We start from the raw sequence: 67,700 nt of genomic DNA on the forward strand, positions 1-67,700 counted from the left end.
AGGCGAAATATTAAATAAGGTTGCTTGAAAATAATGAAGATCACATTTGTTGTTTCTTTCTATAATTGGACAAATATGGGATTACCTATCCTAGCCGCGCTGATACAGTCATTGGCGAGCCTTTGGACCTACCCTCTACTTCTAATGTCAAACCAGGTATGATATAATCAAATAAAATCTTTGGCTCTCCCCCTCTTAAAAAATTTCACCTTCAGACATCAAATTTGAAAACCTGTTATGGAACCAAAATGTTAGCAATACGGCGGAAAAACTGAGGGTTAATGCACGTCTTGGAAAATAAAATGTGAGATAAAATTATGTATTATTTAACATGTATTGCGGAAGGTGGGAATGTAAACCACTAAATAAGAAATCATTGGTAGTTCCCTAAAAATTATCACAAGAAGGAGTAACTAAATAACAGTTCGATCATCTCTGTCTTTTCTACGTGGTCTGTTTTATAGGGTCTGAGACGCCGCTGGCACTTACACCTAGCGACTGATCGCCAAGTACAGCAGCCACCATCTATTAGCCGCGGAATGCAGATCTTCACAGGAGTCTTTGTTGCCATAATTGTCATGATCGTCTATTACTTTCTTAGATCAGGGAGTTACGACTCCCTGTTTATACGTTAAAGTCCTGTGACCATGGGTGTCAATCCGGGGGGGGGGGATATATCCCCCAATATTTCAGGTGGGGAGGGGGGATGGCGTGCACAATCATCCCCCAATAAAACAAAACAAAATGAAGAGAAAAATTAATGATGAGAGCCCGATGAGAGTAGTGGTTATTGTTGGTTATTACTCGCAAGATGACCATCAATATACACATTTTGCTATGACTTATAGATAGTTCACTAGTTGTTATGTTGTTTCCTTTCACCATTTTTAAAATTCACGTCATTGTATCTTTATTTGTTTGTTTTTACACTCATTTTATTTCCTGATATTTCCTAAAACATTTTTTCAAAACGCGTTAAAAGTTACAGTCGTGTATTTGTTTAACTCTTTTAATTTGGGCATTATTGCCAAGAAAAAATGATCAACCAATTCCTCGATATAAAGAACTCTTTAAAAGGAAAGCATCTGAGCAAGAATTATACATGACTTTTGGCCAGTTCAATCTGAAATGATTTTTAAAGCTATGTGGGGTCGATGATGCGTTTTTTTTCTCATAATGCAAGTAAAGTAATAAAATATTGTATATATCATTGAAGAGAAAGACGGTTTTGTCCAAATGGCAGCATGTAGGAGACGAAACTTTCAGTTTGCTCCCTGATTCATACTCGGTATCTATTTTGTTTTATTGATTTCAACCATTTCTTTGTTTATTTATATCTCTACATGTAAAACATTTGAAGAGCTATTTTCCGAAAGGAGCAAAATCTTTTGATCGCAAATGGAAATAATGATATTCATTATCCTCGATTTACCTTGAACAAAATTATTAACCTAAATTACGAGAGAAATTATGAACACATGCATCTTTTAATAAAAAATTTCCATAGACACCTGAACAAAATCGGGTAAACAAAGAGTTCTTTCTTAAGTTACATACATGGATCTAATGCCTCTTAAAAACAAGCTCTTTGTTTGTACATAAACAAGCAATACAACAGAATACTCCAGTTCGATATTTTGGAGAAAGATTATTATGTCACAACTTATTTTTGTTTTATTGAAAAGCTGATGTAGGCCTATGTATTGTATTCAAACGTAACAGGCATAAGATAGTTAAGGTGTTTTTGAAGGTTAGAATGCTATTAAGTTTGAAGTTTTGTTTATAACACCCTTCCAATAATAATACACCTTCTTAGACTAATTATAGTTTTTGAACAAACAAAATAGTGCTCTGGTCAGGGCCTTATATAGGGAAATATTATGCTTATATTTTAGAGCGTATCTGGTATGATAAGTATTTCTGGGTGAAGAAGGAGATAATGGAAGTTTGTTGTTTGGTAGTTGGAACGTAAGTTTTATATTATTTTGTTAAGGAACAAACCAGAGGCGGCCCTCCTAGGGGGGAGAGGGGGCACAGTGCCCCCACTTTTTTACGCACCCGAAAAGTGCCCCTTTTTACACAGGAAAAGTGCCCCCTTTTTATATAGGAATAGTGCCCCTTTTACTTTAACAAGTGCCCCTATTAATTAGTAAAAGTGCCCCTTCAAATTTTCAACTCTGATAAGTGCTCTTATATTTGGTAGTGTGCCCCTTTTCCTTCGACAAGTTTCCATTTTTCTTTGCAATAAGTGTCCATTTTCAATTCTGATAAGTGGCCTTTCTCTGGTAAATGACCCTTTTCAGGTACGAGAAGTTACTCCTTTTCACTTCAGTGGAGGTGCGTGGTCAGTAATGAGTATGTCACAGGCAAGGATGTCGATTTGTATCCGTGGTTGGGGGGATGATAGGTGCCAAAATATTTTTGGCAATTGATCAAAGCAACCAAGAGGTAGAAGCGTGTGGCAGGTTGCACCCCCTCCCTTCCAAGTTATTAACTTTTTCAAGTCACCCTCAATAAAGATAACATTTCAGAGAGTATAAGAGTAGTAATAAAGTTAATAACATGCTTAAAGTTAGTCTTGACTCTTGCCTGCAGTGTAGGCCTACCAGACTGATATCATCTTTTTTCAAACGAAATTTAGACATTACCAAAAAAAATCCATTTGTAATGGTATTATGTTACCAGTGGGCAAATGTATTAATAAGCAACCAGGAAAGGTTTATGTAGACAGAAAATTCTTTATATTCTGGTGATAAAAACATACATTTTATGAATATTGATGTCTCCAAACAACATTCATCGTGAAAAACCCATTCCAATATTCTATGTAAGGAGATCTCCAAAAAACATATTTCTCATTAATAAATGAAAAACATATTGCTTTTGGTTCTTCATTTGACTCTCTTCCTTCTTTAATTAAACCAACTGAATCCTCTCTGCGGGAACTCAATTCAATGAAACAGAATATCACTGATGGAAAATTTGGTTCTCAAAATGACAGGAAATTTTCACTCCTGATCTAATACAAACTGTCTGTTTCAGGGGCGGCTGAGCGACTTCCAAAGTGGGGGGGGGGGGGGCACCAAGAAAAAAGGGCACCTATAAAGGGATATTTCAAAGCGAAAATGTGCATTTTTTTAGACATTGGTATATACCCTTACATTGTGATTACAATATTTGCTTCACTTTATACACCATACAAGATATTGCTTAAGCATCATGCTTTGCAGTTGGATGTGATGGTCTAACAAATTAATTTCGAGCGAAGCGAGCGAGGAAATTTTTTAAAGATTTGTGAGGTCGCAGTGCAAAAATACAAAGAGTAATTATCAGAGGGGAAAATAGGGCACTTCTTACACCCTCAAAAAGAGACACTCACCAGGGGAAAAAGGTCAGTCATGAGAATAGGCATTTGTCGACGGAAAATGGGCTCCCCTCAGATTTTGATAGGGGGATTTATAAAAGGTGAAAAGGGGCATTTATGAAAAGGGGATAGGCCAGATGCGAAGTAAGGAGCCCACTGTCCAATCATAACATTCACGATATCCGGGGCTAACGAATTGCAGTGAGAACAGCGTGAATTTTCTTATTCCGGAATAGGTGCTAGTACAGGACTAAAAACAGCGTGTGTGAAAAGCCCCCCCCCCCAAAAAAAAAAAAAAAAAAAAATAGTCCGGGGTTAAGGATAGTACGGGGCTAAGCAAAGTACGGGGTTAAGCAAAACCAGTGTGAAAAGAGTAAAAGTGGGCTAGCCCCACCTATAGTACGGGGTTAGCTGGCCCTGCAAAATAGCAGGGCTAACCCCGCAATCGTGGTGCTAACTCCTTCTAACTCCGCAATTGCGCTGCCAAGCAAATGAATGAGAACAAAAACGAAAAATAGTCCGGGACTACGCAGTGGAGCAAATTAATGAATATTTACGCTATGGCTAATACGGGGCTAAGGAATTGCAGTGAGAAAAGCCAAAAAAGTTAGTCCGGGGTTATTATAGTACGGGGCTAAGCAAAGTACGGGGTTAAGCAAAACAAGTGTGAAATGCTCGCCATGCCTGTAATGTAAGGTTCGTTCACCTCCGGGCGCGTGCTCAGCGAATGCATTGTTCTGCGAGTCATTGTGCTCGGGGGTGCTCGAGATCTCCCTATCTGCATGACTTGCTAAACTACATGTATAATATATATATAAGATGCCCTTTTCTTGATTTGTAATTTTTGTTCTAAATAATTCCATAAAAAAAAACTTATTAGGTTGGTAGGGTATAATTATTATCCTCTGTTCTCTTGATGTAAAAAGGCCCATATTGCAATTTTACTCGTCTTATGCCCATTTTCCCCTCCCATTATACATACAACGCGAAATGAGAATTCCTTTTTTCCTTTTTCTCTTTTCACCGGTATTAGACCTAAAATGTGACACTAAATAAACCTGTTGTTCATATTTTATTAACACAATGGTTTTGTTTCCAGGAGAGGTGCTGTATATTAATTGTGCGCATGATAATTAATAATGGAATACAAAGTAATGTTTTTTATGATTTGTTTTTAAATGTATGTTTCATCACTCTCTTTCTCTCGCTTTGTTCCATGTTATGTTTCACTGTGCGACATTATCTACTTTTACCACCTCCTTTTTTCTTTTCCCCCTTATTTATTTTCTCTCCCAAATCAAAAGTGTTTTGTTGATGGGAAATTTGGTTGTGTATTAATTTTAAGGTAACATAAGGCTATAATTTTATATTGGATAAAAAAGAAGAAAATTATTTATGTTTACGACCACTGGAACTAGAACAGCGAGCGTTTTGTCGATGTAAAAGGTTAACATTTTATGTCCCTGGCGTTCCAGTGGTTGTATAATTGTTTATCTTTACGTTCTCAATTGTCTGTTTTCTGATGTGTTATGTATTTTCTCTGATGCCAAATGAAATGGTAATGATGATACAAAAACTACTACTAGCCTACAATCACCGTTACTACTGTCACTACTACTTCTCCTACTACTACTAGTACTACTACTACTACTACTACTACTACTACTACCACCACCACCACTACTACTACTACTAATATTGCTACTACTACTACTACTACTTCTACTACTACTATTACTACCACCATTACTACTACTACTACTACTACTACTACTACTGCTACTACTACTACTACTACTACTACTACTACTACCACCACCACTACTACTACTACTAATATTGCTACTACTACTACTACTACTACTACTACTACTACTACCACCACCACCACTACTACTACTACTATTATTGCTACTACTACTACTACTACTTCTACTACTACTATTACTACCACCACTACTACTACTACTACTACTACTACTGCTACTACTACTACTACTACTAATATTAATAATAATGATTGCGTGTGGTTTGCAATGAAAGAAATAAAGAATCATAATGAAGTGATCCGCTGCATTGTGTTTTTAAATATTCTCTATTTTTTTCTTTGTTAAGAGCATAATACTAATTTACATCAGTAAGGCTAAAACGATACAAACGTAAACACATTAAACATCATTAGAGGAGAAATGGAGAAAAAAAATCCTCTGAACTTTTAAAGAATGAGAGGATAAAAAGTATGATTAGTCATGGAGTCATGACAGAAAATGGGGAAAATGTGGCGAAATTTTGGTGCGATTGTGTGTCTGATGGCATGTACGATGTGGGTGCGTGTGTGTATGGTGATCAGGGAGAGGGTGATAATGATGTGTTAGTGTGTGTATTGTGTGTACAGAGAGAAAGAGAAACGACATGTATGATGTGGCTAATGATAATAATGACGAGAGAGAATGAGAGAAAGAGAGAGAGAAAGAGAGAGAGAGAGAGAGAGAAAGCCGGGGGTAAACGGCGAGGGGGGGGGGGGGGGGGGGGGTGTCAAATCATGAAATGTGATATGATTAGTATTTATTCAGACAATGTGAGATATATCTCTGGAAAATGGCAGCTTGGTAGAGGAAAGTAAATAGTAAGGTTAACAAAAACATAAGATATTTGATAAACCATATGCCAGATACTAATTGTATTAGTGATCAATGTGATCATCGTAGCGTAAAGAGGCGCCATAAGATCACGTGGTCTACGACCTGGGCAATCCCCGGAATGCTTGCGTGATTTGCAATACCTATATTTGTGAAAAGGCATTATAAACCGATTAAAAGCAATCGTTCCGAAGCAGATATACATCCAGTAAATAAAGAATATCGTGAGTAATACCAGTGATAAGATAAGTCCCAGTGCTCATGAAATTTGGCACACACTTAACTAGTTTAGTTTAGACCGAGCAGTTTGGCGTCATCCAGAATGTGGAATTCCCCATGACCACGGCACATCTGCTCCGATGAGCAAACACTACACAAAAGAGCATCGATCAGTTATTTTTTAACAATAAAAATATTCTACTCCATGCTCTTTTGTACGAAGCCCCGAACATGCCATTTTTGCGAACCAAAAATAAATAAATTATTCCGTACTTACGAGATATTTTTTCAAAAGAAAAAGAAAAATCTGCAACACCACCACCACCAATTGGCGGAGATTCCAGGGAGCAGAGCCCCCGGAAGCTTGTTATTTTTTTAGGTATTTAATAACGGTCAGACGAGCATACAGGGGACCAACTTAGGGCCCTTGGTGGGGTCCAGGGAGCAAAGCCCCCGGAAGCTCGGGAGTTTTAGGTATTTAATTACGGTCAGATGAGCATACAGGGGACCGCATTAGCGGGCCCTTGGTTGGGTCCGGGGGCAGAGCCCCCGTAAGCTCTGGGGTTGTAGGCATTTAATTATGGTCAGATGAGCATCCAGGGCCCCTTTTTATGGCCCTTGGTGGGGTCCAGGGGGCAGAGCCCCCGGAAACTCGGGAGTTTTAGGTATTTAATTACGGTCATATGCGCATACAGGGGACCACCTTAGGGCCCTTGGTGGGGTCCAGGGGCAGAGCCCCCGTAAGCTCTGGGGTTTTAGGCATTTAAATTACGGTCAGATGAGCATCCAGGGCCCCGCCTTAGGGCCCTTGGTGGGATCCAGGGGGCAGAGCCATAGGAAGCTCAGGGGTTTTATGTATTCAATAACGGTCAGATGAGCATACAGGCGACCGCCTTAGCGGGCCTTTGGTGGGGTCCTGGGGCAGAGCCCCGTTAGCTCTGGGGTTGTAGGCATTTAATGACAGTCAGATGAGCATCCAGGACCCCCTTGGTGGGGTCCAGGGGGCAGAGCCCCCGGAAGCTCGGGAGTTTTAGGTATTTAATTAAGGTCAGATGAGCATACAAGGGACCGCCTTAGCGGGCCCTTTGTGGGATCCGGGGGCAGAGCCCCCGTAAGCTCTGGGGTTGCAGGCATTTAATAATGGTCAGATGAGCATCCAGGGGCCCGACTTATGGCCCTTGGTGGGGTGCAGGGGGCAGAGCTCCCGGAAGCTCGGGAGTTTTAGGTATTTAATTACGGTCAGATGAGCATCCAGGAAGCTCGGGAATTTAAGGTATTTAATTAAAGTCAGATGAGCATACAGGGGACCGCCTTAGCGGGCCCTTGGTGGGGTCCGGGAGCAGAGCCCCCGAAAGCTCTGGGGTTGTAGGCATTTAATAATGGTCAGATAAGCATCCAGGGGCCCGTCTTATGGCCCTTGGTGGGGTCCAGGGGGCAGAGCTCCCGGAAGCTCGGGAGTTTTAGGTATTTAATTACGGTCAGATGAGCATCCAGGACCCCCTTGGTGGGGTCCAGGGGGCAGAGTCCCCGGAAGCTCGGTAGTTTTAGGTATTTTATTAAAGTCAGATGAGCATACAGGGGCCCGCCTTAGCGGGCCCTTGGTGGGGTCCGGGGGCAGAGCCCCCGAAAGCTCTGGGGTTGTAGGCATTTAATAATGGTCAGATGAGCATCCAGGGCCCCGTCTTATGGCCCTTGGTGGGGTGCAGGGGGCAGAGCTCCCGGAAGCTCGGGAGTTTTAGGTATTTAATTACGGTCAGATGAGCATCCAGGAAGCTCGGGAATTTTAGGTATTTAATCAATATTCTACTCCATGCTCTTTTGTACGAAGCCCCGAACATGCCATTTTTGCGAACCAAAAATAAATAAATTATTCCGTACGTACGAGATATTTTTTCAAAAGAAAAAGAAAAATCTGCAACACCACCACCACCAATTGGCGGAGATTCCAGGGAGCAGAGCCCCCGGAAGCTTGTTGATACAGGGGACCAACTTAGGGCCCTTGGTGGGGTCCAGGGGCAGAGCCCCCGTAAGCTCTGGGGTTTTAGGCATTTAATTACGGTCAGATGAGCATCCAGGGCCCCGCCTTAGGGCCCTTGGTGGGATCAAGGGGCAGAGCCCCCGGAAGCTCAGGGGTTTTATGTATTCAATAACGGTCAGATGAGCATACAGGGGGACCGCCTTAGCGGGCCTTTGGTTGGGTCCTGGGGCAGAGCCCCGTAAGCTCTGGGGTTGTAGGCATTTAATAATGGTCAGATGAGCATCAAGGGCCCCTTCTTATGGCCCTTGGTGGGGTCCAGGGGGCAGAGCCCCCGGAAACTCGGGAGTTTTAGGTATTTAATTACGGTCATATGCGCATACAGGGGACCACCTTAGGGCCCTTGGTGGGGTCCAGGGGCAGAGCCCCCGTAAGCTCTGGGGTTTTAGGCATTTAAATTACGGTCAGATGAGCATCCAGGGCCCCGCCTTAGGGCCCTTGGTGGGATCCATGGGGCAGAGCCATAGGAAGCTCAGGGGTTTTATGTATTCAATAACGGTCAGATGAGCATACAGGCGACCGCCTTAGCGGGCCTTTGGTGGGGTCCTGGGGCAGAGCCCCGTTAGCTCTGGGGTTGTAGGCATTTAATGACAGTCAGATGAGCATCCAGGACCCCCTTGGTGGGGTCCAGGGGGCAGAGCCCCCAGAAGCTCGGGAGTTTTAGGTATTTAATTAAGGTCAGATGAGCATACAAGGGACCGCCTTAGCGGGCCCTTTGTGGGATCCGTGGGCAGAGCCCCCGTAAGCTCTGGGGTTGCAGGCATTTAATAATGGTCAGATGAGCATCCAGGGCCCCGTCTTATGGCCCTTGGTGGGGTGCAGGGGGCAGAGCTCCCGGAAGCTCGGGAGTTTTAGGTATTTAATTACGGTCAGATGAGCATCCAGGAAGCTCGGGAATTTTAGGTATTTAATTAATATTCTACTCCATGCTCTTTTGTACGAAGCCCCGAACATGCCATTTTTGCGAACCAAAAATAAATAAATTATTCCGTACGTACGAGATATTTTTTCAAAAGAAAAAGAAAAATCTGCGACACCACCACCACCAATTGGCGGAGATTCCAGGGAGCAGAGCCCCCGGAAGCTTGTTGATACAGGGGACCAACTTAGGGCCCTTGGTGGGGTCCAGGGGCAGAGCCCCCGTAAGCTCTGGGGTTTTAGGCATTTAATTACGGTCAGATGAGCATCCAGGGCCCCGCCTTAGGGCCCTTGGTGGGATCAAGGGGGCAAAGCCCCCGGAAGCTCAGGGGTTTTATGTATTCAAAACGGTCAGATGAGCATACAGGGGGACCGCCTTAGCGGGCCTTTGGTTGGGTCCTGGGGCAGAGCCCCGTAAGCTCTGGGGTTGTAGGCATTTAATAATGGTCAGATGAGCATCAAGGGCCCCTTCTTATGGCCCTTGGTGGGGTCCAGGGGGCAGAGCCCCCGGAAACTCGGGAGTTTTAGGTATTTAATTACGGTCATATGCGCATACAGGGGACCACCTTAGGGCCCTTGGTGGGGTCCAGGGGCAGAGCCCCCGTAAGCTCTGGGGTTTTAGGCATTTAAATTACGGTCAGATGAGCATCCAGGGCCCCGCCTTAGGGCCCTTGGTGGGATCCAGGGGGCAGAGCCATAGGAAGCTCAGGGGTTTTATGTATTCAATAACGGTCAGATGAGCATACAGGCGACCGCCTTAGCGGGCCTTTGGTGGGGTCCTGGGGCAGAGCCCCGTTAGCTCTGGGGTTGTAGGCATTTAATGACAGTCAGATGAGCATCCAGGACCCCCTTGGTGGGGTCCAGGGGGCAGAGCCCCCGGAAGCTCGGGAGTTTTAGGTATTTAATTAAGGTCAGATGAGCATACAAGGGACCACCTTAGCGGGCCCTTTGTGGGATCCGGGGGCAGAGCCTCCGTAAGCTCTGGGGTTGCAGGCATTTAATAATGGTCAGATGAGCATCCAGGGGCCCGACTTATGGCCCTTGGTGGGGTGCAGGGGGCAGAGCTCCCGGAAGCTCTGGAGTTTTAGGTATTTAATTACGGTCAGATGAGCATCCAGGAAGCTCGGGAATTTTAGGTATTTAATTAAAGTCAGATGAGCATACAGGGGACCGCCTTAGCGGGCCCTTGGTGGGGTCCGGGGGCAGAGCCCCCGAAAGCTCTGGGGTTGTAGGCATTTAATAATGGTCAGATGAGCATCCAGGGGCTCGTCTTATGGCCCTTGGTGGGGTCCAGGGGGCAGAGCTCCCGGAAGCTCGGGAGTTTTAGGTATTTATTTACGGTCAGATGAGCATCCAGGACCCCCTTGGTGGGGTCCAGGGGGCAGAGTCCCCGGAAGCTCGGGAGTTTTAGGTTTTTTTATTAAAGTCAGATGAGCATACAGGGGCCCGCCTTAGCGGGCCCATGGTGGGGTCCGGGGGCAGAGCCCCCGAAAGCTCTGGGGTTGTAGGCATTTAATAATGGTCAGATGAGCATCCAGGGCCCCGTCTTATGGCCCTTGGTTGGGTCTAGGGGGCAGAGCCCCCGGAAGCTCGGGAGTTTTAGGTATTTAATTACGGTCAGATGAGCATACAGGGGACCGCCTTAAGCGGGCCCTTGGTGGGGTCCGGGGGCAGAGCCCCCGTAAGCTTTGGGGATGTAGGCATTTAATTATGGTCAGATGAGCATCCAGGGCCCGTCTTATGGCCCTTGGTGGGGTCCAGGGGCAGAGCCCCGGAAGCTCGGGAGTTTTAGGTATTTAATTACGGTCAGATGAGCATACAGGGGACCACCTTAGGGCCCTTGGTGGGGTCCAGGGGCACAGCCTTCGTAAGCTCTGGGGTTTTAGGCATTTAATTACGGTCAGATGAGCATCCAGGGCCCCGCCTTAGGGCCCTTGGTGGGATCCAGGGGGCAGAGCCCCCGGAAGTTCAGGGGTTTTTATGTATTCAATAACGGTCAGATGAGCATACAGGGGACCGCCTTAGCGGGCCTTCGGTGGGGTCCTGGGGCAGAGCCCCGTAAGCTCTGGGGTTGTAGGCATTTAATTACGGTCAGATGAGCATCCAGGACCCCCTTGGTGGGGTCCAGGGGGCAGAGCCCCCGGAAGCTCGGGAGTTTTAGGTATTTAATTAAGGTCAGATGAGCATACAGGGGACCGCCTTAGCGGGCCCTTGGTAGGGTCCGGGGGTAGAGCCCTCGAAAGCTCTGGGGTTGTAGGCATTTAATAATGGGCAGATGAGCATCCAGGGCCCCGTCTTATGGCCCTTGGTGGGGTCCAGGGGGCGGAGCCCTTGAAAGCTCGGGAGTTTTAGGTATTTAATTAAAGTCAGATGAGCATACAGGGGCCCGCCTTAGCGAGCCCTTGGTGGGGTCTGGGGGCAAAGACCCCGAAAGCTCTGGGGTTGTAGGCATTTAATAATGGTCAGATGAGCATCAAGGGCCCCGTCTTATGGCCCTTGGTTGGGTCCAGGGGGCAGAGCCCCCGGAAGCTCGGGAGTTTTAGGTATTTAATTACGGTCAGATGAGCATACAGGGGACCGCCTTAAACGGGCCCTTAGTGGGGTCCGGGGGCAGAGCCTCCGTAAGCTCTGGGGTTGTAGGCATTTAATTATGGTCAGATGAGCATCCAGGGCCCCGTCTTATGGCCCTTGGTGGGGTCCAGGGGGCAGAGCCCCCGGAAGCTCGGGAGTTTTAGGTATTTAATTACGGACAGATGAGCATCCAGGGCCCCACCTTAGGGCCCTTGGTGGGGTCCGGGGGCAGAGCCCCCGTAAGCTCTGGGGTCGTAGGCATTTAATAATGGTCAGATGAGCATCCAGGGGCCCGTCTTATGGCCCTTGGTGGGGTGCAGGGGGCAGAGCTCCCGGAAGCTCGGGAGTTTTAGGTATTGAATTACGGTCAGATGAGCATCCAGGACCCCCTTGGTGGGGTCCAGGGGGCAGAGCCCCCGGAAGCTCGGGAGTTTTAGGTATTTAATTACGGTCAGATGAGCATACAGGGGACCGCCTTAAGCGGGCCCTTGGTGGGGTCCGGGGGCAGAGCCCCCGAAAGCTCTGGGGTTGTAGGCATTTAATAATGGTCAGATGAGCATCCAGGGCCCCGTCTTATAGCCCTTGGTGGGGTCCAGGGGGCAGAGCTCCCGGAAGCTCGGGAGTTTTAGGTATTTAATTACGGTTAGATGAGCATACAGGGGACCGCCTTAGCGGGCCCTTGGTTTGGTCCGGGGGCAGAGCCCCCGTAAGCTCTGGGGTTGTAGGCATTTAATTATGGTCAAATGAGCATCCAGGGCCCCGTCTTATGGCCCTTGGTGGGAACCAGGGGGCAGAGCCCCCGGAAGCTTGGGAGTTTTAGGTATTTAATTACGGTCAGATGAGCATACAGGGGACCGCCTTAGCGGGCCCTTGGTAGGGTCTGGGGGCAGAGCCCCCGTAAGCTCTGGGGTTGTAGGCATTTAATTATGGTCAGATGAGCATCCAGGGGCCCATCTTATGGCCCTTGGTGGGGTCCAGGGGGCAGAGCTCCCGGAAGCTCGGGAGTTTTAGGTATTGAATTACGGTCAGATGAGCATCCAGGACCCCCTTGGTGGGGTCCAGGGGGCAGAGCCCCCGGAAGCTCGGGAGTTTTAGGTATTTAATTACGGTCAGATGAGCATACAGGGGACCGCCTTAAGCGGGCCCTTGGTGGGGTCCGGGGGCAGAGCCTCCGAAAGCTCTGGGGTTGTAGGCATTTAATAATGGTCAGATGAGCATCCAGGGCCCCGTCTTATAGCCCTTGGTGGGGTCCAGGGGGCAGAGCTCCCGGAAGCTCGGGAGTTTTAGGTATTTAATTACGGTTAGATGAGCATACAGGGGACCGCCTTAGCGGGCCCTTGGTGTGGTCCGGGGGCAGAGCCCCCGTAAGCTCTGGGGTTGTAGGCATTTAATTATGGTCAAATGAGCATCCAGGGCCCCGTCTTATGGCCCTTGGTGGGAACCAGGGGGCAGAGCCCCCGGAAGCTTGGGAGTTTTAGGTATTTAATTACGGTCAGATGAGCATACAGGGGACCGCCTTAGCGGGCCCTTGGTAGGGTCTGGGGGCAGAGCCCCCGTAAGCTCTGGGGTTGTAGGCATTTAATTATGGTCAGATGAGCATCCAGGGCCCCGTCTTATGGCCTTTGGTGGGATCCAGGGGGCAGAGCCCCCGGAAGCTCGGGAGTTTTAGGTATTTAATTACGGTCAGATGAGCATACAGGGGATCGCCTTAGCGGGCCCTTGGTACGGTCTGGGGGCAGAGCCCCCTTAAGCTCTGGGGTTGTAGGCATTTAATTATGGTCAAATGAGCATCCAGGGCCCCGTCTTATGGCCCTTGGTGGGAACCACGGGGCAGAGCCCCCGGAAGCTCGCGAGATTTAGGTATTTAATTACGGTTAGATGTGCATACAGGGGACCGCCTTAGCGGGCCCTCGGTGGGGTCCGGGGGCAGAGCCCCCGTAAGCTCTGGGGTTGTAGGCATTTAATTATGGTCAGATGAGCATCCAGGGCCCCGTCTTATGGCCTTTGGTGGAATCCAGGGGGCAGAGCCCCCGGAAGCTCCGGAGTTTTAGGTATTTAATTACGGTCAGATGAGCATACAGGGGATCGCCTTAGCGGGCCCTTGGTGGGGTCTGGGGGCAGAGCCACCGTAAGCTCTGGGGTTGTAGGCATTTAATTATGGTCAAATGAGCATCCAGGGCCCCGTCTGATGGCCCTTGGTGGGGTCCAGGGGGCAGAGCCCCCGGAAGCTCGGGAGTTTTAGGTATTTAATTACGGTCAGATGAGCATACAGGGGACCGCCTTAGGGCTCTTGGTGGGGTTCGGGGGCAGAGCCCCCGTAATCTCTTGGGTTTTAGGCATTTAATTACGGTCAGATGAGTATATTTTGATACCTCATTATTTTGTGACATTGGCAGGTCACTTATTTTTTCTCTCTCTCTTTTTCTTTCTTTTTCTCTTTAACAAACTTTTTCAAAAAGTGAGGGGGACTCGAGACTCCGAGCCCGGCCGTTCTGCAGACCCTGACATACAGGCTTATAAATAGGCATATTTTTCGCCCGACTGTAAATTTGGAATTTCTAATTTCCAACAAACGCATAAAAAGGTATGACTTACAAAAAAAAATGAGAAAAAATACCGGAAAATCATGTCATTTCAGCAACATTTGTAAATCATTGGTTTCGAATAAAAATTAACCCCCCCCCCATCAGTACGCCAGCGTTCAGGGGCTCATGAGCTTCTCACCCCTATAACAAAAAACAGGCACACTTTCCCATTCTCTCACAATATGTCCACGATATGCGAGCGCTATTATAAAAACCTCCATTGATAAATATAGGTAGCATGCGCAATGTTTAGGAAATTTCATTCCTGTTAACTTTCCTTTTCTTTGAATATAATTTTATACGTCATTTAATTCAGGTTTTTATTATTATTATGTTCTTTTGGGTTAAAAATACAAACCATCTTTACTCCTTTACTGCTTTTTTTGTTTTGTTTTTTGGTTACAATCCATTTGTTATCAGCAACAAACAAGGAGAACACCAGCAGAAATACCCACACCCCCTCTCCTTAGGTCAGCCGGGGCACTTCAATGTGCATATTGGATATATGTCCCGTTCAAGAGATGTTATTTTGATCCCTAATTTTCCTCTCTCTTAGGCCGATCAAGTCATTAAGATTATTTGAAGACAATTAACGAAACACGTTTTTTTGTAGTTTAGCCAAAATTTTGCTTCCGGTCTACACTTTGGAATTTGGGAACAAATTTCATCGTAGTTCTGGATGTTTGCATTTGAAATATTTCCGAAGTGTTCTTCTCCTGGGAGGCGGGGTACCCCATTCCTTGAGACCTTTAGTGTATCCACCCCCTCCCACCCTTCACAACCTGTATTGTTCATACTTGTGTCCCAGTTTAATATGCTACACATCTGGATATGTCCATAAACGTATAGATGGAGCAGTAAAGAAGCTTTTTATTTCAGAACAAGTTCTTTTTCATTACTGTACTATTTATATTTTATAATATTCCGTACGTACGGAATATTATTGCGTACACGTACGGAATAATTTACTGCGTACGTACGGAATATTATCTCGTACGTACGGAATAATATCTCGTACGTACGGAATAATTCATTTGTTTGGTTCGCAAAAATGGCATGTTTGGGGCTTCGTAGTTATCTGTAGTACTTATGAAGAAGAAAACAAATCCCATTAAAAATAGAAACTGACGTTATTCTATACATGTAGTTCTTGTTTCGCGGGGTGCGGGTCATGTGACATGTAACATGACCCGCACCCCGCGAAACAACGATAATTTATCAAGTGGCACGTTTTATTATCTGTATGCAAACACACATTTCATAAGTAGGTCCAAGATGCGGTTTACGTTCTCATTCGATGCTTGTGTGATTTCATACCGTCTTCGCTGACAATTTTCAACACGTGAGTACTTCTTGCTTTGTATCATACATTAAAAGGTGCTTTATTTTTGTAATACAAAGGATATTATTTTCCTTAAATGTAAGTGTAATACTGTTATTGATATCCCCGTTGCGTTTAAAGTCATTATCTTTACCTTCGTCATTAAACGAGCACGCGTGTTGGTGTGTAAGATAGGGGGAATTAATGCAAGGTCGAACAGTTTTCTTTTGTAATAAATATTTTACGTTTTGAATTAATTGACCTGGTTCCTGACCAAAAAAGACTACAATAATTGAGATATGGCAGGATAAGGTGGTTATTTAACATAACTACATTTTTGGAAGGTACAACTGAACGGAACTTACACATTAATATGCCGATATACATACTAATTTGTCCATGAATATTGTTAACATGATCTGTCCAATTTAGCCTTTTGTCGATTATGACGCCAGGGAATTAATGCTATGAACCTTTTCAATTTCAATATTGTATATTTGAATTGCTGTTTTAATAGTGTAAGGTTTTTTGGCTGGACAAAATATCATTTATTTTTGTTATATTCATATTAATTTGTAACCTAGTGGCCTTCAGCCAATCGAAAACATGTAACAAAATACATTTTAAAAAAATCATCACGTTTAAACCTGGGGGATGATTGTCAAATACATTGTGCACGCATGTATTTTCGAATTTCAGAGTCGTTTGAATAATTATACCATTGTTTGTATAATACCGAAATTGGATAATCAAACCTGGTGTAATTCAATCTGTATTTTTTGTTTCAAAGCAGCCAGACATTAATGAATGGTTTACATCAAAGTGTACTATGCTCTAATCACTTGTAGATTTTTTTAAATTGCTATATATACTATAGTGAAAAATCCCCTATTCGCAAATACTGAAATAAACAAGACTCAATAATGGCACACTGATATCAAGGTTGCTTTTTATTGGGGCAAGTACATTGAATATTAGTATATCAATACAGGTCAATATGCAACTACTCTAGATGGCATGCAAAGTCCGAATAGCATATCGTCTAACTTTTAGCTTTGCTGACATTTTCAACACTCTTTTTTAATTATTGATCTGATCTGATCTGATGCCTCTTGCTTGGCAGTCAGCAAAAATAACAAAATCAATCATAAAAGAGTTTATAATAATGCATTTATCTCTGCTCATAACATTGGCGCCGATGACGTTTTCAAGCTGAACAAAGACCTTCTTTTGAATAATGGGATAATGAAGAGAAAAAAATAAATCATATTTCCCAATTCAACTTGGATCCCCATATTCTGTCCTTGTTGCATGATCTAAAGTCTAAACAGTTACTAGTATATACCCGAGCTGCCAATTTGCGGATTAGTGATTAGTCAATACAAATTAGGGGTGAGCAAATTCCACACAGAATTTAATAATAAATAAAAAAATCTTGTGAAAATGTAGGGATCGATATATTTTAACAGTTGATGTAAATTAAATTTGCCAAGTTTTATCATCATACGAGTCATTCGCTGTCCCTTAAATATATTGTGTTGAATTGGAATAAAAATAGCTTCCGGGGTTATCATAATATAATCGAGGCGCCATTTTCTGTACACAGTTGACGATCTGTTCACAAGTCTTTGGAATATTTCTCTTCTTTTGCTATCATAAGGTGTCATTCTTGATTATTTTCGCAGTTTAACATCATTCTGCATCTAATCTGGGTAAATCTTAAGTTTGCTCAGCTTTAAGAAATTAAAAACAATAATACTTGAGAAATCGAGAGATTTCGGAGATATTTATTTTCATTGATTAGACATTTTGCCTTTTATCATAATATAATATAATGCATATTCAAGATAAAAGCACGTTATTATTATACCATGCAAAAACAAAATCACAAGTATACCAGTTATCACTTTATAGCGCCATTTGTGATTATGTTATTCACCCAAATAGCATATAACGTCTGTAGAGAGCCAGGAGGGTGATAACTCTTTGTACAAAAGTATAAGACTTATGCCCCTCTGGTTCTAAGCCGATGCTTTTAGATTGGTGCAATTCGAGAACCTAGGAAACGCCACCTTTGGTATATGATATTTTGATAAGCTATTTCATTGCTCTTAAAAAGTGGGTAAATCCACGATCATTTGAGCCATACACTACCCTGTGCCATGCAGAACTGTAGCAGAAACGGCCTTTGAATTTTGAAGATTCCCCCCCCCCCCCCGAGTTCCATTTACAAGCAGCAATGAGTGTTACGTTAAAAAGACAAATTTGAACAACTGTTATTAGACATTGCACTCATTTAACAAATACCCCAATACTATTACAGCGATAATTTGTTTGTATTTTCCGTCATATTTCCATAGCAGACGTTCACACCAATAATAAAGAGCGTCACACATTCATGAAAAAGTAGGATTCATATAAAAACAACGCTAAACTTTGTGATTACAAGTGCGGTCGTATTGCTTTGCAATTTCTCTTATTGTTGAGAGTGAAGAATGATCTTAAACTCAATTTCTAAATTGTTCTGATCTGCAATGATAAATTAAATCTTTGATGTTAATACTTTTTGCGAACCTAAAGAGAGATTGATTATTTGTTTGTTTTTAGAGAGAGAGAGAGAGAGAAAGAGAAAGAAAGAGAGGGAAAAAAGGGAGAGAAAGATAGTGAGAGAGAAAGAGAAATAAGTTGAGAGATGTATTACCATGGCTTCTATAATTGATATGACAAAATATCTTGGTATATCCTCAAAGAAATCAACAAGCAACTCATATCTTGTTCAGACCCAATAAGAATTTGCCATGGGCCTATACTGTTTAAGTTTGAAGTTTATTTGTTCCACATTTTACAAAAGATATAGACATACATTTAAAATAGAAATTATATATATACATGTAGTATGGGCACGTCTCAATGATACTAAATTCATATGATAGATTAAGTAGAATGTGAGGAACCTATGGAAAAGTAGTGCTTGTATATTATAGGTTCCTGATAAAATAGTCATTGTAGATGAAAAACCGTAGCAGTAGAGACAGACGTAATTTAAGAGGGGGGGGGGGGAGATTTAAAACACAATGGAATAAGGTAATTTATATACAAATGCATTAGCACCAATACCCAGTCACCTGGTACATGCGTAGTAACCCGAACAATTCAAATTCAGTTAGCAAAGTACCGTTGAACTCAACATCAAAAGAATCTATACAGTAATTACTTCAAGAATATAATTACTTAAAAGGTCAAGCTGCATAAGATAACTTGAAGAAAACCACACAAAAAGTATATAGGCCTATGTAAATCGCTTAGAAACATTGTATTGAGTGCTATATAAAAGCGGAATATTATTATTATTATAAAATAGTATTTGTTTCAATATTGTTGTTAGTAAACAAACAGAAAAGGATTTTCACTCATTTCCTACTGGGTCGTGATGTATAGCTTCATAACTCCCGGGTACGTCAGGTGCCCCACTAATGATGTAATATTGGTTTACCACTAGAACTAGGACAGAAGGTCTTTGGCCACATTTATTAGGTTAACTATGCATATCAGGACAATTACCCCCTGGGCAATCACCCCCCCCGGAAAATTACCCCCGGAAAACTACCCCCGTAGGACGATTACCCCCCGGAAAATTACCCCCCCCGGAGAATTACCCCCCGAGGACAATTACCCTCTAAGGACAATTACCCCCCGGAAAATTACCCCCCGGAGAATTACCCCCCGAGGACAACTACCCCCCGGGGACAATTACCCCCGAGGACAACTACCCCCGAGGACAATTACCCCCGAGGACAATTACCCCCTGAGGACAACTACCCCCCGAGGACAATTACCCCCAGAGGACAACTACCCCGAGGACAGTTACCCCCCATGGACACTACTGGGTATGGTGGCTCAGTGGTTAGAGCGCCCGCCTAATGAACGGGAGGTCGTGGGTTCGAACCCCGGCCGAGTCATACCAAAGACTTGTAGCCATGGTATGGGACCTTCTGCCTTCTAGCTAGGCGCTCAGCATATTAGATTGGAGAAGGGTAGTAATAACATATGGGGCCAGTCACCACGAAATGAGTCCAGTGTCGCATTAGCTCAATCGTAGTAATAGCGATGTATAGTGTGTATGTACTGAAAATTGACCCACCTACCACATTTAAGAATTTTCCAAAAATCGACTTATTATTTCTTTGTTTGTTGAAAGTTTCATTGAAATCGAATGATGGGAAGTGTGTTGTTGCTATGTTGTTGTTGACCAGACTATAATATGTTACGCATCATTAACTTTACACCTAATTATCTCAAAACTGGGTAATCCCATTGTTATAAAGTCCAATTAGGTTTTTGTTCATATTTCTGGATATAATTTATCAATTTTAATGTGTGACCCCTTAATTTAAAGCTTACTTAATGTAGATTCATATAATACTTAAAAACAGGAATAATTTTTTTGCGACACTGGACTCATTTCGTGGTGACAGGCCCCATATTATGTTATGCAGGGCCCGCTGGAAGAGCAGTTTCATAACTGAAGTGGCTACCCTGGGTAAATAAAACGTTATTATTATTATTATTATTACCCTCGAGGACAACTATCCCCCAGAAAAACTACCCCCGAGGAAAATTACCCCCGAGGACAATAACCCCCGGAGGACAACTACCCCCAATGACAATTAACCCCGAGGAATTTATAACACTGTGACGTATAACGCAAGCTTCTCTCCAAATTGCTATTTACAGAAAATTGCATAAACCTTCATTTTCTTTGTTATTTATGAAGTTCATTTCAGTCTTTTCAAATTATTCAATTCAATATGGGGGGGGGGGGGGTGGAGGTTGCCCAATTCCCCTGTAGTTTTGCTACCGAGTAAAGAACAGAAATTGCATTTCTTAGAAATTGAACAATACATTGAGCGCCGATGAGTATTCGCGTTACAGCCTCTCTCACCATCAATGGCACAACAAAGAAATTAGGATGTAAGATTTGCTTTATGCATCCTCTGTAACTTTTTTAATCAGCTGATCGTGTATTTGTCTTTGTATGTATAATGGGCCCTCATCCATGCCATGATCCATAATTAAGGTTTTCTTCACGTTATCTATTTATTTCTGTTGTCATGCTGAACTTGCTGAAGTATAATATGTTTTCGTTTACGTTAAAGGTATTACAAAGTTTTGGTATGGGGTCATGAATTTGGTTCAAATTAACATATGGGAAGCATATGCGTTCCTACGATATTCATTGATCGTTGTCGCGGTTGAAATCGAGTCTAAAGTTATGAAATTATAAATAATAAACTCTTTATGTTGTATAGCTCCCTCTCAAGGTCAATATATCAATTTAGCTATGAAACCATGTTTCTTGACTAAAATCGACCGATTAGCTATTCCCGTTTGGAAATTATATATCACAACTACATATTCTGAGATTTTCATGGTCGCAGCTACCATTGTACGGCCATAGGTGCCATTTGAAATTTAACAAAAATTTACCGGGAGCACCGGTAAATTTTTATATTCAATTTTTCTCGAAAACAGAAGTGATTTAGGGGCTATTTTTTTAGTGCTTATAATACATCCACAGGGGCATCCAAATATATCAAATTGTAAAGATTCACTATCCATCCAATTTTCAAAATTTCCCAAAACTTTGTATTACGGTGCCATGTCAAAAGAAAATAAATATCCGCTCTCTGGTAATTCATCTCATTTGATTTTGTAACTCCAGCACAGCGTTTTTCAACCGGGGTGCCGCAAGAGAACGATTTGGAAAACGTTTATTTTGTAAAAAAATCAAATACCAAAAATGGTTAAAATATGTAATTACATGAGAGGATATACAATTTTGAAGATACTAAAGAGTCTTCCTTCCTCACTCGTTGACAAAATGTTGACAGCAAGGCAAATAAGGGCAACGAGAGGCCCGAATATCCTCATATTCGTGTATCAAGGTCATGACCGAATATATCACTTTTTATTTATTCACATTCGGCGGCAAGGTGCCTGCATACAGTACTTTAAATAGTTTCTAGTGTGTGGATTACAAACTAATTTTTTACCAGTTTAAAAATGTCCTCTCCTTTTTATTCTTAAATGTGCCCATACGTGTGTGCATAACACTTGACGAGAGCCATGCAAAGCAAAATTAATAGTCTGTAAAGACTTTGGGATTTGGGAGAAAATTTTCATTTCTTAAGAGGGTACCGTGACTAACAAAAAGGTAAGATAACGCTGCTCCAGAGAAATGTATTTCTATGCATTTTGAAAAGCGCTGGATAATTACCTAAAACTTACATCCTTCGTGGAAATTAGCAACCGCACTGGCGTTGCATAAATTATAATAAAAGGGAAATGTGTAGTAATGAGGAAGACAACGTGCTATAGTATTTAAAAGCAGGGGTGTCGATTTGTATCCGTGGTTGGGGGGGGGGGGATGATAGGTGCCAAAATATTTTCGGCAATGGATCAAAGCAACCCAGAGGTAGAAGCGTGTGGCAGGTTGCACCCCTAGCTCCCTTCCAAGTTATTAACTTTTTTAAGTCACCCTCAATAAAGATAACATTTCAGAGAAAATGGGACCCATGTCTGTCCCACATGGGCTTGCTACCTGGGTTATTATCCGAAGCGCGCTCCCTAGGGGGCTGGGTGCAGGGAGGGGGAGTTTTTCCCCTTCCGCGCGAAGCGCGGAAGCTTTGATGTTTCATTAAATTATTTGAGAAAGAAGACGATTCGTTGTACCGTTCTCGACTCTTAATCCTTGTTTGAATCAAATTCCCATTCCTCCGCGCGTAAGCTCTGACGTTTCATTAAATTATTAAAGAAAGAAGACGATTCATTGTACCATTCTCGACTCTTAATCCTTGTCTGAATTCAGTTCCCCCCCCCCCCCCCCCCCCCCCCCCCTCCCGCGCGAAGCGCGGAAACTTTGACGTTTCATTAAATTATTGGAGAAAGAAGACGATTCGTTGTACCGATCTCGACTCTTAATCCTTGTCTAAATCCTTTTGACGTTTCATTAAATTTTTAAAGAAAGAAGACGATTCGTTGTACCGTTCTCGACTACGTCCTCTTCCTTTCTTCTTTCTCTCTCTCATTTTTTTTTTTTTTTTGGGGGGGGGGCCGGCGTTTTTTTTTTTTTGGGGGGGGGTCGACCCCCTCCCCTCCGCCCCCTGGCTACGCGCCTGGTTCCTCTCTGTCTCTCATTATCTCTCTCTCCCACTCTCTACTTCCAGTTTTGCACTTTTGCGCTTCGCGCTTAAAATTTAGCTCGTTGCTTTTTAACGCTGCGGCTTTGCATTTGGCGCACTGCATTTATATGATGCTGTTGATTGAATAAATTGAATAAATTCCGTATGAGCGAGAATTCAATTTATTCTTGTCTCATATACGGTTGTCTCATTTACTTCGTTTTCTATTTATATATGTATGTATTATGATAATGAGATAGCAAAATGTGTATATTGATGGTCATCTTGCGAGTAATAACCATTAACTACTCTCATCGGGCTCTCTTCATTAATTTTTCTCTTCATTTGTTTTTGTGATGGTGAATTATTGGGGGGGGGGATGATTGTACAGGCCACCCCCCTCCCAACCTGAAATCTTTCGGGGGGGGGGATATATCCCCCCGGATCGACACCCATGTTTGAAAGAATATGGGTTCATGCAGGGGATCTTATGGGCTCGTAGCCATCTCTCAATGTGTCAGATCGTCTTTTGCTATATTGAATCCTGATTGTCCACGGGGGTAGTTGTCCTCGGGGCGTAATTGTCATCGGGTGTAATTGTCCTCGGGGGGTAATTGTCCTCGGGGGGTAATTGTCCTCAGGGGGAGGGGGGAATTTTGTCCGCGGGGGGTGATTCTCAGGGGGGTAATATTCCAGGGGGTAATATTCCAGGGGGTAATTGTCCTTTTGGGGTAGTTTTCCGGGGGGTAATTTTCCGGGGGGTGATTGCCAAGGGGATAATTGTCCTAGAACCTAACTATGTCCTTCCCTGGCGTTCGAGTGGTTGTATTATCTTTAATTTATACGTGCTCAATTGTCTATTTCCTGGTTTTCAATGTGTTTTCTTTTTTTGAAAAAATGATGATGATGATGATGATAATGATGATGATGATGGTAAAAATAATAATAATAATCATCACAATAATAATAATAGTTATAAAGTTAGTTGCATGTGGTTTTGTAGTATATAGAATAAAGCACACAAGGACGCGATCCATTGCATTACGTGAACGACAGTCTTCAATATGCTCTTACGCTTTATTTGCTAGGAGTATAATATTAATATACATTAGAAATGCTCAATTGATGCAATGCAATACACGTAAACACATTAAATGTCACCACAGGAGAAACGGATTAGATAAGTATTTGTCCAAAAAGATTGACAAACACAAACAGCTACAACAATAAAATCCTCTGAATTAAAAAAAACAAACAGGATAAATAGCATGAAGGGCCACAGTGTCATGGCACAAGCTTAACTATGTTGGCTTTTTAATGTATGAACTCCTATTAAGAAGACATCGTCCTCACGTCAATGCCAATGCTATCTTTCCGATGGAGGTATACTGTTGAATATCATTAATGATATCTGTTCTATTTATCGCGTACAGCCTTATGATCAAAGTTACACACATTTAAATGATTATGTGTGAGAAGAGGACAAATCGTCATACACTGAAAACCACAACCCCCTTATAAGAAAATGTTATTGATGTCAAATCAGGGTAATTAAAATTAAGAGAAAAAAATAAAATTAAGACTACATATTGAAATGCATCTCATCGTATTATTTTATCAATGCAAACAATAAATTAATACAATATTTGTACTAACTTCGCTGATTATGATAGCATATTCGGACTAATAGTCTTAAGTTTCGACTGAGCTATTTGGCCATGACCACAGCACATCTTCTGCGATGAACAAACACAACAAAAAAGGGAATCGCTCAATAGTTTTTTTACAATAGTTTTTTTATCAAAATAAAATTCTCATTAGAAATAGAAACTGACATTATTCTATACAATGTAGTTGTGGTTACGCGGGTCATGTTACATTATCAAGTGGCAAGTTTTATTATCTGCATAAATACACACATTTCATTAGTAGGTCTCGGATGCGTTTTACGTTCTCATTCGATTCTTGTGTGATTTCATACCCACTTTGCTGACAATTTTCAACAGTTAGTCCGTGAGTGCTTATCATTATCATGCTTTATATCATATATTGAATAGTGCTTGATATCCCCGTTGTGTTTAACGATGATATCTTTCCATTCAACGAACACACTACTGTACATCAACTTTGAGTACTTCCTCATAGATTGCACAGTATAATGTTGTTCGACAATAATACACATATTCAGATGAACAATTTATTGAGATATATTTTTGTTGTACCCCATCCACTAGGAAGCAATGGCTGGAAAGAAGGACGTCGAAATTCTTAACAATGGGCTATTGATGGAGATATCCAAAATAATTAAAGGCGTCACCCCAGCACAGTTTAGCGTTTTTCTGGGGTACGAGCCTGCGGAGGGTGACCAAGCTCAATCTATGGCTTTTGTCCAACTCAGTCCTAAGTCGGCGTACGAGAGCTTACTTCATAAATTTGTTAACGAATATGGCACAGATGACACGAGTGCGCTGAAACTACGACTTGTACTCTTGAAGAACAAAATGGTCCGTTGTGCTAAACTCATTGAAGAAGGTATATGAAGTCCTATCATTTCTTCTTTCAAAACATTTTATTTTTAAAAGAAAAATTTCAACCTTATTCCTTTATTGCTTCTCCATTGCTCTCTGTTCAGTTCTACTACCGTGTGAGTCAAAAAAAAGTTTACACCTAGAAAATTACTAATTATTTTTAAAATCATCTATGAACAGTAAATTATTATACATTTTATGAAAGAGTGTTTTATCTCAAATCATTTCGTTTCATTTTTGTGTGGTATGTGCTCATGCTTGGATGAACAGGAGGCATTGTTTGCGAGAGTGCAAAAATCGACTTGCGCCAAAGTGATGCCTACAGTATGTATTATGTTGGGATTAGCGGAGTGAGAGAATGAATTGAATGTATCAAATGAAATGCATTGCATATGCTTTTTGCAAAGGGCAAAGTCACACACACCCACACACACGCGCACAAATGTTCGTTGAATTTTGATATTCGATATTTGATATGTGTGGCATGATTAATTTTGTTAGGGATGTTATTTGGATCTCCAAAGACCGACTTAATACCCAAATCCCAAATGTTTTATTCAAACATCATTATAAGCAACTTTGGCGCAAGTCGAATTTTGCTCTCTCGCAAACAATGCCTCCTGTTCATCCAAGCGTGAAAACATACCCACAAAAAATGGTACCAAATGATTTGGGATAAAACATTCTTTCATAAGATATATAATAATTTACTGTTCATAGATGATTTATAAAAATAATTAGCAGTTTTCTAGGTGTAAACTTTTTTTGACTCACACTGTACAGATACGTTTGATTTTTATTCTTTAGATCTCTGTATTTCGATAATACACAGACCATAAGACGGGTGTGTATGTCAAATATTCCTATGTACAGTTATGAACTGAAAGAGCGATCAATAATCCTGTTATTTAAACCTATACTTAAAAATCCTATTGACACCTACTGTGATATTAATCAAGGGAAAACATCTTTCCTGAATTAAAGTTGAGAGAGGATGATAAGAGAATGGATGTTCAGAGGATAGTCTCGCGATAGACATTTACTAATTGTATGATTGCTTTTGATATTTAATTTCTCTAGAGTTAAGGAAGATGAACATTGATTTCCCTGACCATGTTGATGCAGCCAGTCAACCTACTGCCCATTGGAGCTTCGTGCTTCATGGATGACGTCTGTGGGAATGAGAGAATTTGGAGTTACCGGTGTAATGCAAAGCCATGAAACTAACAAATCATCACATGATAATTCATCTTATTTATACCCTCTTATTTTTATGTCTCCTTGAATATATCATTATCAGGATTATGTACCATTATGTTTCAGATCAAAAGACCTTAAGCCTGTATCTTTAATTTAATTTTCATATGATTATCAAATATATATTTCTGCTGAGTTATGTCACATTTGCTGTGTTTAAAGGAAAGCTGGGACCTCGTGAGGGGGGAGTTAAGGTTGCTAGAAACTATTGAAGATTATATTTGTTGATTCTTTCCAGAATTGGTGAAGAAAGGGATTGCCGTTCCGAGCCACGCTGAAGCAGTTATTGGCCAAGCTCTTAGCCTACCCTCTCCTCCTACTGACCCACCAGGTAGGATATAATCAAATAACATCTTCGGCTTTTGTCCGACTCTCCCCTCACTATCTCTCACAAAATATATCTTGAGACATCAAATTTGAAAACCTGTTATAGTACCAAATGATTGCAATACAGCTGGAAAACCAATCACAAAATTGTATACGGTTATATTTCCTTTTGCCACTGTTTTCCTTTACTTTGGAAACATAAAATGCTGTATACAGCAATGCATTTTTAGATTAATCAATTGCTATCAAGTGCTATCAAGTGCATCTCACACATTCCTTTCTCGAATTTTCAGAATTTTACCCTTATACCAGATTATCAGATTAAAAGAAATAAAATATGAGATAATATCATTTATTATTTGTCATATATTGCAGAAAGTGGGAATGCAAGCCACTAAATAAGAAACCATTGGCTGTTCCCTTAAATTATTATAAGAAAAATAATAACTGAATAAAAGTTTGGTCATCTCTATCTTTTCTACATCATCTGTTTTACAGGGTCTGAGACGCCGGTGGCACCTACACCTAGCGAACCAAATAGACAAACCAGACAGCCCCATGGACAGCCTCCTGATCACCCAGTACAGCAGCCACCATCTATTAGCCGCGGCATGCAGATCTTCACAGGAGTCTTTGTTGCCATAATTGCCATGATCGTCTATTACTTTCTTTAGACCAGGGAGTTACGACTCCCTGCTTATAGACGTTAAAGTCCTGTGACATACTCATTACTGACCACGCACCTCCACTTTATCCAACAAACAAGTATGTTTTTTTAAAATAAATCCATCATGGGTTATCTTTTGATCTCTTTTTGGAGTGCACAATCAACCATACATTGACAATACCCCTGTTCTAGATAGTGTCCCCCACGTTGCAATTACATCATTGCCTGAAAAGTACTCAACATCATATTTAACCACGCGGCTTCAATTAATAGCCGCAAAAAATTCTGGGAAAAAACCCCGGTAATTGAACAAATTTTAAAGAAGGTCTTTGATGAATATCAGAACGAGTATCATCCTATTTAGGGGCCGTTGTGGTAAATTGTACTTTCACACTCTTTTCTTTGATTTCCCCATTTCTGTTGTATGATATGTTCTTTTATGCAGCCTAAAATTCGTTATCTTCACATACTCTCTGTAATGCATTTAAAGGCATCGTTTAACAATGTTAAATCTGAGATGCCCGGCCCTATACGTGTTTTTAGTGTCTGTGATATGGTGTAATATTGAAGCCCTAAAAAAAATCGCGCTTCAAAATGATCAAGAAGTGCCTCAAAAAAGTAAAAATCTTTGAGTGACCGCTTTTACCATACTCGTTTTCCCCAATAGACTGTAGTGTTTTGAAAACCGTTTAGCAAACGGTTTTTAAAATCTGTAATTCGAATCACAAATATCTTGATAATCAGAGAGGCGATCGGCTTGTAAAAGTCACGGGGTTCCTGACTGACCTAAAGGTTTATAATTATCATTGCAGCATGAGCTAAATATAAGATTTTGTTTCAGAATCTGAGACAAAGTTACCGGATCCCTTTAAGACAATTTTGTAATACCTTGGTATATTGGTATATGGTCAGCCGGTACGGCATTCAGTGTATTTAGTAAATCACTGTGAAGTAAGATTGGAGATATACGGAGACGGGCTCCTCGACTCGTTATAAACAAACAAAAATGTCAAGAAAATGACATACGAAAAACGGATTCAGATTCTTAATTGACAGTCTCTCGAGTCAAGTAGAACAATTTGTTTGATCGCATGTGTAACCAAGGATATGTTTGGTATTGTATAATATGGCACTATGAGGTGTTTAACTCTGTGAATTCTTGCCATGTCGGTAATGCAAGGTTCGTTCACCTCCGGGCGCGGGCTCAGCGAATGCATTGTTCTGCTCGGGGGTGGTCGAGATCTCCCTATCGACATGACTTGCTCAACTATAATATATAAGATGCCACTTTCTTGAGTTGTCATTTTTGTTTTAAATAATTAATTAAAACAAAAAATCCTTATTAGGTTGGTAGGGTATAATAATGATCCTCTGTTCTCTTGATGTAAATAGACCCTATATTGCTTTTTTACTCTTCTTATGCCCGTTATTTTCATTTCTCCCATTATACACAAAACAAGAAATTAGAGTTCCTTTTCCCTTTTTCCTTTTCACCGGTTTTAGAACTAAAATGTGACACTAAGTAAACATATTATTCATATTTATTAATACAATGATTTTGCTTCCAGGAGAGAAGTGGTATATTAATTTTGTGCTCGATAATTAGTAATGGAACGAAGTAATGTTTATTTAATAATTTGTTTTTAAATGTTTGTTTTATACCTATCTTACTCTCGCCTTGTTCCATTCTATGTGACACTGTAAGACTCTATCTACTTCAACCTCCTCCTTTTCTCTTTTCTCCCTTTTTTATTTTCTCTCCCAAATTAAAAGTGTTGTGTTGATAGGAAATTCGGTTTTATATATCAATTTCAAGACAATATGAGGTTGTAATTTTTATATTGAATATTTTTGTAAAAATTACTTATTGTTTACAACCACTGAAACTGGGACAGAAGCTTTTTGCCACAGTTATTAGGTTAACAATTTCTGTCCCTTGCGTTCCAGGGGTTATATTATCTTATATCTTTACGTGCCCAATTGTCTGTTTTCTGATTTATTATGTACTATATTTATTGCCAAATAAAACTACTACTACCACCACTACTAATACTACTACTACTACTACTACTACACTACTACTACTACTACTACTACTACTACTACTACTACTACTACTACTACCACCACCACTACTACTACTACTACTACTACTACTACTACTACTACTAATAATAATAATAATAATATCAATAATATAATTGCTGGTGATTTTGTAAGGAAACGATTAAAGAAACATAATGAAGTGATCCACTGCATTGTGTCTTCAATAATCTCCAATGTTTTCTTTGTAGAGAGTATAATATTGATTAACATCAGTGATGCTCAACTGATACAATTAATGCAAAACATATAAACTTATTAAACACCAACAAAGGAGAAATGGATGGTATCAAACATATATTTGTATAAAAAGACTGAAACAATCCTCTGAATTGTCAGAAAATGAGAAGATAAAAAGTATGAGAGGGAGTGTGTGTGAGAGAGAGAGAGAGAACAAAAAATCCGGGGGGGGGGGGGGAGGGGGTGGTGGTCAGATCATGATATGTGATATGATTAGTATTTATTCAGACAATGTGAAATATGTCTCTGGAAAATGGCAGCTTGGTAGAGGGAAGTAAATAGTAAGGTTAACAAAAACATAAGAAACATTTATTAAACCATATGCCAGACACTTATTTTATTAGTGATCACTGTGTTCATCTTAGCGTAAAGTGTTAGTGTTGTCTACGGCCTGGGGAATCCCCGGAATGCTATCGTGATTTGCAATACCTATATTTGTGAAAATGCATTATAAACCGCTTAAAAGCAATCGTTCCAAAGCAGATATGCCTCAAGTAAATAAAGAATATCGTGAGCAATAACAGTGACAAGATTTGTCCCCGTGCTCATGAAATTTGGCACAACCTATATTAATTTTTAATGTACGAACTCCTATTAAGAAGACATCGTCCTCACGTCAATGCCAATGCCATTATGATGGAGGTATACCATTGAATATCACTTATGTTATCTAGCCTGTTATCGCATACGGCCGTATTATTCTATGATTATGTGTGAGTAGAGGACAAATCGTCAAGAATTGGAACCACAATCCCCTTACAAAAATGTAATTGATGTCAAGATAGGGCAATGAAAACTATAAGGAAAAAGCGGCTATTGATTAAGAGTACAGATTGAAATGTATCACTTTGTATTAGTTTATCAATTGGAAAAATTGAATTAATACAATATCAGTACTAACTTTTCTGATTATGATACCTCATTCGGATTAATGGTCTAGACAGAGTAATTTGGCGTCATCCAGATTGTGGACTCTCCGTGAAAACAACACATCTGCTCCGATGAGCAGACACTGCACAAAAGAGCATCGATCGATTGTTTTTTAACAATAACACGATTCTACTCCATGCTCTGTTGTGTTCCATTGCACTGTTAGCTGCAGTATTTATCAAGAACAAAACAAATTCCCATTAAAAATAGAAACTGACGTTATTCTATACATATAGTTGTCGCTTCGCGGGTCATATTACATTATCATGTGCTGGTACGTTTTATTGTCTGCATATTAATTCACACTGATGTGATTTCATACCGTCTTCGCTGACATTTTTCAATATTTTGCTCGTGAGTACTTTTCATATCATGATTTATATTAAATATTCGATAGCGCTTGATTTTTAAAACAAAAGACATTCTTTTTCCTAAATGTAAGTGTACTACGGTTATTGATACCCCCATTGTGCTGCACGTATTGTCACACTTTCTTCTCGTAGAACCCACATCACCCCCATTCTCAAAACTCTTCACTGGCTCCCGGTATGTGACCGAATTATTTTAAAGTTATTGTTGCTAGTTTTCCATTCCTTGTATGACTCTGCTCCTTCCTACAATATCAAGTTGATTGTTAAGTATAAGCCTACAAGACATCTTCGTTCATCTCAATCCTCCTTATTAGTTGTCCCTAAGACGCGCAGTTCCTGGGGGGATAGAGCATTTTCTCATTCTGGTCCGTCCCTTTGGAATAAGCTGCCACTTAGTATTCGTAATTTAACTGCCCTTCATGACTTCAAAGTTGCTCTAAAAACTCATCTCTTTCTAAACAGTGCTATTTAATCATGTCAATGTAGCGTAATAATTTGTGTTGTTTTAGTTTACTTTATTTTAGTTAAGAAAGTTATATTTTTGTGATAGTAATACATGTATGTACAGTGCCATGAGCGTCAGAGCCTGGCGGATATATACCGGCGCTATATAAATATCGATATTATTATTATCTTTCCATTCAACGAACACATTACATCATCTTTGAGTACTTTTTCATCGATTGCAAAGTACAGTGTTGTTCTATAATTATACACATATTCAGATGGAAAAATTCTTGCGAGAGATTGTTTTTTTTAAATATTTGTTTGTTTATCCTATCTGCTTAATAGGAAGCAATGCCTGGATTAAAGGACAGCGACGTTCTAAATGACGAGCTATTTATAAAAATAGCTTCAGAAATTAAAGGCGTCACCCCAGAACAGCTAAGCGATTATCTGGGCTTCAAAGGTTTGCAGGGTTACAACGCTAAAATTGTGAGTTCTGCCCAAATCAATCCTACGTCGCCGTACGTGAAACTTCTTCGTCAATTTGTTAGCAACCCTGATTATGGCAAAGATATTGAGAGCGCGCTGAAACTGAGACTTGTTTTCCTGGAGAAAGACATGGTCCCTTGTGCTGAAATAATCGAAAAAGGTATATGACGTCCTATCATTTCTACTTTAAAATATAATTTAGTTTTTCAAGAAAAAAATACAACCTTATTCCTTGATTCCTTTACCACTGCTCTCTAAAGAATGAATGAATGGGTTTTGAGTATTGTTCTATCCTACTACAGTCATATTATATTTTTATTCTTTAAATCTCTTTTTTTAAAAATAATACACAGGCCTTTAAAAGCGTGGGTGTATGTAAAATATTCCTACATACAGTTACGAACAGGAAGGCAAAGCGAGCAATAATCTTCTTACTTCAAGTCTTAAAAAAAAAAAAATCATATTATGGTAATAATGACTGCTTTGATGGTTGTGTTTATACGCTCAAGAAGAGGTTACAATTGTGCTATTGCCCAAGGCGTGCCGAGGGCAATAGCACGATGTAACCTCCCCGAGAGCGTATAAAACAACTATGTCTCGAATATTAAGGCAGTCATTATTACTTTTATATACTGAAAAAAAAGAGTCAACTTATGACACCACCTTGGCTTTTCTCTAGTTTATCTGCAGAGTTTTTTTTTGTGAGTGTATCTTTGAGAGTTAGACTAGTCTAGATCTATGTAGCATTTCCCCCTAATTCCTCACAAATTTCAAAGCTGTTGAGTGTCATAACATCAATAAATACCTTGTCCTGAAGACCTACAGGATCATCCAAATCAAGCGAACCTTGGATTTTGTCCATGTCTTCTCCTGAGATAGCATGGTTTGTGAGTCACAACTCCCTTTCCTTCTTGTTTAAGCATTGCTGAAAAACACTTAAAAACTCTCGTCGAATTGGAAAAATCTTCATGCTTAATTTATGATGTTGACATTGTTAGAATTGAGGAAATGACGCTGAAGTCCGAATCTAATAATTGACATTGACTTCTTCATGTATAAAGAACCGTTCTTCCGTCTATAGCACCAGCGTAAAACTTTTGCCTTTATAGGCCTAGGCCTAGATCTACGTTGTCCAGCTCCGAATTTGGAAGTTTGTTTACGCTATCGAGGCCTGTGTTGATAACTTGCAGGTAGCCTATATCTAGACCTAATCTTCGAATATTTTTATGGAAAATTTCACGTACCCTTTTCGTGTCCTTGCTGTCAGCACAATTAATCAAGTCTTGCAATTGATCATCATCAAGAAGTTGAAATCTAGGAAGAGTTTCTTCAGCTATTTTTGCCTTGTTTGGATACTATAAGTAGAATCTAGGCCGGATTTAGTAGTACGATTGACATCGCCGGTCCTCTTATTAAAAAATCTAAAAAATAAGCGACCAATTCGCATACACACAATGTATGGTATCCGCGCTCGCTCAGAGCACATTTCAACACGTGAACTAATGGGTATTTCAGCAAGATTTTATTATTTTCCCGGCAACTGGAATTTAGCCTGGATTTTACTGATTTGCTCTAGGACTATTACATAGATTTGGCATTTTTCGTTTATTAACTGGAATGGCTAAAATCACGACTGTAATTTAGACCAATCAGATGGCTGGATTTCTTAAGTGAGGTATATAATGAAAACTAAGTAATGCGATTTTAATCAAGGGAAACATCTTCCTGAAATGTTGAATATCAGAGAGGATGTTAAGAGAATGGATGTTCAGAAGAAAGTCTCGCAATAGTCATTTACTAATTGTATGATTTATTTTGATATCGAATTTATCTAGAATTAAGGAGGATGAATGTTGATTTCCCCTACCATGCATGTTGATGCAGCCAGTTAAACCTTCTGCCCACTGGAATTTCGTGGTTCATGTATTACGTCTAAGGGAATGAGAGCATTTGGGAGTCCCCGGGTTGATGAGACATTTGTGTTCTTTGTTTTTCCTTATTGTCTGTAAAGATAAATTTCTGGCAGTATGTTTCAATTCAAAAGATCATTAATTCATTAGATCATTAATTTTCTTCTTTTACGATTAGCAGATATACACTTCTGCTCAGTTATTTCACATTGTCTGTGTTTAAAAGGACAGTTGAGATCTCGTGAGGCGAAACATTACGGAGACTATAACATACTGAAGATTTCATTTTTGTTTGTTTCTTTCTAGCACTAAGGAATTATGGGAGAAACTTTCCTAGCCGCGCTGATACACTTATTGGTCTGCCTTCTAACCTACGCTCCCCTCCACATCACACACCAGGTATGATTATAATCAAATAACATCTTCGGCTTTTGTCCGTCCCCCCCTTTCGCTCTCTCTTAAAAATATATCTGGTATATTACCAAAATGTTAGCAATACAGCTGGAACACCGAGGGTAATTATTCACGCCTCAGCCAACTTTTAAACAGTTATAGGTCCTTTTGCCACTGTTTGCCTTTGCCTTGTAAACATAAAATGCTTTTTACAGCCATGATTCTTTGAGATTAATCAATCGATTTCAACTGCATCTCACAAATTTCTTTATCGGTTAAAGAATTTCAGACTTACAAAAAAATTATTAGATTATAATATCAAAATAGCTAAAATAATTAAGATTATGTTTGTTGTTTCTTTCTAGAATTGGAGAAGACTGAGATTGTTAATCCTATCCGCGCTGACACACCTACTCGTCAGGATGTTAACGCACCCTCTCCTCCTCATGACAAACCAGGTATGATATCATCAAATAACATCTTTGGCTATCCCCCCTTAAAAATACACCTTCAGACATCAAATTTGAAAACCTGTTATGGAACCAAAATGTTAGCAATACGGCCGGAAAACTGAGGGTTAATACACGTCTTGGAAAATAAAATGTGAGATAAAATCATGTATTATGTATCATGTATTGTAGAAAGTGGGAATGTAAACTACTTAATAAGAATTCATTGGAAGTTCCGTAAACAAAAATTACCACGAGAAAAGAGTAATTAGAAATAACAGTTCGGTCATGTCTATCTTTTCTACATCGTCTGTTTTATAGGGTCTGAGACGCCGATGGACACCCATGGACACGGCCCTCAGCCTCCTGATCGCCCCGTAGAGCAGGAGACGCCATCTAATAGCGACACGAACCCTTCATACCTGATCGTCATAGCAGGCATTGTTGCCATATTTTCCATCGTCTATATCTTTGTAAAAAGACGTTAAAAAGCACAAATCTTCCTTCACAATAACGAACCTTCCAATGAAGGAACCTTCGCCATGTTCATTGAGGGAAACTTCAGAATAATGGACCATAAGGGGGAAAAACCCCGACGTATAAACATTATTACATTGCAGTGCACTGTGCAGCATACTAGACATAAAAATCTGTTAATTCAGAGTGACTCGTACCGCTGCCAGCAAGGGAGATTCGATCTATCAAGGTTCTACATCAAAAAGCATTATCGTTCCACTCCTTCAGCTCTGACGTTCAGATAATTATGATCCGGTAAACCTCCGCTTTGAAAAAAAAACACAACAATAAACATACAAACAAACATACCCACACACACAACAACAAATACCAGATGCGTTTTAACGTGTAAATGACTGGCAATTGCTTGCAACACGTATCCACTAAGCTCTGTTTTATAAACATAACATATCAAATAAGTATAATCCTTTTTTTACCCAGGGAAGCCTCATCAGCATAAATCTAGTCTGTCTTGCTTATTCTGTAATTATTATGGTCCATGGTAAAACACCCCGTCCAAGAATGTGACCACCGAGCAAGCTAGGACCTTGTGTATGAGAATTGGGAGTTTTCACCAATATACCACTTGTGCTCCGTTGATTCCGCAACTTTACAATATACAACAAAACTTATTTCTACACACTTGTGCAATATTTCGCCCATGTTGAGTAAACAAGGGAACAGGTGTATTTGTTGGGTTAATTAATGATAAAATAGCTACACTTATATTGTTCATGTAACCATCACAGAGGATGCTCAATGCACGTAAACAGTAATATAATTATTCAAGGCAAAATGCATATATTGCTATCCGATACCCACTTTCATCACCTAGCTGCAGAGTGGCAAATGTAGATTTATGTCTTGGCAAAGGACATTAGGACATTATATTAGTTCTGCGGACGGACTCGAACAACGAACCACGTGATCCACAGTCATGTGACGTATTCACTTGACCGCACACCTCCACTTTATCCACCAAACATGTATTTTTCGTTTTAATCCAGCATGGGTTATCTTTCAATCTCTTTTTGTTGTGCAAAACTTCTAGAAAGTTTCTCCCACATTGCAATACCATTACTGCCTGAGAAGTACTCAACATAATATTTAACCACGGCTTCAAATAAGAGAGCCCCCCCCCCAAAAAAAAGAAGAAGACATAATTGAACAAATTGTAAAGAAAACCTTTGATGAATATAAAAATGATTATCATCCTAGGGGTAGCCGTGATAAATTGAGTCTTTTTACTTTCTCCATTTCTGTTGTATGATAAATTATGTTTTTTGTGTGCAGTCTGAAATTCGTTATCTTCACATACTCTCCGTTATGTATTTAAGACAATTTGTATACCTAATATTGAAATGTGATCAGCAGGTACGGCATTTGTATTAGTAAATCCCTGTGAAGTAAGATTGAAGATTACTAATGGGGCTTTCACATATACACTCCGGGGCCCGTACGGCGAGTAAAAACAGACATTTTGGGAATTTTCGGCCGGTGTCCGGCCGGTTGCCGTAAAGTTCCTACGGGCGCCGGGACAGTTTTTCAAGCCGTACGGGCGCCGTGGTGCTGAGTTGGCTGCTCCCAATTCTCCCGGCGTTTTTATCTGACCGTTAGGCCGTAGAAAGCCCGTAAAGGGCCCCTAGGGCACCTTACGGGTCCCATGCGGGCTCCGGACGGTGCCCGGACGGCCCCTCACGATTTTGGGGGTCAATTCTCATGAAAAATCTTTACGGGCGCCTTGCGGTGCTCAAGGGTTCCGTACGTGTACCCTTCGGAGCCCTCACGGGCCCCTTAAGAGCCCCTTGCTCTTAAGAGAGGTGACTTGCACAACAACTGACGTCTGCCGTCCGGGGGCCATTTAAAATGAATATTGCCCGTGCGGGTCCCTCACGGCGGCATCTCGAAATGTACAACGCAGTTTTAAATACAGGAGGTGCGTATACTAGAGGACACATACAGAGTGAGTCAGAAAAAATGTCCCACTTTTAAAAAGTTGTATTGTTTGAAGTATGAATATTTAATAATGAGTTTCATGTTATGTCTTGATAGAGTTATCCTCGCAGTACATTGAGGTACCATTTTCATTTGAATCTCTGCATGCATGACTAAACATCAGACAATCTTTACAAGACTGTCAGATCTCACTTGCGCCAAGTTGCTAGGTGAGGAATAAAATAATGTTTTGTACAAAGACAGCCAGTTTTTTTCAATCATCCAATTAGCCAGACAGACAAAAACACACAAACACACGCACACACACACACACACTCACAAACAAACACACACACGCACACGCACAGGCACACGCACACAAATGAGCATTTCATTCCCGACAAGGCCCACCCAAACTGTTATCTTTTGTCTGGAATTCTTCTTCTCGTACGAAAAGTTGAGTGGCCGCTGTCCTCTTGGTGCGTATTGGCGGACGTTGTCCTTTATGATGATGATGATGATGACGATAATAATGATGATGATGAAGATTAAGATGATGACAATGATGATGATGATGATGACATAATGGTGGTAGTGAATGTGTACAAAAGGGAAAGATTTTTACGGTTATGCCACTTAAACATTCAGCGATCTTGATAAAAATCAATGATCAATCAGAAAAAGGGTAATTATGAAACAATTGTCACCCTGTATGTTGTGTGTGCGTGTGTGTGTATATGTGTGCGCGTGTGGGTGTGTGTGCGTGTGCGCGTGTCTGAATGTCTTTGTTCAATGCACTGTTTTATTCCTCACCCAGTAACTTGGCGCAAGTGAGATCTGACAGTCTTGTAAATGTTGTCTGATATTCAGTGATGCATGCAGAGATTCAAATGAAAATGGTACCTTAATGTACTGGGAGGATAACTCTATCAAGATATATCATGAAACCAATGATTAAATATTTATACTTCAAACAATACAACTTTTAAAAAGTGGGACATTTTTTCTGACTCACTCTGTAGTTCAGTGCACCGCACGGCACCCGGGCGGGCGCCTTGAGGACCCCGGCAGGGCACCTTCCGGGAGCCATCGGTACACCTGCTCATCGGACGGAGCCAGTGAGGTTACCGGCCGACACTCGGCCGGCACCCTGCCGGCACTCTTACGGGCGCCTTGCATTTCACTCGACCAATTTTCTCCGGGCACCTCCCGGGCGCCGCAGAATATGTGACCGCACATGCCGTAGAAATGAAAATCGTACGGTCTCTAAATCCACGGCAAGCCGCCGGGTAGGGAAAGTCGTACGGGGCCCGGTTTATAGACGGGCTCCTCGACTCGTACTTGACAAAAATGTAAACAAAATGACATACGAAAAACGGGTTCGGATTTTTTAATTGACAGTCTTTCGAGTCAGGTAGAACAATTTGTTTGATCACATGTGTAACCAAGGATTTGTTTGGTATTGTTTAATGTGGCACTATGATGTGAATTCTTGCCATGCCGGTAATGCAAGGTTCGTTCACCTCCGGACGCGGGCTCAGCGAATGCATTGTTCTGCGAGTCATTGCGCTCGGGTTGGTCGAGATCTCCCTATCGGCGTGACTTGCTCAACTACATGTTTAATATACAAATAATACACAGCAATGAGGGCATTAGTAAGAATTACCCACACGAGGTACCTTTGGAACAGTCTAACACGCCCGAGGATAGCAGAGGGTGTTTGGACTGTTTTGAAGATACCGAGTGTGGGTAATTTTACTAATTCCCGAACAAAACGATGTGTTATATTTTATTTGTTTTATAAAATGATGTTTTGTAACATGATTTTGATAATGACCGGTCATTATCTAAATTACGCGTTAGGCAAAATAAATGCCTGGTCACGTGTACGCTTTCAACCAATTATTTGATTAGGCTCCACGTCATCATCTTATAATATAATTATATAAGATGCCATTTTCTAGAGTTGTAATTTTTGTTTTAAATAATTCATTACAAATTATTAGGTTGGTAGGGTATAATATTGATCCTCTGTTCTCTTGATGTAAATAAGCCCATATTGCTTTTTAATCTTCTAATGCCCATTATTTTTCTTCTTCTTCCATTATACATAAAACGAGAAATATGATTTGTTTTCCCTCTTTCCTTCACACTATTTTTAGAACTAAAATATGATACTAAGTACATGTGTTGTTTATATTTATAAAGACAATGATTTTGCTCCCAGGAGAGGGGCGGTTAATTGATTTTGTGCCTGATAATTATTGATGGAATACGAAGTAAAGTTTTTTTTAAATATTTGTTTTAATGTATGTTTTTATCCCTGTCTTTCCCTCACTTTGTTCCATTTTATGTGACACTGAAAGACTCTATCTACTTTAACCTCCTCATTTTCTCTTCCCTCTTCTTTATTTTCTCTCCCACATTAAAAGTGTTGTGTTGCCAGGGAGAATTGGCTTTATGTCAATTTTAGTATAATACGAGGTTGTAATTATTATATTGAATATTTTTGTAAAAAGTGCTTATTGTTTACAACCAATGGAACCAGGACAAAAGGCTTTTTGCCACAGTTATTAGGTTAACAATTTTTGTCCCTTGCGTTCCAGGGGTTATATTATATTATATCTTTACGTGCCCAATATTGTCTTTTTTCTGATTTATTAAGTATTTTGTTTATTGCCAAATAAAATGATGATGATACAACTACTACTACCATTACTACTACTACTAGTACTACTACTACTACTACTACTACTACCACTACCACTACTTCTACTACATCTTCCTCTACAACAACTACTACTTCTACTACTACTACTCCTTCTACTACTACTACTGAAACTACTGCTACTACTACCACTACTACTACTACTACTACTACTACTACTACTACTACTACTACTACTACTACTACTACTACTACCACTACCACTACTACTACTACTAGTAATAATAATATCAATAGTATCATTGCTGGTGATTTTGTAAGGAAACGAGTAAAGAAACATAATGAAGTGATCTACTGCATTGTGTCTTTGATAATCTCTAATGTGTTCTTTGTTGAGAGTATACTACTGATTTACAACTGTGATGCTCAACTGATACCATGCAATACATGTTAACACATTAAACATCATCAAAGGAGAAATGGATGGTATACAACATATATTTGGATAAAATGACAAAATAAAAACATCATATAAATTGTCAAAAAATGTGAGGATAAAAGGTATGAGGTGGTCACGGAGTCATGAAAGAAAATTGGAAAGATGTGGCAAAAGCTTTTGCGAGTATGTGTCTGAAGGCTTGGATGATGTTGGCGTGTGTGTGTATGGTGATCAGGAAGAGGGTGGAGATGATATGCTCGTGTGGGTATTGTGTGTGTACAGAGAGAAAGAGAGACAACATGGATGATGGTCATAATTATGTAGCGAATGATAATAATTAAGGTGATACAGAAAAAGAAATAGAGGGAGAGACTAGAGAGAGAGAGAGGAGGGGGGGGGGGGGGGGGAGAGAGAGAGAGAGAGTGAGAGAGAGAGAGAGTGAGAGAGAGTGAATTCCGACCGGGGGGGGGGGTCAGTTCATGATATGTGATATGATTAGTATTTATTCAGACAATGTGAAATATGTCTCTGGAAAATGGCAGCTTGGCAGAGGCAAATAAATAGGTTAACAAAAAGATAAGAAACATTTAATAAACCATATGCTAGACACAATTTTTATTAGTGATCAATGTGCTCATCGTAGCGTAAAGTGGCGCCACAAGATCACGTGGTCTACGGCTTGGGGAATCCCCGGAATGCTTGCGTGTTTTGCAATACCCATATTTGTGAAAAGGCACCATACACCGCTTAAAAGCAATCGTTCTAAAGCAGATATTCCTCAAGTAAATAAAGAATACGGTGAACAATACAGTGATGAGATAAAATCCCGTGCTCATGAAATTTGGCACAAACTTAACTATGTTAATTTGTTTATGTATCAACTCCTATTAAAGAAGATATCGTTCTCACGTCACTGCCAATGCTATCATTCTGATAGGGGTATACTATTGATTATCATTTATGATATCTATCCTTTTATTGCATACAGCCTTATGATTATAGATACACACATTAAATGATTATGTGTGAGTAGAGAACAAGTCTTCATACAGTGAGAACCACAATCCTCCTCAAAAAATATCTGCACTAACTTCGCTAATTATGATACGCCGTTCGGAATGATTCAGTTTAGAAAAGAAATTTTGGTGTCATCCAGAATGTGGAATTCCCCATGACCACAGCACATCTGAGCAAACACTCCAAAATAGGGCATTGATCAATTGTTGTTTAACAACCCCCAAACAAAATCGACTCCATGCTCTTTTGTGTTCCATTGCACTTTTATCTGGAGTTTAACAAAAAATCCCCTTTAAGAATAGAAACTGACGTACATGATCAAGTGACACGTTTTATTATCTGCATAAAATACACACATTTCATAAGTAAGTCCTTGATACGTTTCACGCACGTTCTATTTCGACTCTTGTGTGATTTCATACCGTCTTTGCTGATAATTGTCAACACTTAGCTCGTGAGTACTTTTCATATCATGCTCTATATCAGATATTACATAGCGCTGGATTTTTAAAACAAAAGATATTCTTTTTCCTAAATGTAAGTGTGCTACGGTTATTGATACCCCTGTTGTGTATAACGATTCAATTAACACACTTTGAGTACTTCCTCATAGGTTGCACAGTACAGTGTTATTCTATAATTATACACATAATTATTCAGATGAAAAATATTTTATTTTTATGTTTTCATCCTATCTGCTTAATAGGAAGCAATGCCTGGATTAAGGGACAGCGACGTTCTAAATGACGAGCTATTTATAAAGATAGCCTCAAAAATTGACGACGGCGTCACCCCAGTACAGCTAAGCGTTTATCTGGGGTTCGAAGAATCTCAAGGTAAAAACGCTCAAAATTTGAGTTCTGACCCACAGTCGGCGTACGTGAAACTTCTTCGTCATTTTGTGAGCAAGCATAGAAAAGATGGAAATAGCGCGCTGAAACTACGAATTAAATTCCTGGAGAAAGACATGGTCCCTTGTGTTGAACTCATCGAAAAAGGTATATGACGTCTCAGGGGCGTACGCAGGATTTTTTATAGGGGGGGGGGGGGGTTTAAAATCGGGCCCAAAATATTTTGCTCCCGAAAAATTTAAAATCGCGTCGGCCGAAAAGTCGCTCAGTTGGGGGGGGGGGGGGGGTTAGCTGTGGGCATATTTATTTATTTTTTTATTTATTTATTTTTTAATAAAAAATAAAAATAAAAAAAAATAATAAAAAAAAAATCCCAAAGGGGGGGGGGGGGGGGTTTTAAGTTTTTTAGGGGGGTTTACACACATAAAAATACCAAGGGGGGGGGGGTTTGAACCCCCAAACCCCCCCCCCCTGCGTACGCCCCTGTGACGTCTTCTCATTTATACTTTTAAATATATGTTAGGTTTTCAAGAAAAAATACAGCTTTATTCCTTGCTTCCTTAACCAGTGCTCTCTATAAAAGAATGAATGTATAGGTTTACTACAATGTTCAATTTTACTACAGTCATATTACATTGTTATACTTAAGATCTCAGTTTTTCGATAATACACAGGCCTTAAAAAGCGTGGGTTTATGTATGTCAGCCATTCCTATGTACAGTTATGAAATGGAGGCAAAGCGAAGTTTTTAGTCCCGGGTTTAACCAACCAAAACACTAACAGATCAGCACATGATAATGCATGTTCTTTATATTTCCTTATTTTATGTCTGTATGTTCATTTTATGGCAGTTAGCTTCAATTTAAAAGACTTTAATCTTATATTATTAATTTTCTTTTTTTACGATTAGAAAATATACATTTCTGTTCAGTTATTTCACATTTTCTGTGTTTAAAAGGACAGTTTAAATTTCGTGAGGCGAAACATGAAGGAGGCTAGAAAATACTGAAGATTACCTATTTGTTGTTTCTTTCTATAGCACTAAGGAATTATGGGATTCTCGTTCCTAGCCGCGCTGATACATTTACTGACCTGCCTTCTAACCTACCCTTTCCTCCTCATCATACACCAGGTATGATATAATCAAATAACATCTTCGGCCCTCCCTTTTTGCTCTCTCTCTTAAAAGTATATCCTGATAATTTTTTTTGTGGAAAACCTGTTATAGTACCAAAATGATAGCAATACAGCTGGAAAACGGAGGGCAATTATGCACGCCTCGGCAAACTTTTGAACGGTTATAGTTCCTTCTGCCACTGTTTGCCTTTGCTGTGTAAACATAAATGCTTTTTACAGCCATGATTTATTGAGCCGATTAATCAATCGATATCAAATGCATCTCACAAATTCCTCTATCGGCTTAAGAATTCTACTCACTCTGGGAGTGTCGTGGCCGAGTGGTTTAAGGCGCTTGACTGGAGATGCGAAGGTCGAGGGTTCGAATCCCGACACGGCACTAAAATCCTGTGGCAAGATATTAACCTGCACTTGCTACTCTCCGCCCAGGTGTTAAATGGGTACCCGGTAGGATGCGACCATCATTGTTGGTCAAACAGTTTTTGAGCGTCAAGTAACGCCTGGCAGGAATGCTCCCCAGGGAGTTGAGATTGTGCACCCAGTGTGCGGGCAAGCACTGTATCCAATGACCGGTGTAATAGTATATTTGTAAAGCGCTGTAGACATTGTATTTAGAGCTATATAAAAGCTAATTATTATTATTATTATTATTATTACTCTTACAACAACTTATTAGATTAGAGTATCAAGCTTGCTAGAAAATAATGGAGATTATATTTGTTGTTTCTTTCTAATCTGAAAAGGCTAGGATAGCGCTTACACACTTCCTTGCCAGGATGTTAACTCATCCTCTCCTCCTCATGAAAAACCAGGTATGATATAATCAAACAACATATTTGGCTCTCTCTCTTAATAATACACCTTGAGACATCAAATTTGAAAACCTGTTATGGAACCAAAATGTTAGCATTATGGCTGGAAAACTGAGGGTCAATTCACGTCTTGGAAATGAAAATGTGAGATAAAATTATGTATTATTTAACATTGCAGAAAGTGGGAATGTTAACCACCAAATATGAACTGATCGTTGGAAGTTCTCCAAAAAATTATCATAAGAAAAGAGTAATTAAATTACAGTTCGGTCATCTCTATCTTTTCTACATCGTCTGTTTTATAGGGTCGGAGACGCCGATGGACACCCATGGACACGGCCCTCATCCTCCTGATCGCACTGTAGAGCAGGAGACACCATCTAATAGCGGCACGAACCCTAAATACCTGATCGTCACAGCAGGCATAGTTACCATACTTGCTATGATCCTCTATATCTTAAAAAGCACATATGATCCTTCAGAATGACGAACCTGCCAAAGAAGGGACCTTCGTCATGTTCATTTAGGAAGACTTCAGAATAATGGAAAATGAGGGGAAAACCACGACATATAAACATTATTACACTGGAATGCAGCATAACTATCAGAAGAAAAAAAAAAGTTATTTCAGAGTGACCCATACCGCTGTCAGCAAGGGAGATTCGATCTATCAAGGTTCCACATCAAATAGCATTATTGTTCCACTCATTCAGCTCTGACGTTCAGATATAATCCGGCAATTATTTGGAACACGCATTCACTGAGCTCTGTTTTATATAAGTATAAACATATCAAATAAACAAAATCTTTCCTGTAATTATAATTACCCCAGCATAGCTAGTAACTTTTTAAGATACCCCGTTGGATGAAAAGGACAGAGACGGGTAAAACACCCCGTCCAAGGATGTCGAAGCTGGGACCTTGTGTATGAGATTTGGGAGCTTTTACCAATAGACCACTGTGACAGTGCTCAATTGGTTCCGCAACCTTACAATATACAACAATAGTTTAATTTTACTACACACTAAAGTTGTCTTGTGTAAAAATTTCCCCCATGTTGAGTAAACAAGGGAACAGTGTGTTTGATGAGTTAATAAATACAAAATAAGCTACACTTATATTAGTCATGTAAACTTTCCAGAGGATGCTCAAGGCACTTAAAAAGTACTATAATAACTCAAGGCATATATTGCTATCAGATACCCACTTTCTTCACCTGGTTGGAGAGTGGCAAATCTAGATTTATGTCTTGGGAAAGGACATGAGTTCTGCGGAGGGACACGAACAACGAACTACGTGATCCACAGTCCTGTGACGTATTCACTTGACCACGCACTTCCACTATATCCAACAAACATGTATGTTTCTTTTTAATCCAACATAGGTTTCGTTCAACCTCATTTTAGGGTGCAAAATGAATAATGATAATAATTGATAATATCTTTAAAGATAGTTCCCCCCACGTTGCAACTACATTATTGCCTGAACAGTACTGAACATCATATTTAACAACGGCTTCAAAACATAGCAAGACAAAAAATAATAGAAGCGCTATATATTAATTTTGCGCATGATAATTAATAATGAAATACGAAGTAGTGTTTTTTAACACAAGGTTGCTATATTTATATTGTATATTTTTGTAAAAAATACTTATTGATTACAACCACTGGAACTAGGACAGAAGACCTTTTGCCACAGTTATTAGGATAATAAGTTCCGTCCCTTTTGTTCCAGTGGGTGTATTATCTTATATCTTTAAGTTCATTGTCTGTTTTCTGATTCATTATCTTTTTAATTTATTGCCAAATGAAATAATGATGATACAACTACTACCACTACTTCTACTACATCTTCTACTACTACTACTGCTGCTACTACTACTACTACTACTACTACTACTACCCCTACTTCTACTACTACTACTACTACTACTACTACTACTACTACTACTACTACTACTTCTACTTCTACTACTACTACTAATACTACTACTTCTACTTCGATTTGTAAAGAAACGATTGAAGAAACCAAGTGAAGTGATCCACCGCATTGTTCTTTGATAATATCTAAATGTTTCTTTGTTGACAGTATAATATTGATTAAAATCTGTGATGCTCAACTGATACCATGGAATGCATGTTAACACATTAAACATCATCAAAGGAGAGATGGATGGTATTAAACATGTATTTGGATAAAAAGACTGACAAAAACAAATTCATATGAATTGTCAAAAGATGAGAGGATAAAAAGTATGAGGCGGTCACGGAGTCATGAAAGACAACGGGAAACATACTATGTGATATGATTAGTATTTAGTCAAAAAAAGTGAAATATGTCTCTGTTAAATGGCAGCTGGCCTGCCTGGGCAGAGGGAAGTAAATAGTAAGGTTAACAAAAACATAAGAAATATTTGATAAACCATATGCCAGACAATAACTTTATTAGTGATCTATGTGATCATCGTAGCGTAAAGAGGCGCCATGAGATCATGTTGTCTACGGCCTGGGGAATCCCCGGAATGCGTGCGTGATTTGCAATACCTATATTTGTGAAAAGGCATTACAAACCACTTAAAAGTAATCTTTCCAAAGCAGATATTCCTCCAGTAGATTAAGAATATCGTGAGTAATACCAGTGATAGCATAAGTCCCCGTGCTCATGAAATTTGGCACAACCTTAACTATGGTGACTTTTTAATGTATGAACTCCTATTAAGAAGATATCGTCCTCACGTCACTGCCAATACTATCATTTTGATAGGGGTATACTATTGATCACATTAATGATATCTATCCTATTATCGCATACAGCCTGATGAATATAGATACACACATTTAAATGATTATGTGTGAGTAGAGAACAAATCTTCATACAGTGAGAACCACAATCCCCCTCAAAAAATATCCGCACTAACTTCGCTAATTATGATAGCATTTTCGGAATAATACTATAGTCTTCAGTTTAGACCGAGCAATTTGGCGTCATCCAGAATGTGGAATTCCCCATGACCACAGCACTTATCAAGAGAGAAAAAAAAATCCCCATTAAAGGTATTACAAAGTTTTGGTATGGGGTCATGAATTTGGTTCAAATTAACATATTGAAATCATATGCGTTCCTACAATATTCATTGATCGTTGTCGCGGTTGAAATCGAGTCTAAAGTTATGAAATTATAAATAATAAACTCTTTATGTTGTATAGCTCTCTCTCAAGGTTTAGCTATGAAACAATGTTTCTTGACTAAAATCGACCGATTAGCTATTCCCGTTTGGAAATTATATATCACAACTACATATTCTGAGATTTTCATGGTCGCATTGTACGGGCCATAGGCGCTCTTTGAAATTCATCAACATTTACCAGGAGTACCGGTAAATTTTTATATTCAATTTTTCTCGAAAACAGAAGTGTTTTAGGGGCTATTTTTTTTAGTGCTTATTATACATCCACAGGGGCATCCAAATATATCGAAATTGTAAAGATTCACTATCCACCCAATTTTCAAAATTTCCCAAAACTTTGTATTACCTTTAAGAATACAAACTGACGTCATTCTATATGTGCTGTTGTGGATTTGCGGGTCATGGTACATAATCAAGTTGCACGTTTTATTACCTGCATAAATACATACATTTCTATGTGCCGGATGCGTTTTACGTCTATTTCGATTCTTGTGTGATTTCATACCGTCTTTGCTAACAATTTTCAACATTTCGTTCGTGAGTACTTTTCATATCATGCTTTATATCATATCGCTTGATTTTTTTAAAACGAATGATATTCTTTCCCTTAAATGTCAGAGTACTAGGGTTATTGACATTCCCTTTGGGTGTAACGATGATATATTTCCATTCAACGAACACACTACATCAACTTTGAGTACTTCCTCATCGATTGATCAGTATAGTGTTGTGTTATAATTACGGCCTATACACATATTCAGATGGCAAAATTCCTGCTAGATATTTTTGTTTATCCCATCCGCTTAATAGGAAGCAATAGTTCAGTGGCTTTTGGGAAGGGGGGGGGGGGAGGAACACTTTTTGTGTGCTTATTTAGAACCAAAAAAAAAAAAATCTTTCCCCTTTTTTCCTTCTTTTTTTGCCAGGGAGGGGGGGGGGGCGGGCCCCTCGGCCCCCTGGATCCGCCACTGCTTCTTCGTTTTTCTCGTCTCTCTGAATTTTGTAACAATTCTAGATGCTATATATGTCAGCTTGGTTTGTGATACCTTCGAAATAAAATCTGAATGGATAATTATTAGTGAATAACTTATCGCTGGTAAACATATTTGGGATTATGTTACTTTTTTTTTTTGGGGGGGGGGAGGGGGGAATCTAAGGGACTTAAAGCTAAAGGGGAAGGTGAAGGGGGGGGGGGGGTAGCTTGAATGGATTTCGATGTGTGCCCTCGTGCGTGAGGGAGGGTGTGTGATTGTGTGTTTGTAAGGAAATAGAGAGGAGAGAAAGAGAGAGCGAGAAAGAGAAAAGGAGGGAAATATGTATGCTAATCTGTAAGTGTGTGCGTGAAAAAGCAAGACCGATGGAAGTTTAAGGAAACCCCACCCCAAGAAATAACTTTAGTTATTCTAAGAGATTTATTTTATTTTAGTCTTGCCCATCAAAGCTTATGATGTTTGATTTTCACTTGATTTTGGACCATATCCGAAACATCTACCCCCTGGATATCCATCCTCCGGATAACCACCCCCAGTCAACTACCCCTAGGACTACTAACCCCTAGGACAAATAACCAATATTCTCTCTTCAAACCAGTTCACTTCTAAGCCTATATCTTTATTTTTACAAAAAGAAATACCAAGTGACTTAACATAAACATCTTCCCATAACATATTTCCAATAGTATTTGTTGGATTGCTGGTTCCCTTCCAGAGGGCTTTTGTCTAGTTTTCATTTAATTGAATTCCAGAAAACTTCTCAATTTTGTAATAATCTTTATAGCTGTGTTACCTGACTTTACTGTACGAACAAATAATGCCATGTCATCTGCTAACTGTAATATTTTAAATGTTTTCTAATTACAACCAACACTCAAGCATTTGCAAGAGCTTCAATGCTAAGGATAAATATTAATGCAGATAAGGGACAGCCCTGTCTTATACCTCTTATAAGTCAAACATACAGGTTACTTTGCACTTCAACTAAAAAATTCAATTTGTTTTGGCACTTCTAATAAACTAGTTGAAACGGCAAGGTCTAAAGCCATTGAACTTTGATTTCCGTAGAGTGGTCTATACAAATACTTGGCGCCGTTGAAACAAAAACAAAACAAAATATTAAGCGAGCACACCCGCCAAAAAGCGTATCGACCAACGGGGGGTTACAACAAATTGCATTGTGTTTTGTGTCTTTATAATATTTCCGGTGCTGAGGTCTTCTATCACATTCACACAAACATCCCGTCTATAGTCAAGACTGACGTCACAGTGTCAGTGCATAAAGCGGTATGTAATAAGTCTACTTCGTTACAAAAATACATTGCACGACCATAGATGTTTGATATTAATGTCTATATTACTTGTATTGGATTTAACGCAGTATTTTCTCTCAACTTTCGTTTGTCAACTCCAAATACAGTGAGTACACTTATAAATCATGTTTATTAATACATTACAGATCATTTGTTTTGAAAGAAAATCTTATTATTTCGATGTTATACTCGAAACCACATATCATAGTGACATACGTTAAAATACATCAATTTTTGATATAAAAAAGACCTAACTTGTTTTCGCCGTTAAACCCCAATAGACCCAATTCCTTTATAAATAAAATTTTTCCGTGCAAGATTTTCTCAAAACTTTAGATAAACAAATATTGTTGTCAACCTTTTACAAATTCTAAACAAAGAAACACCTAAATACCTCTAATACCTCAATTACACCGACCGACTCTTCGCCATTCGGGGTAATCTAATAGGAGCTTAGGTCTGTCACCGTTTCATCTATTGGGCGGTCTTCATTTTATATACTGTCCATTTGTCCAATTAGTCTAATACTCGTTTAGTCCAGTTTTCAGTTTGTCTAATGACTGATTGATCTATAAGGCCTCTTCTTTTAGTCCAATATACATTAGGTGTTCTAAATAGCTTAAAGGTGGAGTTTGATAATGTTGGAAGAAAACAAATGTTTTTACAATGCTCGGAATCTTATGCAAAGTCTGCGTCTAACTAGTTGGTGGTATTAACGCACACTGATGAAAAACTATTAAAACAATTCTGTATGGCCATGCATTATGGTTCAAGGCATGGCAATACACACGATTTTTGTTTCTGTTGGGGATCGGGGCAAAATGCAATGCAATTTTCTGCCCTTTTATATGACACCTCAATCAGGAAAAAAAATGAGCAAGGAATAACAATATTCTGTTTTGTTTTAAGTGATGCTTGCATTTCCATAATTTGATTAAACGAATTCGTTTTCACTGGCTGCCTGCCGTATCAACAAACGGAATTGACAAAAGACTTAACTCCGTTTCGTTGACGATCAGACATAGACGAAAGACTTCATGCATGACGTTACTGAATTGATAATTACGTTAAATGATGAATTTAAAAAAAATTACACACTGGATTAAAGCAAATAAGCTCTCATTGAATTTCCAAAAGACAAATCTGTTGTTTTTCAGTAATATTTTACCTTCCCTTACTAGTGAGATAATCGTTGATAATTTACAAATGTTAGAAGTGTCGTCAACGCAACTCCTAGCCCTTATTATTATTATTATTTATCATATATACACCGCTTTTCCCAGAGCGGCACAAAGCATTTACAACAAGAAGAATCCTACACAAAATGAAAACGAAAACTTACAGAATCCCCAAAATCTGGATTACAAAAGAGAATTGTTTTAAGTCCCTTTTTAAATGAAGAGACAGATGGTGATTGCCTGATTATTAAAGGTAGCCTATTCCAATATTTAGATGCAGTTATAGTGAAGGTCCTTTCTCCAGCTAGGTTCCGTGTGATGTTGTATGTAAGACGGAGTGGGTCACTGGAGGCTCGTAGATTCCTGCGAGGGATGTATAGGGTCAAACAATCACGTAGGTATTGAGGTGCTGTTTCTTAAGGGATTTATAGACTAAAAATAGTAATTAAAAAACTATACAATGTCTTACAGGAAGCCAGCACAACGAGTCAAGGAGTGGTTTATGGGAGTGAGATCTCGTAACCTGATAAATAAGCCGGGCTGCCCAATGTTGAAGCCGTTGCACACGATGTAATTGAGTAAACAGGGATATTGGAAAGACGGTCATTGTAGTAATCTAAACGAGACATAATTAGAAAACGGATAGCGTCGTAACAGGCGGATTGATTAATGTATCTTCTAATTCGAGAAATGTTCCTTAAATGAAAGGTTACAGTAGTATATATTTGAAAGACAAAATCTGACATTGACATGTCTGTATCCAAGAGAACACCTAGATTCTTAACAGTGACAGCTTATGAATATATCACCAACTTATAACTTAAGATATGGTAGATTGCGTAAACTGTGAGGAGAGGCTACTACAATTATGTCTTCGAGTCATTATTATTGGCAATAACATATCTTGGACGATTCATATTGACAAATCAAGAAAATATAATCCCTGACATTTATACTTGTATTTTCATTGTACTATATTTTGCACTTAATGTCTTAAAATTGTTGAAGATGTGTAAAAATAAACAAATAAAATTGAAACTTGTAAAAAAAAAAATGCTAAAAGATAAACTTGAGTTCTGGTAAAATAAAGAAAATAAATTATCACAGAATCAAACGAAACTTTCACTGAATGTTCAAGATTACAAATATATGTCATTTGTCAAACAATTTTCGTAGAAAATGTATACTGGCTGAGTAATGAGCAAAGAAAGATTTATAAGGAAATCAATGGAATTCGGGACCCGACACCATGTGTAGTCCCATATATCTTTCTGTGTACAGTGCTTGTTACTTTACCAAGACTGGGCCAAATTTATTATGATTTTGATGACTCCAGAACCTTGCAGTACACACCAATACTTACATGCTACATGATCATTTTTTTCTGACCAGAACTCAACCTTATCTTTAAGGCCTATTTTCGTGATCAAATCGTAAATACGGGCTCACCGAAGGGCTCATTGTCTTGCTTGAATATAATGTAGTTAACATTATCAATACCGCTTGTCTTATTGATCTCATTATTAAGAAGTACGTATAAACTACCTAATTTCGAAATTCCTGCTTTCCGAAAGTTTTTTAAGAGTGCTAAAATCACAGCTTGAAAACACCTCTATGGTAAACGTGACAGGCTTTATAAAGCAGTCCCACGAGTAGCTTTTTGTATTTAAAAAAAACCCTCTTTCCACACATATTTGTGTTGTTTCGCGGTTGAGAGTACAGTTTAAAATGGCACATTTTGCTTTTTGTATAAATACATACACCACAAAAAATCCAAACTGCGTCCTAGATACGTTTTAAAGGGCCCATGACATAAAAATACAAGTGTATTCCTGTTGGTGTGAAGTCCTGCATACATCTCATATTCTGATAAGTAAACTTCTGAATTTATTTCATAGATTTTTTAATATTTTTTGAAACATTTGTTTTTCATACTTGCTATTAAAGCTTCACCCCAAAAACGTCCAGATCTCATTTCCCTTGTGACATCATCTGTCAGTCATCAATGAGCTTACTTGAAAAAGTGGTATGTATCTTTGCCGAAGTAGACCACCTGTTAAAATACGTAATACAATAGCAACAAACAAGTTGCTATGTCAGACATGCCGTAGCATCACCAGGAAGACAAAGGCAATGATGATGTATTGTACATATGCATGGAAGCATACAATTCTATTATGAACGTGTGCTAAGCTGGGGGAAATTACATACCATTGTCTATTCTAGAGTATTAGTTTAGTCTGAAATGTCTGACATAGCAACTTATATGTTGCTATTGTTTGTGGTATGGTAACAGGTGGTCAACTTTGGAAAAGTTACATGCCACTTTCTCAAGTAAGCTCATTGGTGAATGACAGATGATGTCAAAAAATATTTGAAATTCTATGAAACAAATTCATAATTCATACGTTTACATATGAAAATATGAGATGTATGCAGGACTGCGCACCAACAGGAACACACTTGTATTTAGAAGTCATGGGCCCTTTAAGTTCTCATTTGATTCTTGTGTGATTTAATACCGTAATTGCTAACAATGTATAAACTTAGTTCGTGACTACTTTTCATATCAGGCATTACATCATATATTAAATAGTGCTTGAATTTTATAATAAAGGATATTCTTTCCTTAAATGTAAGTGTACTACGATTATCGATATCGCCGTTGTGCTTAACGATGTTATCTTTTCATTCTTCATTCGCTTAACACACTACATTAACCTCTGAGTACTTTCTAATCGATTACACAGTACAGTGTTGTTAATAATACACATATTAAGATTGACACATATTGGGATTTTTTTTGTTCTCCTTCCAATTAATAGCAAGCAATGGTTGGATTGGATGACAACGACGTTCTAAATGACGATCTATTAAAAGAGATAGCCTCAGAAATTACAGGCGTCGACCCAGAACAGCTAAGCGATTATCTGGGGTTCGAAGGTTTGCAGGGTTACAACGCTAAAATTGTGGGTTCTGCCAAGCTCAAGTCGCCGTACGAGATACTCCTTGGTATATTTGTTAGAGAAAATGGCAAAGGTATAGCGAGTGCGAAGAAACTGCGACTTATTTTCTTGGAGAAAGACATGGAACTTTGTGCTAAAGTCATCGCTAAAGGTATATGACGTGACGGTCCTAACATTTCTATTAAAAAATATATTTTAGGTTTTCAAAAAAATATACAACCTTGTTCCTTGATTCCTTTACCATTGCTCTCTAAAGATTGAATTAATAGGTTTATTAATATTGTTCATTTTTAAGATCCCTGATAATACATAGGCCTTAAAAAGCGTGGGTGTATGTAAAATATCCTGTATACAGTTATGAACTGAAGGCAAAGCGAGCAATAATCTTGTGATTTATATTCTTAAAAATCTATTGATATCTAAATAATGTGATTTTAATAAAAGGAAAACATCTTTCCTAAAATGTAGAAATTGAGAGGATGTTAAGAGAATTGATGTCTAATGAATAGCCTCGCAATAGACATTTACCAATTGTATGATTTATTTTGTTATCTAATTTCTCTAGAGTTAAGGAGGATGAATATTGACCTCCCTTACCATGCATGTTGATGCAGCCAGTTAACCTACTGCCCACTGGAATTCCGTGGTTCATGTATTACGTCTATGGGAAAGAGAGAATTTGGGAGACCCTGGGTTAATGCAACCTTGAAATGACATGAAATTAACAAATCACCACACAATAATGCATGATCTTTATGCTTATTATTACTTATTTTATGTCTATATTTTTATTTTATGGCAGTATGTTTCTATTCAGAAGACTTTAAGCCTATATCATTAATGATCTTCTTTTACGATTAGCAAATATACATTTCTGGTCAGTTATTTCACATTTTCTGTGTTTGAAAGAACAGTTGAGACCTCGTGAGGCGAAACATTAAGGAGGCTAGAAAATACTGAAGATAATATTTTGTCATTTCTTTCTAGCACTAAGGAACTATGGGATTATCGTCTCTATAGCCGCGCAGATACACCGAGTGGCCTGCCTTCTAACCCACCCTGTCCTATTCATCACACACCAGGTATGATATAATCAAATAACATCTTCGGATTTTGTCCGTCTTCACTGCCTCTTTTCGCTCTCTCTCTGATATTTTGTTGGTTGAAAACCTGTTATAGTAACAAAATGTTAGCAATACAGCGCGATAGCTCAGTCGGTAGAGCAGTGGTCTCGTAATCCGGTGACCCGGGTTCGAAACCAAGGCGATGCGCCAGTGCCCTGTGGTAAGGCATTAATCTTCATTACCAGGTCCCTCGGAAAGGACCTAAAGTCGTCGGCCGTGTGGTTGCTTACATACAAGCATTTATGCTTTATTATTAGTCCGGTAAAATAACCACCACCACCATTCATTCATTCAAAAACCGAGGGCAATTATTCACGCCTCGGCAATCTTTTAAACGGTTATAATTCCTTATAGTTGCTTTGTAAACATAAAACGCTTTTTACGGCAATGATTCTTTGACATTAATCAAATTCCTTTATCGTTTTAAGAATTCTACCCTTACAACAAATTATTAGATTAAAGTATCAAGGTTGCTAAAAAATAATTAAGATTATATTTGTTGTTTCTTTCTAGAATTGGAGAAGACTGGGACTGTTATTCCTAGCCCCGCTGACACACCTTCTCGCCAGGATGTTAACCAACCCTCTCTTCCTCATGACAAGCCAGGTATGATATCACCAAACAACATATTTGTGGCTCTCTCTCTATAGAACATAGCTATTCCACAAGACAAAAAGAAGGTGGACAATTACGTCTTCCAAAATTAAATAGACACCAGGTCACTTTTCATTGTCTTTTGTGGGCAGTGAATTTTGAGATAGATTACCGGTTGATGTCAGATTGACAAGGTTTCGGAATTATGTTACAAGTCATTTGTTGAACAAGTCATGAATGAAATATCAAGTGTACACAATTCTTAATTCATATTTTACATTATTAGTTTGTATATTGTAAGACGTTGTTGAGTACTGATTCTTGTTTTTTTAAAGTATCGATTGTAAAAGTAAATTCATTATTTTTTGTTTTGTTACTTTCTCTAAACTGATTTGTACCAAAATTCTTTGTTTAGCTGTTTAAGGGGTTAGGCTCGACTAGCACATGTGCTATTATCTGGCCCCTTTTACCAACCAATAGTTTCTCTTCCTGTATATGTAAATTATTGTATGAAGTGTATTGCTATTGGTAAATAAATCAAATCAAATCAAATCAAATCAAATATACCTTGAGACATCAAGTTTTAAAACCTGTTATGGAACCATAATGTTAGCAATACGGCTGAAAAACCGAAGGTAATTTACGTCTCGGAAAATAAAATGTAAGATAAAATCATGTATTATCTATCATTGTATTGCAGAAAGTGGGAATGTAAACCACTAAATAAGAAATCATTGGAAGTTCCCTTAAAATTATTGTAAGAAAAATAATAACTGAACAGCAATTCGGTCATCTCTATCTTTTCTACACCGTCTGTTTATAGGGTCTGAGAAGCCGGTGGTACCTACGCCAAGCGACCTTCAGTCTCGTGATCGCCTAGCAGAGCGTCAACAGCAGCCAACATCTTACAGCCTCGACATGATCTTCAAAGTAGTCTTTATTGCCATAATTGCCATACTAGCCAAATTCGTCTATGACTTTCTTAGACGTCTCCTGGGTGGAGAGTAGCAAATGTAGATTTATGTCTTGGTAAAGCACATTAGTTATGCGGAGAGACTCCACACGTTGTCCACGCACCTCCACTTTATCCAAGTATCCAAGTATGTTTTTTTTTAAATCTCTTTTTGGAGTGCACAATCAACCATGCATTGACAATACCTTTTGGATAGTTTCACCCACGTTGCAATTAAATTATTGCCTGAAAAGTACTCGACATCATGGCTTCAAATAATACCAGCAACAAATATTGGAAATAACGATAATTGAACAAATTGTAAAGAAGATCTTTGATGAATATCAGAACGATTATCATCCTGTTTAGGGGCAGCGTGATAGCTGTATCATCTTACTCTTTTCTTGACTTTCTCCATTTCTGTTGTATGATACATTATGTTCTTTTATGCAATCTAAAATCTTCAGATACTCTCTGTTATGTATTTAAGACAATGTATATATTTTTATATTGGAATATGGTCAGCAGATACGGCATTTGTATACCATTTACTAAATCCCTGTGAAGTAAGATTGAAGATATACGGAGACGGGCTCCTCGAACAAACAAACAAACAAACAAACATGTCAACAAAATGACTTACGAAAAACGGGTCCGGATTCTTAATTGACAGTCTCTCGAGTCAAGTAGAATTATTTGTTTGATCGGATGTGTTACCAAGGATTTGTTTGGTATTGTATAATGTGGCACTATGATGTGAATGCTCGCCATGCCGGTAATGCAAGGTTCGTTCACCTCCGGGCGCGTGCTCAGCGAATGCATTGTTCTGCGAGTCTGTGCGCTCGGGGGTGGTCGAGATCTCCCTATCGGCATGACTTGCTCAACTACATGTTTAATATATATGATGCCATTTTTTGAGTTGTAATTTTTGTTTTAAATAATTCATTACAAATTATTAGGTTGGTAGGGTATAATAATGATCCTCTGTTCTCTTGATGTAAATAGGCCCATATTGCTTTTTTACTCTTATTTTTTTTTTTATCCCATTATACATAAAACGAGAAATGAGAATTCTTTTTCCCTCTTCCCTTTTCACCGGTATTAGACCTAAAATGTGACACTAAGTAAACCTGTTGTTCATATTTTATTAACACAATGATTTTATGGTGCTGTACATTCATTTTGCGCATGATAATTAATGGAATATGAAGTAATGTTTTTTTAATAATTTGTTTTTAAATGAATGTTTTATCCCTATCTTTCTCTCGCCTTGTTCCATTCTATGTGACACTGTATGACTCTATCTACTTTAATCTCCTCCTTTTCTTTTTTTCTCCCTTTTTTATTTTCTCTCCCAAATCGAAAGTGTTGTGTTGATAGGAAATTCGGTTGCAATATAAGGTTGTAATTTTTATATTGAATATTTTTGTAAAACTTACTTATTATTTAAAACCACTGGAACTAGGACAGAAGGCTTCTTGCCACAGTTATTAGGTAAACAATTTCTGCCCCTTGCGTTCCAGTGGGTGTATTATTTTATATCTTTACGTTCCCGATTGTCTGTTTCTGATCTATCATGTATTTTATTTATTGAAATGATGATGATACAACTAATACCACTACTCCTACTACTAATGCTTCTTCTACTTACATCTTCTTCAAGTACTACTTCTTCTTCTACTACTAATGCTACTTCTTCTACTACTGCTACTACTACTACTACTACTACTACTACTACTACTTATGATAATAATATCAATATATAATTGCTGGTGATTTTGTAAGGAAACGATTCAAGAAACATAATGAAGTGATCCACTGCATTGTGTCTTTAATAATCTCTGTTTTCTTTTTTGAGAGTATAATATTGATTAACATCAGTGATGCTCAACTGATACAATGCAATGCATGTTAACACATTAAACATCATCAAAGGAGAGATGGATGGTAATAAACATGTATTTGGATAAAAAGACTGACAAAATAAAAACATCATAATTATGAATTGTCAAAAGATGAGAGAATAAAAAGTATGAGGTGGTCACGGAGTCATGAAAGAAAACGGGAAAGATGTGGCAAAGGCTTGCGAGTGTGTGTCTGACGGATTGGATGTGGTGGGCGTGTGTGTGTATGGTGATCAAGAAGAGGGTGGAGATGATGAGTTTGTGTGTGACTGAACTGAGAGAAAGAGAGACAACATGGACGATGGTGATAATTTGTAGCTAATGATAATGATTACGGTGAACAGATACAGAAAAAGAAAGAGAGGGAGTGAGAGAGAGAGAGAGAGAGAGAGAGAAATCCGGCGGGGGGGGGGGGGGGGGATCAGATCATGCTATGTTATATCATTAGTACTTATTCAGAAAATATTAAATATGTCTCTCGAAAATGGCAGCTGGGCGGAGGGAAATAAATGATTAGGTAAAAACATAAGAAATATTCAATACCATATGCTAGACACTCATTTTACAGTGATCAATGATCATCGTAGCGTAAAGAGGCGCCACAAAATGATGTTTTCTACGGATTGGGGAATCCCCGGAATGCGTGCGTGATTGGCAATGTCTATATTTTTAACAACAATCATTATGGAGCACCTCAAAGCAATCGTTCCAAAGCAGATATTCCTTCTGTGAATTCAGAATATGGTGAACAATACAGTGATGAGATAAATTCCAGTGCCAATGAAATTTGGCACAAACTTTACTATGTATATTTTGTAATGTATGAACTCCTTTTAAGAAGACATCGTTCTCACGGCAATGCCAATGCTATATTTCTGATAGGGGTATACTATTGAATAACAATCATGGTATCTAGCCAGTTATCGCATACAGTCGTATGGTTCAATGATTATGTGTGAGTAGAGGACAAATCGCCAAACACTGATAACCACAATACCCTTTACAAAACTATTATTGTGAAATCAGGGCAATGAAAACTAAAAAAAACGACTACAGATTACAATGCATCACTTTGTATTAGTTTATCAATTGAAAACAATATTAAAATATCTACACTAACTTCACTGACTATGATAGCCTATTTGAAATACTAGTCTTGAGTCTAAACAAGCATTTTGGCGTCATCCAAAATGTGGAATTCCCCGTGACAACAGGACATCTGCTGCGATGAGCAAACATTACAAAAAAAGAGCATCGATCGACTGTTTTTTTTTTAACAATAACAAGATTCTGCCCATGCTCTTTTGTGTTCCATCGCACTGTTATTTGCAAAATTACTTATCAAGAAAAAAAAATCCCCATTAAAAATAGAATCTGACGTTATTCTATACATGTCTTTGTTGGTTCGCGGTTCACGTTTCATTATCGAGTGGCACGTTTTATTATCTGCATAAATACAGACATTTCATAAGTAAGTCCTGGATGCGTTTTACGTTCTCATTCGTTTCTCGTGTGATTTCATACTGTATTTGCTGACAATTTTCAACACTTAGTTCGTGAGTACTTTTGACATCATGCTTTGTACCATATATACATTAAATAGTGCTTGATTTTTGTTTATTACTGTAACAAAGGATATTCTTTTCCTGAAATGTAAGTGTACTACTGCTATCAATATCCCCGGCGTGTTTAACGATGTTAGCTTTCCCTTCGTCATTCAACGAACAAGCGTTTGGTGGGCAACTTAGTGAGAATTAGTTAAAAGTCGTACCGTTTTCTTTTGTAATATATATATAATCATTTTCAATTATTTGAACTGGTTCCTGAATAAACAAGACTATACTATATATTGAGATATTGCAAGATAAAGTGGTCATATAACATACCAAAATTTGTGGAAGGTACGACTGAACGATATACACACTAATTTGGCCAAGTATAAAATGATCTGTCTAATTTAGCTTTTCGTCGATTATGACGCCAAGGAAGTTTTGCTATGAACCTTTTCAATTTCAATATTGTCTATTTTAATTGCTGTTTTAATAGTGTAAGGTATTTTGGCTAAACGAAATGTCATATGTTTGTTTTATTCATATTAATATGTAACCTAATGGCCTTCAGCCAATCCGAAGCATGTAAAACTTACAATCGGGAGCACAAGGAGTGTCAAATCTGACAGACATGAGCGCTATACAAGAACCCATTATTATTATTATTGTTATTATTACGTAAAAATATATCATCTCGTTTAAACCTGTGGGATGATTGCCAAACACATTCTGCACGCACGTATTTTCTAATTCAGAGTCGTTTAATTATAGTCCAACGAGCTCAAAACAAAGGGAAAATCAATCAATGAATTCTAAATATTTCATTCATTCGAATCGTTCACAAATGAATTGTCTATGGGATTTCTTGAACGTCATTTTTAATCGTGTTATAACTTGCTGGCAAGTTTAAATTACGTTTAAAATCTGAAAAGGAAAAAACTGTTGATTCTATTATCAATACTTCGTTATGACCCGTAAAACGGGAACTGCGCTAACGGTAAATAGGGACCATTTTATCTGCACTATCTATTTGGCGCCATAAAGAACGCGCACTGTGTAAAGATTGGGCAATATCTTTTCCAACACTTTGCCCAACGTTGTGCCAATAGTCAACCCAACCATCTTTTTGGCAATATTGTGTCCAGTGGTTTTGGTAAACGTAAATACCCTACTTCACACGTGCATAATTGTTTCGTATTTTGACCAAAACATGGGCAAAGATATGACCCTTCAAATGCCCGACTACGGTAGCCCACTTGTTGGTAAAATCCTGACCAAGCTGTTGGTCAAAATACGAAACAATTATGCACGTGTGAAGTAGGGTACCTACGTTTACCAATACCACTGGGCAAACTATTGCCCAATAGATGGTTGGGTTGACTATTGGCACAACGTTGGGCAAAGTGTTGGAAAAATATTGCCCAACCTTTTCACAGTGCGGGGTTTCCCACATGATTGTTCTGTATATTCAGCTATTGATGATAGAAAACACATCAAAGCAGCCACTCATGCATGGTTTACAACAATGTGTATTATGTTGTTGTTGAATTTTTTGGCTGTATTATACTATACAGTGTGAGTCCAAAAAAAGTTAACACCTAGAAAATTGCTAATTATTTTATAAATCATCTATGAACAGTAAATTATTATTATTATTTATGTGTGGTATGTGTTCACGTTTGGATGAACAGGAGGAATTGTTTGCGAGAGTGCAAAAATCGACTTGCGCCAAAGTTGAATATGTGATGTTTAAATAAAACAATTGGGATTTGAGTATCAATTCGGTCATTGCAGATCTACAAAATGATACCAAATGATTTGGGATGAAACCTCTTTTATAAGATGCATAATCATTTATTGTTCATAGATGATTTTAAAAATAATTAGCAATTTTCCTAAGTGTAAACTTTTTTTGACTGACACGGTAGTGTAAAATCCCCTTTTCACAAGTGCTGAAATAAACAACATCTATAATGGCACACTGATATCAAAGTTGGTTATTATTAGGTCAAAGTACATGGAATATTAGTATAAATCCAAGTCAATAAGCAATAACTGCAGATGCCATGCAAATTCCGAATAGCATATCGCCTAAATTTTAGCTTTGCTGACATTTTCAGCTCTCTCTTCAAATTATTGTGAGTATGTAATGTCTTTGTTTATAGATTATTAATCTATATGATAGGCAGGGGTCATGTCAAATACATGTAGCCAGTACAGTTTTTTTTCTCCAAATATCATTGACATGAGCCCAGACAAGACAGAAAGTAGTTAGCGTGTAAATTAACGTTTCATATACACGTTTGTATTGTCCTCGTTTTGAGAACGTTATGTGATTGCTGGGAGTGTTGCACGGTGAACCGTAAACCATATATAGTTTCTTTCATCATAGTTATGTTTGGAAGTTTTACCTCAGGTTTGCCCGAATTGTTCTTTCTATGCAACCGATTTGCTCAGTGGTCGATTCAAATGCTTAATATTGACATCGAGACTATAACAGCACTCAAGGCCGACAGCACTAAAGATCGACGGCGCCGCGAAAGCATGGCAACATGTAAATGCCTCTAACGTAGTAAACAAAGTAAAACACAAGTTTCATAGAGATTATAAAATGGTAAAGGGTTGTTGTATCTAGAAGTGTCTTAAGCTCTTGACTTGATATTCAGGTGTGGGTTCGATCCCCGACACGGCTCTAATGTCCTTTGGCAAGGTATGAAGCCTCATTTGCCACTCAATACCCAAGAGAGCAATTGGGACCCAGTAGGAGGACGAAAGCATTTGTGTTAATTAGTAATCGCCTATGCCCTCACTGCGACCATATGATAGGAATACTCTCCTGGGAGTGAAGATGGTGCACATTGTACGTGAATGAATCCGATGACATAATATTATGTGAAGTGCTTAAAACGGTATTCCGTGATAAGCGCTATATAAATCCAGATTATTATTATATGTTAGGGGCAAAGTGCAATTCTGATATGATATTCAAAATGTACTGATAACGCATTATACTAGGAACCTGGAATCAATTTCTGCACCAGTCATTGTAGGGGTGCCATGGAGTGCGCATACGGGTTCCAAATCTGATGGACAAGGCTACTGTGTTCGCCTAAGGTTGATTTCGTGAAAGCCACAGATTTCTAGAAAGGTACACTGCCCATCTTTCGGTATAAGTACCCCTTTTCCTTTGTAAGAACTGCCCCTTCCCTTTTAATTAGTGCCCCTTTTCCTTTTGATAAGTGCACCCACCCCAATTTCCCCCATAAGATCCCCTCACTTTCTCATAATGTCCATTTTCACCTCTAATAAATGCCCCTATTAAAATCTGATAAGAGCCCCTTTTCCTTTGCAATAATTGTCCCTTTTCCATTCTCATATTATAAAGTAAACTACTTGCAAACCAATATGGATTTAATACATTATAATGAATGTACTAATATTTATCAAAATGCATCTATTTTTAATTTCTTGTAAGCAAAAACTGACGTGAAATTTGAAATATGAGAATAAAACGCACTGAAACTCAAACGGAATAATTTATTTACCCCCCACCCCCCCCCCCAAAAAAAAATGTAAATAATACGATGCCGTCAAGATGAATTTTTAAAATGATATCATGAGATACAAGAAGATTAGAAACCCTAACTCTTATCTAGCCAGGGGTAATAATTATACTGGGCACATCGCACGTACTCTTTTAAGTTACTCAGTTATAAGTAGATCTCGTCTCATATTTTTTCTTCGTAACATAATTAATACAGTTAATCTTCATACGCATAATTTACGTGCATCTTTCAGTACAATTCTATGTTCACTTGGGCGAATGACTTTTGTGTTTGGAAACTGAAACAGAACGAGATAGGACTCTTACATTAAATATTGATTTAATGATTAGGAGAAAATACCATCAATATCCGATTTGAAAGTAACTTTGAACAGGAAATTAGGGAGCACAACAAAAGCTATATATAAGGGTCTGAAACTAACATTAACATTCGTAATTATTACAATTTGTAACATATAGCAAATTGACAAGCCTTTTGACGGAAAGCTGCTGTTAGACTCGGGCGCTCTGTTGACAGTGTTAAATTGCGAGAGCCTATATCAACATACGGATCCCGGCTAAGCTTTCACATGAAAATCGTCTTCAATCCCTTTCTTGATATTGTTTTCCTATTCTGATGACCATAGGCTGATACTCAAGCTCTCCATATCCTTTGTAAGTACTTAAGTGATTGCTTAATATTATATTTCCATCTCACTCATACTCATACATACTGCTCAACTATAGTCTTGTTCAGACGGAGGCAAGATACCCTGGGGGTAAATGTCGTGTTAAGAGCTAGTCGGGGTAAATATGGTGAGGTAGGTGTATATGTCGGAGTAGTGACCGTCTGAACGATGATCGTGTTAGCTTCACCTACCTTTACCCCAACCTATTTACTCCTAGAAAAATCCAGGTGTAACTCGCTATCACGACTAGAGGATAGCGTAAGTTGACCGTGTGGATGCTCTTAACTTTTACCCGGGAGTAACCGTGACCTTTCACAAGCCATCTATACACAGAGTGAGGCCAATTTGGTTTCACTGGGTCACAACATGGCGTATCTTCTTTTATTTTGTGCTTGCCCAACAAGGCAGTAGTCGCCACATTGTGTCCAATTCCAACCGGGTTGGTCAAACTCTCTGTATAGATGGCTCTGCCGTCTCAGCGTAAGTTACGCTGGTCGGTGGAAGGTCGTGTTAACTTAATCGCGGCAAGGTGGTCCGAGTAAGAGCGTGTGGACAACTATTGGTGTAAATGAAATATTCATTAGGTATTTACTGCTGCAGGGATTACCTTAAGCCGACTAGCAAAACCCCGTCTGGACTTGACTAGTCTCGTTTTTAATCGCGCGAGGTTATAATAGCTTCATTGCAGTGAAAAACTTAAGGAATGCGTGTTTTTATTTGTCGTTGATTATGTGTGTGAGTAGGGGACAAATCGTCATACATAAAGAACCACAATACCCCTTTCAAACAAATGTTATTGATTTTTTTTAACAATAAAAAGATTCTACTCGAAGCTCTTTTGTGTTCCATTGAACTGTTATCTGAAGTATTTATCAAGAAAAAAAATTCCTATAAAAAATAGAAACTGATCTTATTCTATACAATTTTCTTGTTAGTGTGATTTCTCGGGTCATGTTACATTATCAAATGACACGTTTTATTGCCTGCATAAATACATACATTTCGTATTTCCCGGATGCGTTTTACGTTCTCTTTAGATTTCATACCGTCTTTGCTGACAATTGTTTTGTCAACATTTAGTTCGTGAGTACTTTGCATTACATGCTTTGTATCATATATTACGTGTAGATAGTGCTTGATTGCTAAAGCGAAGGATATTCTTTTCCTTAACTGTAAGTGAACTACGGATATTGATTATCCCCTTTGGCCCGAGTTCACAAAGGAGGTTTGTCGAAAAACCTAGGTTTATGTGCGTCATATGACGCGTTTCGACGCGTTTTTACAAACCAGGTTTGTCAGGTTTGTAAAAAACGCGTTGAAACGCGTGATATGACGCACATAAACGTAGGTTTGTCGACAACCCTCCTTTGTGAATTCGGGCCTTTGTGTTTAAAGGCATCGCTTAACAATGTTAATTGTTGTTCAGCCGAGGACGCAGGTTCGAAACTGAGTCACGTCTTTCGGATGATGACGTTTAAAGGTTGTTCCCCAGACGTAAATAATCATATCTGATTGATACACGTCTGTAAAAACCCAATACACACACGTTAAATTTGAGATACATTGCCCTTCATTTTATCAGTGTCTGTGATATATGGTGTAATATTGATGCCCTAAAAGAAATTGCTCTTCAAAATGAACATGAAGTGCCTCACAAAAGTAATAATCTTTGAGTGACCGGTTTTACAATACTCATTTTCCCCAGTAAACTGTATAATAAAACCGTTAGGAAAAAGAAGAAAAAAAAAGCGATTTCCATTCATAAATAACTTGATAATCAGACAGGCGATCGGCTTGTAAAAGTCATGTGGTTCGTGACTGACCTAACGATTGATATTTATGATTGCAGCATCAGCTAAATCGAAGATATTGTTCCAGATTCTGAGGCAAAGTTACCGAGTCACTTGAACGATGATATCTTTCCACTCAATCAACACACTACATCAACTATGAGTACTTCCTCATAGATTGCACAGTACAGTGTTGTTCTTTAATTATACACATAATATTCAGATGGAAATATTCTTGCGAGAGATTTTTTATATTTATTTTGTTTACCCCATTCGCTTAATAGGAAGCAATGGCTGGATTTACTCATTTTCCCCAGTAAACTGTATAATAAAACCGTTAGGAAAAAGAAGAAAAAAAAGCGATTTCCATTCATAAATAACTTGATAATCAGACAGGCGATCGGCTTGTAAAAGTCATGTGGTTCGTGACTGACCTAACGATTGATATTTATGATTGCAGCATCAGCTAAATCGAAGATATTGTTCCAGATTCTGAGGCAAAGTTACCGAGTCACTTGAACGATGATATCTTTCCACTCAATCAACACACTACATCAACTATGAGTACTTCCTCATAGATTGCACAGTACAGTGTTGTTCTTTAATTATACACATAATATTCAGATGGAAATATTCTTGCGAGAGATTTTTTATATTTATTTTGTTTACCCCATTCGCTTAATAGGAAGCAATGGCTGGATTTACTGATGAAAACATTCTAAATGACGGGCTACTGATAAAGATATCCTCAAGAATTAACGGCATCACCCCATCACAGCTAAGCGTTTATCTGGGGTTCAGTGCTACGCAGGGTAACAACGCTCAAATTTTGAGTTTTGTTCAACTCAATCCTCAGTCGGCGTACGAGAGCTTACTTCATCAATTTGTTAACAAGCATGGCACAGATAGAACGAGCGCGCTGAAACTGCGGCTTATATTCCGGGAGAATGACATGGGTCTTTGTGCTGAAATCATTGAAGAAGGTATATGAAGTCGTATAATTTATAATTATATAAAAAAAAAAAATTAGGTTTTCTAGAAAAAATACAACATTACAGTAATCCGTGAATGCTTTACCATTGCTCTCTAAAGAATTTATTGATAGGTTTATTACATTGTTCAGATCTTCTACAGTCATATCATTAAAGTATTATCTTTTAATTTCAGTTTTTTCGATAATACACAAGCCTTAAAAAGCGTAGATGTATGTCGAATATTTGAACTGTAAGGCAAAGCGAGCAATAATCCTGCCATTTAGGACTATACTTAAAAATGACACTGACACTTTAGTAATGTGATGTTAATCAAATCAAGGGAAAACAACTTTCCTGAAATGTTGAAGTTGAGAGAGTTTGAAAAGAGAATGCATGTTGAGAGGATAGTCTCGGGAGAGACTAATTGTATAATTTCCTTTTTTTATTTCCTCTAGAGTTAAGGAAGTGGAATATTGATTTCCCTGATCATGTTGATGCAACCAATTAACCGACTGCCCACCGGAATTTCGTAGTTCACGGATTACGTCTCAGACGATTGGAATCAGAAAGTGTTGTAGTAACCGGGTTAATGAACCTTGAAATGACATGAAACTAACAAAT

The 67,700-nt window shown here is 38.9% G+C and overlaps 1 protein-coding gene across 1 annotated transcript; it reads left to right on the top strand.

Moving 5' to 3' along the window:
- The first annotated feature begins 32,054 nt into the window (after positions 1-32,054).
- On the top strand, positions 32,055-36,591 carry LOC105439121. The gene is made up of 4 exons (XM_030977181.1): positions 32,055-32,352; positions 34,409-34,501; positions 34,861-34,953; positions 35,266-36,591. Exons 1-4 carry the CDS (start codon positions 32,055-32,057, stop codon positions 35,430-35,432), a joined length of 651 nt encoding a protein of 216 aa, XP_030833041.1. The 3' UTR covers positions 35,433-36,591.
- The last annotated feature ends 31,109 nt before the right edge of the window (positions 36,592-67,700 follow it).

Source organism: Strongylocentrotus purpuratus, unplaced genomic scaffold, assembly GCF_000002235.5.
Source record: "Strongylocentrotus purpuratus isolate Spur 01 unplaced genomic scaffold, Spur_5.0 spur5_scaffold_9, whole genome shotgun sequence".
Lineage (NCBI taxonomy): Eukaryota > Metazoa > Echinodermata > Echinoidea > Camarodonta > Strongylocentrotidae > Strongylocentrotus > Strongylocentrotus purpuratus.

Coding starts and splice junctions, on each gene's coding strand:
- LOC105439121 (XM_030977181.1), top strand. CDS start 32,055: ATGCCTGGATTAAAGGACAGCGACGTTCTAAATGACGAGCTATTTATA. Junction 32,353..34,408: donor TGCTGAAATAATCGAAAAAG/GTATATGACGTC, acceptor GTTTCTTTCTAG/CACTAAGGAATTATGGGAGA. Junction 34,502..34,860: donor CCCTCCACATCACACACCAG/GTATGATTATAA, acceptor GTTTCTTTCTAG/AATTGGAGAAGACTGAGATT.